Here is a 72,089-nt window from a genome sequence, read left to right as displayed (position 1 = left end):
GAGCAGTTTGGGGCCCACTTTGCATGACAGCGATATTTATCGCTAATGACATGCAAAGTGGGCTTACCCAAAAGCAAGGCAGACGTAGCGATGGAAATGTTCGCGCTTAGAGCGAATATCTCCGAATACTAACACCTGCCCAGACCAGTTCTTAGCAATGTTATCCAATGGGAGGTGGATAACATGGCTAAGGGCATTTCGTCACTAATGCGTGAATATCGCTGTATTCTCAGCGATATTCACGCATTTCGCTGCTATCGCCTGGATTTTTATCGCTTTTGAGATAAACCTTGCTAATAGCAAGTTATCTCAGCGATAAAAACTGGTGATGCGCGGAGATTAAAATATTGCCGCTAACCCTACTTAGCGATAAATATCGCTATTCGTTGGTAATATGCCCCATGGTCCCGTAACAATTTTAGTTGATAGTTCAGCGAGATCTTTTTTCTGCCAAGGATGCATGAGGTGGTTGTCAAACCTCCTACACTTTTTTTTTTTTTTTACTGCTGTCTAAGTTGATCATAAACCAATCGTTTGAAACTGTTATTCTACTTTGTATAAACATAAGACTTTTTTGTTATATCCTTACAAATGCGTATAATTAAATGATCTGTACTTTACCTTTCTTGCTCTTTTTTCCTCCCCAACCTTTCTCTACTATTCAACTTAAATAAGCTTTATTCGAAATCACAATGTGAATCATAAAAGATACACAAATATAACATAATCTGAATTAAAAACTAAAAACATATAGAGAAAAACAGACGGCAGCATCTTCCTACTAACAATACAATTTCTACATCTGCTTCCTCCACCTAATAAGAGCCAATAAAAACAGTGACAATACAGCACATGTGGGAGGGATTGCAGATAGATAAAGGCTGGTAAACATTGCACAAAAGCAAGCAGTTTTAACAGAGGCTTGATAAAACGATTCCTCAAATCTAAGTAATATTTACAGAAAAAAAGCATGTGTATAGTACTCTGCATAGATACGTTGTCACATGTTCATTTCACTGGTTCCTGCAGCCAGATGTTAGTAGGAAAACTTGTTAGGTGATGGAAGATATCCAACCGAAAACGTGTCAGAACATATCTATGGCGTGAATTATATATGTTAACTAGGTATGGTTGCTTATCAAAAGTAGTCAAGATCAGTTGATTCTTCAAAGCAAAAGGTTTTTTAATCCCAGAGGATAACCTCAGTTCCTCGAGTAATGAGTTATTTTATTTTATTTATTTATTTTTTACACTTGTAATGCGCACAGATACCCACAAAGGGTTTCCCGGCGCCAGGGCTGAAAGATCGGAACACAAAGAGCAGCAACTGTCAAGAACCACAATTATTTATTAAAAAGCCAAGTCTTAACATTTTTCTTAAAGCTGGCGAAGTTATCCTCCTTGCGTAGGGCTAAAGGGAGGGAGTTCCAAAGAACTGGTCCCAGATGGGAGAAAGATTTTCCCCCCACTCGGGCCAGTTTAAATCTGGGAACCACAAAATTTGCTCCGTTTAAGGAACGGAGATTCCGTACAGGAACATGGGGCCTAACCAATTTTTGCAGGTACTTTGGTGCGGTCCCTGCCCTGATCTTAAACATGTATGTCAGGGCTTTGAACCAAACCCGGTTCTCGACCCTCAGCCAGTGCAGGTCCCTAAGGTGCTTCGAGATCCTTGCAGTCCTGGGGATCTTACACAGCAGCCTGGCTGCGGAGTTTTGGACCAGCTGCAGCCGCCTGATTACGGCTAGATTGGAACCCAGGTATAAGATGTTACCGTAGTCAAGCCTAGATGTAATTAGTGCATTGACTACGGTCTTCTGGGTATCCACAGGCAGCATCCAAATAATCTTTCGCAGCCATTTAAGGATCGTGAAGCAAGTACCAGCCACTTTGTTTGCCTGCTGTTTCATCGATAGTGAGTCATCGAGTCATCAGTTTTAAAGCTTCTCAACTATTCATAATTGTACCTGCTTCAGATTACTGCTGAACACTTTTTTTGCATATTTTCATTCAGGAAAAAAACTTCATGAAATGTTGACTAAATGATGAAAAATCTTGTAGGGCATTTGCACTATTCACAACACAAGGCTTGAACACAATTCAATATTAGATTTATAAATCACTGAAATGCGGGTGTGGAATAATCAAGCAAGCCAATTTCCCTTCCTTTATGACAGGGTCCTTGGAATGCAGATGACTTTTTAATAACATTTTACCACGCAAAATGTATCCGTTCAGTCTATTGTCACTAACAACTACACATTTTAAAAATAGCTTTTCTGGATGTAAAGGTTGATTACAACTGCGTCAATAGAGTGTTGACCATTATACACATAATGGCATTTGCCGTAAAAAGAACTAAATAAATACCATACTTATATACAGGATAACCAGGTTTCAGAATCTCTCTCAGGAGTGAGGCTAATTTTTAATGATAGAGCAAATATACTTTAGATAAACAAAAAATGATGCAGATGCTGTCATCCTCGTCTCAGTTTTTCTTGGAAATGACGAAATATTATGGTGTGCTTGCATAGCTGCGGGATGCCTATTCCTCACACAGCAAAAACAAAATGGATGCATATTGCATGTGTACACGTCAGCTGATACTATGGCATCCAATCCAATTTCGATGGATTGCTGCTCCTCATCTTTCCATAGTTGTATAACCTGAAGCTGTCAGCAGAAAGCTTGCGCCGCTCCTCTAAATTCGACTATTTCATATTTGTATCTTTGATGCCCCCCATGGAAATGCTTACTGAGCACCTCATATATATCCAACTGGTTAAATAAAATAATTGCATGAATTCAATTGTCGCTGAGATGGCTATGAGAGGCACACCGATTCGTGTAGTACATTTAAATGACAGGGGTTAATCATTGCATTGAGTGTATCTTATTAATTTGAGCCCCAACAAGAATAAACACAAAATGGAATTGTCTGTACCCCGGTTTAGAAGGACGTCAGCATGAGAGCAGAGGCCAGGGTGCGCATTGTATTGTCTGATAAAGTAACTCGCTTGCTTTCACTTGGCAATTAAAAGAAAGAGCCTGGAAAAGAGAACCGATGAAGTCAATGCACAACCTGCTTCAAAACTTTGGTGCATTCGGTCCAGTAAGTATTTCGTGTTAGACCTGGTATCCTTAGAGTGGTCTTCCCTCAGGCTTTTTGCCTTCTACCTCCAGTTTTTGCTGATGGTTTTTGTTGGCCTTAGCACTCTGAGCACTTTAGCACTGCTAACCAGTGCTAAAGAGCATGTGCTTCTCCCCTAATCATGGCATTGATGTATATTTGTGTGGCATATTTATTGTATTGGTAAGTCACTTGTAAAGTGGTGTACCATATAACCAGGGCCTGTACTGCATATGCTACTAGTGGGCTGCAGCGCTCCTTATGCCACCCACAGAAGTAGCCTCTCAAACCAGTCGCCAGCCTGCCACTGCTGTACCTGTGTGCAGTTTACTGCCACTTCAACGTGGCATTTCAAACTACTTGCCAAGCCTTAAACTTCCCTTTTATTACTTCTAAGTAAGGCTCCCAGTCTTCCATTCCATTTTTACAGTTAAAAACAGACAGAAAACAATATGTTTCCTGTCTGTATTTGTTTTCAAAGGCAGAAAAATACAGAAAATTGTGTTTCTTCTGACTGACTCTCCTTGCTGTCCTCCATGAAGTCCAGGCCAGCAGCTGAACAGATAGACAGAATGCGGAGTTAAAAAAGTGGATTAGATATTCCTAAATACAGCGATATGTTAACATACATTTGCATATAATGCTAATAATATTGACATGTGACTATAGTGTTTTGTCATATTTGGCTGCCTAATTTGCTAAAATGTGACAGGCATCAACGTATGAGTGCAAGTTTTTCTGTTGAATAAATTAGGAAATATGCCATTATACTACTCCATTTATTCTTAAAACACAAAATAAATATGGGTAAATACCAATAAAATGGGGAAAAAATAAATATGGATAAATTCAGATGGAAATGTTGAAAGTAATATTCCATAAAACAAAGTAAGACACGCCTAAGGTAGGCCCTGGGTAACACTAAGGTCAGTGTGCTATGTAAGTAAAAGGTAGGACATGAACCTTTATGTTTTGCATGTCCTCGTAGTGACAAACAATTTTTTTTTTTTCACTACTGTGAGACCTACTCCTCTCATAGGGTAGCATTGGGAATTCCTTAATATACTTTTAAGCTGTAATTCCTGATCAGAGAGGAGTAGCTTTTACATGTTTCTTATGTTTGGAATGGTAATGATAAATCCTCCTTACTGGTGAAGTTGGATTTAACATCACTGTGTGAGTGACGGCCTGTCTCCTACACACGTCTGGGGTGGGTGACAGCTATAATTTACACACACTACACTCTAAACAGCCACAACACAGGAAGGATAGGTGTGTCTGCGTACCCATCTACATGCATCTGCATTCTGATGGCCTTGGCTTGGGCAGGATGAAAGGGAGGGGCTAACTCTTCGCTTGAATAGGCTGTGTCTTGTCCCCACACAAAGGACTCTTACCCCCATAGAGGACAGGACTGGGTTGAAAGGGATACTTATGTACTTCAGAGAGCTGCTTTGAAGTCGCCCCCACATCCAAGGCACTTCTGTGTAAAAGTACAGGGTTTCTGACCCCCTAAAATCAGATATTACTGGACTTGTAACTGAACCTCTACCGGAAGAACTATCTCAACTGGACTGCTGATCTGGAAGGCCTGCTTTTCAGTTTGTTGCCCTGCTGCCTGCTTCTCTCTCACTCCGCTGAAGGAGAGCTAGACTCTGCCTTCAATCCAAGTGATCTCCAAGGGCTTGTTGGCTTGCCTCCTGTTGCTTGAGACTCAGGGCTATAAAAGTTTCTACCCCTACTCCTGTCCCTGGCTCCCTGTAAGTAGTCCAAATACTTGCAACATGGATTTCAATTTAAATCCTGTTTTCTTGTAGCAAATCTGGTGCAGCGACTTGGCTGCGGGAGCAAAATCGGCGCATCGCATCAGAACTAGAACTTTGTCTCTAAAAATCAGCGCATCGCAGAGCGTATCGTCACTTCAGCTTTGTGAGATTGACGCAACCCTCAACTGCATGGCAGAATCCAGCACATCGCTTGACACCTCTTGACTCCTATCTTTAAAACAGACACATTGCCTTCACTGTTCACCGGGCCTGTGTGTGTCCTGTAGGCCGCCTGCACTCCATCTTGGTTGGGCAGAACATTGACTTTGCCCCAGTCCCATTATTTTTACTGTGTGTGTGTGTGTTGCACAAATACTTTACACACTGCCTCTTTAAATAAATCTGGCTGCTCTGTGCCAAGCTACCAGAGGGTGAGCAAAGACCATATTTTACTGTGTACTTAGCTAGTCCTGATTATAGTGATGGTTCCGGCCTGGCTTGGGTGACTACCTCAGACAAAAAGGAATCCCATTTTCTTACATTGGTGATTAGCGGTGAGAATGGGACTTGTGTTTGTGCAATACCATAGAGTAACTCATTGTTCAATACAACTCTAGACTAAGACCAATTTAATTATTGTTCAATTCTCCCTAATTGACTTTTTGATTTTTTTCTGCTAAATTATTTGTCAGTCTGGAGAAGTAGCACCTGCACCTGAAGATGTGGAGTTTAATTTGGCCCAATTACAGACTCATACTGTGGCTCAGATGAAGATCTTTTGCAAGGAGTTTCAGGTCTCTATGAGAGGCTTGACCAGGAGTGTGGAGCTTCAAAAAGCCTTACGGGTCAGGGTGAAGAACCAGGTTGCAGAAGACGATGACTTAGATGAGGAGCAAGAAATTCTTCAGGAGGAGGTTAACCCGACTTTGGAGCCTTAGGTGACTCAGGTACTGCCACTAAGGGAGGGGGGGGCTGCTGCAACTTGCCAGAAGCAGTGGTGGTACCCGGAGCAGAGAGCAGTGTCTTCTCCAGGAACCTGTCCCCAGAGGAGCTAGCAGACAGGAAGAAGGGAAGAAAGATGATGTTGGAGCATGCTAAGCTAGAGAAAGTGCAGACTCTGGCTGAGAGATGGTTAGCTTTGGAGGAGAAGAAGTTCTCCAATGAGTTGAGTCTCAGAGAGGTGGATGTACGAGCACTGAAAGTAGGGTCCAGCAACAGTAATGGTGGCAGCATACCTGCAGTGTCTTCACATGAGTCCAAATGCCATGTACCAGAAGATATGACGTCCAGTTATAATGGGCGGAATGATAGTTTAATTGGTTTGCAGCCTATGAGGTCGCTTTAAAAGTGCACAGGGTCCCAGAAGTACGGGGCAGTTTATGGTGATACATGCCCACTGTGGGGATGGACACACTCCTTACTTTAGTGGAGGGAGACCAAACCAACGACACTGCCGTGAAGGCCAATTTAGTCAGCAAGTTTCGCTTGGCCCCTTAGGAATACAGGCAATGGTTCAGGGACAGTCACAAACTCTCTACACAGACATGGGTGGAATTTGTGGGTTGTGCTGGTAAGTCACTGAAGGGCTGGGTGAGGGTAGCAAAGTTAATGGTTATGAAGGGTTGTAGAACTCGTTTTTACCAGAGCACATTCTTGACCCTTGTTTTCTGGAGCTGCACCAACACTTGGTTAATAGCAAGCTTAGTGACTCCAGGAACCTTTTTGAGGAGGCAAACACCTTGGCTCAGTACCAGAGTATCCAAAAAAGTATCTGGGGAGGACGCCCAAAAGGCAGGTCAGGATTCCCACCAGAAGAAGGAGGGTGGAGATACAAAGACTGAGTTCTCTAAAGGCACACAAAACAACTTAGAGGGGAAAGTGTCAGTTTCACATTCCAATCTGGCTCCCAGAAGAAAAACTATCCTGACAAGAGTCAGCAGACCAGAACTTCCAAGTGCTCTGAGTGTGGTGAGTATAAATACTACAAGGGGGGGTCCAAAGTATCCAAAAAGAGCCCAATCTCCCACTGAAGGAAAGATTTCCAGGTTGGTTAGGTTAGTGCTAGGGAAGGAGCTTGTCACAGTTAATGGGGGAGCTTAGTGGGCAATCCTATTGTCTCTGGGCAACAGTGAGATGGTTCCAAAGTTCCATGTGACCTCAAATACTACCAAGTATAGGAAATGGGTCCCATAAATGGGCAAGGGTTTGAGACTCTGAGGGATACAGGAGCTAGCATGACTATAGAAAGAAGTCATCTGGTTTCACCAGAGCAGGTAATTCTCCAGTAATTCCACCAGGTTGTGGTGACTGAAAACAGAGAGGGTCACTATCTTGTGGCCCTTGTTCCATTTGAGTGAGGGGCTAAGGTATTCTGAAAGGTATAGTGAGCCCTGCCATACCTTTGGACTCTCTGTTAGATACTGACTTTGAGCACACTATCTGGAAGAAAGTGGAGCTGACGCCTCATATGGATATGTTAGGGTTACCTGACTGGCTATGTGCTACAACAGGGTCAGTCCATAGTAGCACATGATGGGAGTCAAAAAGGGCTGGAGCCAGAGACAATGGCCCAGCCAGCTGCTAAGAACGGGAGTGCCAGAGAGCGTTGTAAACCAGCCCATCAATTTACCTCCAGTGAGATGGATGGGGTATCTTTGGCAGCCACCCCCAGAATCCACTGAGGAGTACATTGATTCCCCTAGAAGCCTGCCTGAGCTTGCTGGATGGCATGTGGAAGTAGGACTCACTATGGAGGAGTTATGTAGGGCACAAAAGGACTACCCAATCCTTTTGGGCATGAGGCAACAGGCAGGCCTGACTATCAAGGGAAGTAATGCCAGATAGGGTAAGAGTCTTTGGTGTATTTGGGACACCTGGTGGGCAGGGGAACAATGCATCTCCTTCAGGCCAAGATACAAACTGTCATGGGCTGGCTGACCCTAAAAACCCAGGTTGAGATCAGAGCATTTGTGGGATTCACTGGGTCCTATAGTAGGTTTGTCAAGGGATATGGCACCATTTTTGCTCCCTTGACTGATCTGACTTCGAAGAAGCAGCCCAGGAATGTGTTTTGGACAGAGAATTGCCAAACTGCATTTGACTCCCTTGAGCATGCCATGTGCACAGTTCCTATGTTCAAGGCCCCTGACTTTCCAAGACATTCATCATTCAGACAGATGCCTCAGAGTATGGCATAGAGGCAATACTATCCCAACTTGATGAGGAAGGCCTAAACTGACCTGTAACCTTCATCTCCAGGAGGTTACTGCCCAGGAAACAGAGGTGGTGTGCTATTGAGAGCGAAGCGTTTGCTGTGGCCTGGGCACTGAAGAAGTTGAGGCCATACCTGTTTGGTTCTCACTTCCTGATTCAGACAGACCATAGGTATCTGAGGTGGCTCATACATGAGGGGTGAGAATCCAAAGCTGTTGGGGTGATCCATTTCCTTCCAGGGTGTGGACTTTAGTATGGAATAGAGACCTGGGGTGGACCACACCAATGCTGAAGGCCTACCTATATTCTTCTGCCCTAGTACTGATAACTCAATAGAGGTTGGGTAAATCTCCTCACTTTCAACTGGGGTGGGGGGGGCAAATGTGAGACCTATCATCCTTACAGTGGCCTCCCCCCAGGCTTTTTGCTTTTTATCTCCTGTTTTGCTGATTATTTATGTTGGCCTTTTTCTTGGACTAACCAGTGCTACAGTATATGAACTTAGCTCCTAAACATGATGACATTAATGTACCCCTGATTGGCATATTTGTTGTACTGACAAGTCCCTTGCAAAGAGTTACATCATATACCCAGGGCCTACACTTAAAATGCTACTAGAGGGCTGCAACACTGATTATACCACACAGAGTAGTAGCCTTTCAAATATGTCTCAGGCCTGCCACTGCAGTGCCTGTGTGTGCAGTTTACTGTCACTTTGTCTTAGCATTTAAAATAACCTGCCAAGCCTTAAACTCCCCTTTCATTGCATATAAGTCACCTCTAAGGTAGGCCCCATGTAACCCTAAGGGCAGGATGTTAAGCAAAAGGTAGGACAACCACATTTATGTTTTGCACGTACTGGTAGTAACAAACAGCCCATTTTGTTTTTCACTACTGTGAGGCCTACTTCTCTCATAGGCTAGCATTGGAAATTCCTCAATACACTTTAAAACTGTAATTCCTAATCGGAGAAGAGTAGCTTTTTCATGTTTCATATGTCTGGAATGGTAATGATAAATACTCCTTACTGGTGAAGTTGGATTTGACATTACTGTTTGAAAAATGCCACTTTTAGAAAGTGAACATTTATCTGCACTTACTGGTATGTGTGCATGACAGCCTGTCTCCAACACATGTCTGGGTGGGTGACAGCTATTTGTGCATTCCCTCTAGACAGCCACATCACATGAAGGATTGGTGTATCTGAGTATACAGCTACATATGTTATGTTATGTTACGCTATGGTATGTTCATTGGCCTTGGTGGATGGAAGAGGCAACTAGTTAGAACAGCCACATTTGAGATGTTTTATAAAACAAGAAAAATGGGGATATGCACAAATAAACAGAGCCAGCCTATTTCAGTGGTGCAGGGTGAGAATGAAAAATCCCCGGCCACCATATTTTGACATATGACTGTGCCAAGGATATAGGAAATGTTGATTTTTAGATCTTAGTACCAGTAAACAATGTCAAAATCACACCAAATATATATACAATCAAATAAGACAACATGAAAGGACTAGATTAACACATTGTTGTTTAATCACAATGTGTCTTAAATTTCATATATTGTTAATACAATCGTATTAGTGCCCCAAACGAAGGAAGAGTGGGGGGGGGTGTAAAGTGAAAAGGAAGGAGTGTGCAAAATCGATCATTTATACATGACATGATATCAGAACATGAAAATACAAGAAAACCACATCATTCTGACTTCAAAATAGAGCCAGTGTACGAAATACAGCAATCAATGTTATATATTATTTCGGAACCATGCTATGAGCGCACTTATTAATAATGAAAATGCTGGTAGAGTATGCTGGTTAGGGGTTATATATGTCGACGTTTCAACCCCAACGTGACAAGTTAAGTACAGATGCGACCTTAAAACGGGTCTTCATCAGGACAAAGGGATGATGCGGGGCAATTAATTCTGAAAGTGAAGTGAAATCTGTGTAAAAAAGTGAACACTTTGGAAATCAAATTAAAAAGGCGCACACAGCGCTGTAAAGTCAAAAGCCAATTACCATGGAAAACTGGGCCAGCCGGCTCACAATTCGAATGGGAGAGCAGTAGAAAACCTGTAGAGATCAGGGTGAGGTTATGATTACTCACTAGAACCAAGTGCTTGATAAACAAACCACTTTTGACTCTGCATTAGGACAGCCAAAGACTTACTTCAAAATGACTCACAATACGGTCGAAGACTAGATGATAACTTCATACCAGATGCCATCAAGGTCATCTCATTTATGAAAACAAAATACGTGTGGTTCAGTGATAAAATACTGCTCTAGTTGCTAAAAAACGGAGGAAGAACAAATAAAAACCAAGTCATTAAAGATGTAGCAAAGCCAACTCACGTGCACGAGCAGTCAATTGTCAAACGTGCATCAAAAGTAAAGAGACGCTGCCGCAGTCTCTAGGTTCTGCAAGGCAAAAGGGGAAATGGAATCAACCCAACTGCCATTCCGTATGTGTCGCCTCCCATGAAGAAACAACCCAGCGAACACAGAACAATCAATTAGAAAAGCCTACCTTGAATGAATTGAGAACGGCTTGGATCGAAGTCCTCGGACGCCTGTAGCTACTGCTGTAGTTCGAGCCGCCATCTACCGGCGTATGAAGAGCTACCGCGCACTGACGTAATCTGACGCCAGATGCGTGAGGGGCCATGGAGGAAAGACTATTTGTTTAGAATAACGAAGGGATTCTATGATCCAAAATGCGATATAGCTGCAGTGTCCTAGATGCATGGAGAACACAAGTAGGCATATCTCATCATTGTGCATATCACGCACCTCACACACAGGTGGGTGTAGGCGATACCTCATTACAAACAAATAAACGCACAGAATAGATTACATTTTTAAAGAATCACAGACCTGTTATTCAGAAAGCAGTGAATATCTTCCGCACCTTTCACAAGAGGGTGTAGGCAAGGAGTCAAAACGTTAAATTGCATATTCATAATTTATGGCACAAACAGTTATCGTTATACTGAGGCACACAGGGACACATTGTTAGAGAAGCAAAACTGTACTCAGAAGATAGTGAATATATCGGGCACCTCTCAAACAGGAGGGTGTAGGCGAAGAGTCAAAACATTTTTTAAGTACATGTTCAAAATTTCTAGAACAGGAGGTTCTTGTTAAGCTGAAGGTCACAGGAAAACCATAGACTACAATCCCACCATATACATGGGAGGCTGTATACAAGTTATCTACATGTTCCAACTCCCTCATTCCCCAGAGTTCAAAAATAACTGTGTAAGGAAATTAACTTCCCAATATTGCTAACTGAGCGTGACTGCTATCTGACTCATTTAGGGCATTATTGATAGAATCTAAAGTAGCCATCCATTTAGACTCGCGAGTATTCAAGATTGATTTGACATCCCCGCCCCTTGGGCCGAGTAGCACTTTTTCCAAACACAAGCCACTTTAAGACATCAGGAGTATGGCCATGTCTTTTGCAGTGGTCCTCCAAAGGTGCACCTGGTACCTAACAATGGATTCTACTCCCATGTTGCTGAATTCTGGCTTTCACCTTTTGTTGAGTTTGTCCTACATATACTTGTTCACAAGGGCATCGGATCACATATATTACGTTAGTCGTATTGCAGTTTGTATAAGATTTTAATGTGAAAGTTCTCTCATTGTGGGTAAATGCCTTAGTTTGTATCGTAGTGTTGCATGCCGCACAAGAGCCGCATCTATGGTGACCCACGATTGGGGGAAGATTCCACATGGACAAAATTGTAGGTGGTTTTGCTGTCTCAAGAAAAGAGTGGACTACCAAGTCTCTAATGTTCTTTGCTCTTTTAATGGAATGTAGTGGAAAGGCATTCTGTTTGATGTCATCTGCTATTAAAGGCCAGTATTTATTGTTGATTTTCTTAACCCCATTGCTTCTTGTGGAGAATGTTGTAACACATATCATTCGCTCGAGGCTTGGGTTGCCCATATCCGCAGGTTGAAGGAGGCTTTCACGTGGGTTATACCAGGCTCTCTTGCATGCTCGATTAACAAGTCTCCCTGGGTATCCACGTTCCAAAAAGCAGTTAGTTAGATCTTGGGATTCAATCAAATAGTCTTGTTTCCTAGAACGATTCCTCCGGATGCGCAGAAACTGCCCAACCGGTAAGTTATCTCGCAAACCTCTAGGATGATGACTATTGTACTGCAGGAGGGAGTTTTGTTCAGCTGGCTTTCTGTACAGTGTAGTTAACAGCAGATTGTTGTCCACAAATATCGTAATATCCAGAAAGGCAATTTGTTCCTTACTTGATTCAAGTGTGAACTGCACATCTGGACTCCTTTGGTTGAGCCAGACATGAAAGCATGTCAGGTCCTCGACATCTCCATTCCAGATACATAGCACAACGTCTATGTACCGGACCCATAGGTCTAGATTGGCCCTATATGGATTGTAATCATTGAAGATAAACCTCTTCTCGAAATCGTCCATAAATATTATCGCCAGATCCGGAGCAAAAGTTGCCCCCATCGCCACACCTTTAGTTTGCAGAAAAAATTCCTCCTGGAACATAAAGAAATTCTTCATCATGGCGATTCTTAATAAATCTATTATGAAGTTGGTAGGTACCGGTACTGGGGCCGTTCTGTTGTTAAGAGCTCTCTCGATAACTTAGAGTGCATCTATTTGTGGAATACTGGTATAAAGTGACACAATGTCACAAGTAACCAGTAGCTGCCGCTTAGGGTCAAAAGGTTGCTCATGCACCAGGTTTATAGTTTGAGTCGTGACCCTTAGGTAAGCCTTCGTTTTTTCAGCGATGGGTTTTAGAAAAAAGTCAATATACTTGCACAGGGGTTCAAGCATCGACCCTCACCCTGATAAGTTTGGTCGTCCTGGTGGGTTATTCATGTCCTTATGGTCCTTCGGTAAGGTATATATCGTTGGAAGCCGTGGATGACTCTGGTTGAGAAATCTGATTTCTTGATCAGACACAAAACCGGCATCATGGCCACTCTAAGTAACCTTTAAAATCTCAGATGCTAATGCCTTAGAAGGATCATTGCGGAGTTTCAATCAATCAATCAATCAATCAATCAGTGACACTTATAAAGCGCGCTACATACCCGTAGGGTCTCAAGGCGCTGGGGGGGGGGGGGTGCCGCTACTGCTCGAACAGCCAGGTCTTCAGCTTCTTCCTGAAGGAGAGGTGGTCTTGGGTCAGGCGCAGGTCGGTCGGGAGGGAGTTCCAGGTCTTGGCGGCCAGGTAGGAGAAGGACCTTCCTCCTGTTGTCGCTCTTCGGATGCGGGGGACGGCGGCGAGGGCGTGGTTGGCTGATCGGAGGTGGCGTTTGGGAGCGTAGAAGTTGACTCGGCTGTTGAGGTAGCTCGGGCCTTGGTCGTGTAGGGCTTTGTGTGCGTGGGTGAGGAGGCGGAAGGTGATTCTTTTGTTGACGGGGAGCCAGTGAAGGTCTCTCAGATGTCCGGAGATGTGGCTGGTTCGTGGGATGTCGAGGATGAGTCTGGCTGAGGCGTTCTGGATCCGCTGGAGTCTCTTCTGGAGCTTGGCGGTGGTGCCGGCGTAGAGGGCGTTGCCGTAGTCCAGCCGGCTGGTGACGAGGGCCTGGGTGACGGTCTTTCTGGTCTCGGTGGGGATCCACCAGAAGATCTTCCGTAGCATGCGTAGGATGTTGAAGCATGACGAGGAGACGGCGTTGACTTGTCTGCTCATGGAGAGGGAGGAGTCCAGGATGACGCCCAGGTTTCGTGCATGGTCTGTCGGTTTGGGTGCGGTGCCCAGGGCGGGAGGCCACCAGGAGTCGTCCCAGGCGGAGGGTGAGGAGCCCAGGATGAGGACCTCCGTCTTGTCCGAGTTCAGCTTCAGGCGGCTGGTCGTCATCCACTCGGCTACCTCTTTCATCCCTTCGTGCAGGTTGGCTCTGGCGGCGGCGGGGTCGTTGGTCAGGGAGAGGATCAGCTGGGTGTCGTCTGCGTAGGAGATTATGCTGAGGTTGTGTTTGCGTACGATGGCCGCGAGGGGGCTCATGTAGACGTTGAAGAGGGTGGGGCTCAGCGATGATCCTTGGGGGACGCCGCAGATGACTTCGGAGGCCTCTGACTTGTACGGTGGTAGGCGGACTCTCTGTGTTCTTCCGTCGAGGAAGGAGGTGATCCATTCCAGCGCCTTGTCCTGGATGCCGATGTTGCTGAGGCGCCGTACCAGGGTGCGGTGGCAGACCGTGTCGAATGCCGCGGAGAGGTCGAGGAGGATGAGGGCCGCTGTTTCTCCATTGTCCATCAGGGCTCGGATGTCATCGGTGGCGGCGATGAGGGCGGTCTCGGTGCTGTGGTTGGCTCGGAAGCCGGACTGTGAGGGGTCGAGGGATCCGTTCGTCTCGAGGAAGGCGGCCATCTGCTTGTTGACGGTCTTCTCGATGACTTTGGCTGGAAACGGGAGGAGCGAGATGGGGCGGTAATTCTTGAGTTCGGTGGGGTCCGCTGTGGGTTTCTTGAGTAGAGCGCTGAGTTCGGCGTGCTTCCAGCTCTCGGGGAAGGTGGCGGTGTCGAAGGATGTGTTGATGATGTCTCGCAGGTGGGGTGCGATGACAGCGTCGGCCTTGTTGAAGACGTGGTGAGGGCAGGGGTCGGTCGGTGATCCGGAGTGGATGGAGTTCATCGTGCGGATGGTGTCTTCGGTGCTGATCGGGGTCCAGGCGTGGAGGGTGGTGGTGGGGGGTGGTTGTTCGGTCGTGGTGTGCGTAGGTTGGTTGTTGAAGCTGTTGTGTATGTCCGCGATCTTGTTGTGGAAGTATGAAGCGAGGGAGTTGCAGAGGTCTTGCGATGGGATGATGTCGTTGTTTCCTGCGCTGGGGTTGGAAAGCTCTTTCACGATGTTGAAGAGTTCCTTGCAGTTGTGTGCGTTGTTGTCCAACCGGTCCTTGAAAGCTGTTTTCTTGGCGGCGCGGATCAGCTGGTGGTGTTTCCGGGTGGCAAGTTTGACGGAGGTCCTGTTGTCCGGTGTCGGTTCCCTTCTCCAGACTTTCTCGAGGGCTCGGCAGTTCTTCTTGGAGCTCTTGAGTTCGTCGGTGAACCATGGGGCCTTCTTGCTGCCGGGTCTGCTAGGCGGGGTCCTCAGTGGGGCGAGTTCGTCCGCACAGTTGCTGATCCACTTCGTGAGGTTGTCGGCGGCTTGGCTGGGGTTCGCTGAGCTGGCAGGAGGGTGCTGGCTCAGGGAGGTGGCGAGCTGGTCTGCTGTGATCTTGTTCCAGCTTCTGCGGGCGGTCTGTTTCTGGTGGTGGTGGGTCGTCGTTCTCTTGAAGGTGAAGTGGACGCAGCTGTGGTCCGTCCATTGAAGCTCAGTGGCGTGGCTGAAGTTGATGTCCGTGCTGGAAGAGAAGACTGCGTCGAGTGTGTGTCCGGCGAGGTGGGTGGGGGTGGACACCAGTTGCTTGAGTCCCAGGTTGGCGAGGTTGTCGAGCAGGGTGCAGGTGTTGCGGTCGTTGTTGTTCTCCAGATGGAAGTTGAGGTCTCCCAGGAGGATGTAGTCAGCGGAGGGGAGGGCATGCGGGCTGACGAAGTCGGCGATGTCCTCGCTGAATAGCGTGCATGGTCCCGGGGGTCGGTAGATCAGGGTGCCTCTGAGGGTGGTGTTCGGGTTGGTGTGGATCTGGAAATGCAGGTGTTCGGCGCTGGTCAGGGTGTTGTCGGTGCTGGTCGTGAGAGATTTCTTGTAACTCACACCATCTGTCAGCTGTCTGTAGACTTCTTCTTTGTATTTACTGACATCCTGAATCACGATAGCGCCACCCTTGTCCGCGAGCTTAATTACCACCTCCTTGTTGTTTTTAAGGGTGGTTAGCTCAGTTTTCTCCATTTTGCTCGAATTGAACTTAGTGTATTTAGATTCGTTCAGAAGATTGTCCACATCATGTGTGACCACATTCTCAAATGCCAAGATTTTATTGCTCATTGCATATGTTGGAGGGAAGAAAGTGGAGCGTTCCCTCAGACCAGTGACCGATGGTCTCTGCTGGGTTGAAGAGTGTCTAAAATAGTATCGCAGGTGGATCTTTCTGAAGAAACTGTACAGTTCTGTCTTCAAAGTTAATTTATTAGTTGGTGCTGTCAGGACGTACGAAAGACCTCTACTTAAGACCTTGATCTTATTATCTTGTAGAATATATTTAGAGATATTGACCACTGGATTGGTGGGAGCAGTTGAGGTTAGATTAGTTGATGTCTGTCGACTTTTGTTAGTCTGAAAACCGATGGCTAGGTTATTTACCAGCGGTAGACTTTCTTCCTGGTAGCTATCTCTCCATGATTCTCCGGGCAGAAAGTAACTTGCTTCTGGGGCTTGCCTCTTCCTCCATCCCAATTGGTGACCTTCAGTTGTTGGCCTCGTTGTTGTCCACGGGCCCAATGGCTGCCGCGTCCCCGTGGGGGTCTCCATTGCCCCTGACCTTGGCCTAAATAAGACTGTGGTGGGTACCCGAAATCCTGGTATTGGTAGTTGAAATTGAAATTGAATTGAAATTGCACGTACCTGTCTCCCCAGCTATCGAGGAAGCAGCCTGTCCCTTTCCAGCGAAACAGTTGCAGCGCTTGCCCCGGGACATCTCCCATCGCTCTGCGGCGGCCGACTGGCACCAGGATAAGATGGCGGTCAGAGACGGGTGAAGCTGAGCCCGCGCAGCGGCCACAAGAGACCCCCAGAAGCTGGTCGGCGAGGAACCAGTGGCGGGCATAGCACCGAGCTCCGAAGCAGTGAGGCGCAGCACCGGCGGTAGGGAGCACAGATAGTGGCGTGGAGGGCGACCCCTGCCGGTGTGAGGGCCCGGGCAGCCGGACGTAATGGTGGCCTGATTGGGAGGCGCGGTCCCAGCAACAGCCGCAGGGGACCTCCGGAGGCTGGGGCCTACTCGGCGGGGGCTGTGGTGGAGATAGAGCCCGGGAGCAGTGAGGGGCAGCGCTGACGGCGGACAAGGCAGACGGCGCCACGTAGAACGACTCCCGCCTGGGGGGGCGCCCATACGGCAGGCCCTGGTCTTGGAGCCTACCCGCGGCACCCCTCCGGGGCGCCTGTGGGGAGAACGAGTGGCCACGGGACCCCCCTGAGGCGCTCACAGAGACGGAGTGCTCCGGAACACTACGGCCCGCCCCAGCAGGACATTGGGTGAGAGCGGATCCGGCGAGGGAAACGCAGTGGGCCCAGGTGGCCACTGAAGCGCTGCATGCGAAAATCAAGCCCCGAGGGCTGGGGCCCGTACAGGCCAGCACAGCACACCTGCCACACACGCCGCAGTGCCCCATTGGTAACAGGGGGGCACATCGGCACATGGGTCAACTCCTCCCCAAAGGCAGAGGCGACCACCGGCAGGCGTCGCGGCCCCCTCAGCACAGCATAGCTCCGGTAATCCCGAGGCCCATAGGTGATGAGGAACCAGCACCGGGATTGAAGAAACAGGCAAGCTTCCCCCCGCACCCCCGATACCTGGCGACCAGGGAGCGGACAACACCACAAGAGGCAGCTGCGGCGTGGGCCTGAGGAGGAAGCCTTCACGGGTTAGGCCCGACAGCAGAGGTGGCAGGTAACCGATCTGGGCTCCGGTAAAGGAGGTGAGAGCCTGCGAGTCAGACCAGCGGTGGGGGAAATGGCACAATTGCATCGCGCACTTAGGGCCCGAGCGCTTGGCCCAGAACGCCTCATTTATCGACGGGGGAGGCCCTGGTGTGGAGTGGAGGCGCAGGGCAGGAGGACAGTGAGGCCAGCAACCCAACCGACCCATAGACAAGGTGCGCTGCAGGCGGAGAGCAGGGACAGGATTGGCGACAACCGCCTATTGCAGACAGCTACCTACCGCTGAGGAGCGGACCCGTCGGGAACGTTATAAGGCCGAGTGGTGTTAGGCCCGGAGGAACTGGAGAATTGAGGGCCGACCCCCTTCGCCAAACCCAGGGAAAGTTCAGAGGTGAACCCCCCACAGCTCACACCCCCCCTAGCAATTGGAGGGTGGCACGCTCCCAAGCTACCAACCACCAAGTCATTGTCCACCCCCGAGTGCGCTTGAACTCCAGCCAGCATTGTTAACGCAACGGGTGGACAACCGCTAGACAGGGGCTCTTCTGCTGGTGCGAGCCTCGCGGAACTGGACATTTGGTGAATTATGGCCAACTCGAACCGAAGGGGCGGCCGCACCATCACAGAAATGCTAGCCAAGGGCCCCCCCAAGGGAAAGAAGAGCCCGCTGCCCCCGACAGCAACAAAAGACTCTCCAGGACAAGACGATGGCGGGGCCCCAATCACTAAAGCCTTTTTGGAGACCCTATTTAATTCCCTGAGAGAGAACTTTCAGACACTCAAACAAGACATGGCTGGGGAACACAGGGAGCTAAGGCATGATGTGGACGGCCTGGGGGGACGAGTGGCGGCAGTGGAGGAAGCAGATCAAGCCAGGAGCGAAGAAGTAGAACAGTTGCAGCAAGAAGTGGTCCGCCTCCGTGGGCAGCAAGTTGACTTACAGGCACATGCGGAGGACCTCGAGAACTGCTCTCGACGAAATAACATACGCGTTAGAGGCGTACCGCCCAAAATGGAGGGGAACAGCATGGCCGGCTTCCTACAGGGTCTGTTCCGTGAGATTCTGGGGGAGTCCGATGAATTTGAGGTTCGCATTGACAGAGCGCACAGGGTGGGTCTAGCGCGCCGGGCACCGGCTCCTCCACCTGACATTCTAGCCTTCCTACCGGACTTTTCTTTGAAAGAAAGAATCCTGCGATAGCCCCGCCAGAAACAGCCCCTGCAGTTCCAAGGCCACCCAATAGCACTATATCAGGACCTCTCCGCCATCACCTTACAAAAGAGGAAGGCGTTCAGGGTGGCAACGAAGTTTCTGCGTGACAATGGGACTCCCTACTCTTGGGGCCATCCCTTCAGGCTTATGTTTAGATGGAAGGGGACCCTGCACCACTACGCTCCCTGCGGGACACGTGCGAACTGCTGGGCATTGACCCCGGGGATGACATGCCGGCGGAGGGAGCCTTGCCACGGCCATCTTAAGATAAGTCCCCAAACACCTCCCAGCGAGGATGGCAAAGAGTGGGCCGCCAACGCCCACCCAAAGCAGATCTCAGACCGGACCCGGCGATGATGGCCCAGGAACAAGCAGCGGCAGTCCAGGAGGTGTTCAAGAACACAGCACCCTTGAACTGATGTAGCACTGACAGAAGAGGTTTTCATCCTTGCAATGACTCTTAGCGGGCACAACGGGGGACGGGCGGGGGGCCAGCGAGGTCGCCACAGCCACGCACTCCTCCACTTCTCTTTACCACGGGTCTGAATGGTGTATGGACAGACCTGGGACAATGGTTTGCAGTCGGGGTCACCAGTTGGGATTAGGGAGGGGGCAGCGGGGGGAAGTATGGAAGAGGGGAGGGGGGAGGAAGGTTTACAAGTTGGGGATTCACAGTTGGGGTCAGGGAGGGGGGTGTTGGGAGTTTGGGGAGAGAGGGGGGAAGGGGAAGGAGGGAGGGGGGACATCCAGTGCTCTAAACTTGATTGCGATGCCCAGCGTTGCTGGTTGCGCCCGCCGATACGATCGGCCTACCATTGCACACCCACCTATATACCTCGCGCCCCTCCAGGCTTGGTGACTAGCGTGTCCAATTCCTATGTAAAACATGCCACCTACAACCTTTAAGATCCTGACCCTTAATGTACGGGGTCTAAACAATCCTGTTAAGCAGCGCGCGATTCTGTCCCAATTAGAAAATGCCCAGGCAGACATCTGCTTACTGCAGGAGACCCACTTGCTGGCCTGCGACTGCCATAGGCTCCGCTCACGGAAATTCCCAACTTAATTCTTCTCCTCTGGCCCCACTAAGACAGCAGGGGTGGTGATCCTCGTGGCACATAATTTTAAAGGGGAAGTCCTACATAAGAGTGCCGAGCAGAAGGGGAGACTGCTAGCGTACCACTTTGCTCTGGGGAGTCTCACGTTTACGATTGGGTCCCTCTAGGGCCCTAACGAGGGCCAGGAACAATTTCTTCACTCAGGCCTTACAGACATCACAGACACACCGGATAGGCATATTATACTGGGGGGGATCTCAACATGGTCTTTGACACATTTCTAGATAGGTCCGCCCAACGCACTCACCAAACTGGAGCGCTTTCTTCCAGTTACGTTGACCGGCTGACAGAGCTGGATCTACATGATCTTTGGCACCGCACACTCCCACACGATAGGGAATACTCTTACTATTCCAATGCACACAAAACCTACGCCAGGCTGGACCATCTCTTAGTCTCTAGTCCAGTATGCGCTTTGTCCACCTCGACATTGATAGGGGTAATCTCACTCTCGGAGCATGCACCAGTCACTACCACACTCACTTTGCCACCGGCCTCATATCCTCCCAGGGTCTGGCGTCTTCGGGACGCGTTACTACATAGAAAAGATGTGGTGAAGCACATTCAGGACACTATACAAGACTACCTGTGACACAACGCTAACTCTGACACGACTTTAGCGACCCAATGGGCGGCCATGAATGTGGTCATCCGGGGGGAATTTTTGGCTCTTTACTCCTCTGAGAATAGGAACCGGCAACACAAGCGTGATGAGCTAACACACCGTGTGCATGAACTTGAACAAACGCACCAACGAACTGGAGCAGAAAGAATTTGGAAGCAACTCAAAGTTGCGCGGCAACTTCTGACAGCTCTGGACATGGACCGGGAAGGAGTTCGCAGTCCTGCGGCTGAGACATGCCTATTACACCGGCAGAGACAGATGTGGCCGCCTCCTGGCAAATAGACTCCGAGTTGCGCGCCAACAACAGACGGTTAAAGAGCGCTCCCACCCTGACGGGTCCACAGTCACAGAGGACTCCCAGATCGCGGAAACTTTCCGCAACTATTATGCTACTCTTCATACAAGCAGCCCATTGGCCACTTCGGCAGCGTCTGAATACCTGGACTCAGTCACACTTCCCTCTCTAGCACCTTCACAATCGGAATATCTTGAAAGGGATATCTGTATCGAGGAAGTGATTTCCGCCATTGCCAAACTCAAACCTGGGAAAGCTCCGGGCACGGATGGCTTTACAGCCATCTTTTACAAAACGTTTTGCACTACGCTAGCTCCGATTCTCACCCGCCTTTTTAACACCTTTTCCGAACCCGGCGCCATTCCCGCCTGATCTCCTGCCGGCCTCCCTCACGGTCATCCCCAAGCCAGGGAAAGATAGGGCTAAATGCGGCTCCTACAGGCCGATATCATAATTAAATGTGGACCTTAAATTATACACGGGAATCCTAGTGGCCAGGTTGGCCCCCACCTGCCCGGCCTCATAGACCCAGACCAAGCGGGCTTCATCCCCGAACGCCAGACGGTAGATAACACCAAAAGGGTCGTCCACCTCATAGAAAAAGCCTCCCGAATCCCTGGAGAGAAAATGATGCTGGTGGTCGACGCCAAAAAGGCGTTTGACCGGGTTAATTGGCCTTACCTACAACAGGTTCTGGCGAAGGTCGGAATTGGGGAGAAGTTCCGCACTCTCATTTTTAATTGTTACAAATTCCCCATGGCAGTGGTGCGAGTGAATGGTCACAGCTCGGAGAGTTTCGACATCGAGAGGGGCACGAGGCAGGGATGCCCGCTCTCACCCCTAATATTTGCCCTATATATGGAGCCATTCGCTCAGAGGATCCGCCAAAACCGTGCAACAACAGGGATAGTGTTCGGTGGCTTCACACACACCATCAGTCTTTATGCGAATGATGTCCTGCTCTCACTAGAGAACTTGCGGACGGCCCTACCGGCTTGCATAGCGGAGTTGGATACCTTTGCCGGCATGGCCGGGTTCAAAATGAACGCAGACAAGTCAGTGGCTCTCGATTTGTCCCTAGCCCCCTCCACAAAAGCCTACCTACAGAACCTCTTTCCCAACGTATCTCCATGCGACGTCTTTCCCCTCCAATGGTCATCCGGCACAGTGCCGTATCTGGGGATTCAGCTGGCCCCCACACGTTCAGCTATGATGACGGCCAACTATACTACACTCCACGGGAAGGTACGTGAAGAGGTAGGACGATGGAAACACTTCCCCCTTTCTTGGTTAGACATGATCGCAGCGGTCAAAATAACCGTCTTGCCCCAAATCCTTTACCTCTTCCGGGTGTTACCGCTGCAGCCACCTGCAGGATGGATCCAGCAAACACAAGCGGACCTAGCCCACTTCATATGGCACGGCTGGAAGCCGAGAATGAAGAAGGCACTGGCCATGTTGGCCCCAAAGGCTGGGGGCTTAGGGATACCGGATTTGTGCAAATAATTTCAGGCAGCGCAATTGCGCTACTTAGTGGAGTGGAGTTAGTGGGAGTTGGAGAAGCACTGGCTCTTTCAGGACCAGGCAGTTGCAGGGCGCCCACTCCAGGAAATCACCTTTCTTCGTAAGTCCCACCGGCCCGCTAACCTTTACGCCTCGTTTGTCACACGGGTCCCTCTGAAAGTCTGGGACGCCACTAACACCATTCACGAACTTACCACCTTCCCCTCGCCACTTACGCCATTGGTCGACAATCCAGACTTCTCTCCAGGCCTAGCGAAGGGAGCCTTCACTCACTGGCGACCTGCGGGGTGCTGTTTCCTTTACCATATTTACATTCCAGACGGAGTACTCCACTTCCCACTCTTTAAACAGGAATATAAACTCCCTGAGACGGAACGGACGCGTTACAAGCAGGTCCGACACTGGGCACTCCAGCCACAAGTGAGGGAGACGGCAGATAGGAAATTCCAGCCATATGAAAGATGGCTTCTATCCCGCACCTCTGACACTAAATTGATATCCGCCCTATATACATTTTTACAACCACCAACAACACATCTCTACAATCCAGGCAGGGAACGCTGGGAACGTGAACTAGGCAGGACCTTGAGCCATAAAGAATGGGACCTGATCTCTTATAGAGCACGCCACCCTGAATATCATACCGGGCTTACGGAGACACTAACTAAGATATCCACATAATGGTATTACACCTCAGAACGGATAGATGAGATGGACCGCAGTAAAGACAAAAATTGCTGGCGGGGTTGTGGACACACAGACACCTCTTATGGGACTGTCCTCTTCTCCATTCATACTGGACACAGGTAATAGATGACATTGATACTCATTTCCAAACAGAACTGCCCCGATTCCCTGCCTACACCTTGCTAGTGCTCCCTAATCCATTGACATACCCCTTGCGCTCGTGCAGGGGGCGCCAGATGGCCATTGCCCTAGGTTCCGCAGTTCAGAACATCCTCACATACTGGCGCACTGCTACGGTCCTCTCCACTACAGGCTGGTTACATAGGATGTGGTGTGTATTGGGGATGGAGAAGCTGTCACTCACCTTGGCCCGAGACATAGATCAATATGATGACCTCTGGCAACTATTTCGCTCACTGTTGGTCACTGAATTTAGGGAGCTCACCTGTCCGAGATACCTCCGCCTGTTGCGACTCACAGGACCCAAAGAGACGGACGCCTAAGGAGGGTGCAAATGGAGAGTCCCTTACGAGCTAGGAGGGTGGCTTTGAGCACTGGACGGGGGGTGCGGGGGGGGAAGGAACAGGGAGTTGGGGGGCGGGTGGCGGGGTTTGCTTTTGAGGGTTTTTTTGCAGCACTTCTGGTCTATTTATGCTTTTATTGGTCGGGTTGGTTTCTGCGTACTATGCTCGCCCTTCTTGGGGCCGTACGTGCCTTTCAAATGTTCCATGCCAATGTCGGACCACATAGCATATGCAATGTATGTTTGTTTTTTATGTACTGCTTTCAATAAAAGATTTAAACCTAAAAGAACAAAGAACATTAGAGACTTGGTAGTCCACTCTTTTCTTGAGACAGCAAAACCCCGATCGTGGGTCACCATAGATGCGGCTCTTGTGCGGCATGCAACACTACGATACAAACTAAGGCATTTACCCACAATGAGAAAACTTTCACATTAAAATCTTATACAAACTGCAATACGACTAACGTAATATATGTATCCGATGCCCTTGTGAACAGGTATATGTTGGTCAAACTCAACAAAAAGTGAAAGCCAGAATTCAGCAACATTGGAGTAGAATCCGTTGTGAGGTACCAGGTGCACCTTTGGTGGACCACTGCAAAAGACATGGCCATACTCCTGATGTCTTAAAGTGGCTCACGTTGGAAAAAGTGCTACTTCTGAATAACAGGTCTGTGATTCTTTAAAAATGTAATCTATTCTGTGCGTTTATTTGTTTGTAATGAGGTATCGCCTACACCCATCTCTGCTCTAGTTGCTAAAAAACGTAGGAAGAACGAATAAAAACCAAGCCATTACAGATGTAGCAAAGCCAAATCATGTGCACGAACAGTCAATTGTCAAACGTGCATCAAAAGTAAAGAGCCGCCGTCGCGGTCTCTAGGTTCTGCTAGGCAAAAGGGGAAATGGAATCAACGCAACTGCTATTCCGTATGTGTCGCCTCCTATGAAGAAACAGCCCAGCGAACACAGAACAATCAATTAGAAAAGCCTACCTCGAATGAATTGAGAATGGCTTTGATCGGAGACATCGGACGCCTGTAGCTACTGCTGTAGTTCTAGCTGCCATCTACCGGCGTATGAAGAGCTACCATGCACTGACGTAATCTGAAGCCAGATGCATGAGGGGCCATGGAGGAAAGACTGGTTTCCGAAATAATATATATCATTGATTGCTGTATTTCGTACACTGGCTCTATTTTGATGCCAGAATGATGTGGGTTCCTTGTATTTTCATGTTCTGATTGTATGTCATGTATAAATGATCGATTTTGCACACTCCTTCCTTTTCACTTTACACCCCCCCACTCTCCCTTCCTTTGGGGCACTAATACGATTGTATTAACAATATCTGAAATTTAGGACACATTGTGATTAAACAACAATGTGTTAATCTATTCCTTTCATGTTGTCTTATTTGATTGTATATATATTTGGTGTGATTTCGACATTGTATACTGGGACCCCCTTTTGTATGTACTATCTAGCACCCAGGTCCCAGTTACTTTATTGGGTTAACCCCTCTTTTGTAACACGATTTTTAGATCTTAGATTCCTATCAGGGAGGTATGGAGTAAGTCTGTCCTGAAGATATTTTGGACATAAGCCTGACAGAGGTTTGTAAGTGAGGCAAAGTATTTTAAACAGTGCTCTCTTTTTAATGGGGAGCCAATGGAGACTTAAGCATGGGAGCTGATGGTGTCATACATCTGCATTCTGATGGCCTTGCCTGGGCAGAATGGAAGGGAGTGGCTAACATTTCACTTGAGTAGGCTGTTTTCTGCCCCCACAAAAAGGACTGATCACACCCAGCAGATAGCCTAGCAGACAGGACTGGTTTGAAAAGGATAGGTGTGCATTTGAAAGAGCTGCTTTGAAGTCACCCCCACATCAAAGGCACTTTTTGGTATAAGCACTGAGTCTCTGACTCCCCTAAAATCAGACACTACTGGAAGTGTAGCTAAAGCTCTGCCAGAAGAACTGCTTCTCTGATTAATGGACTGCTGACCTGGAATGTCTGCTTTTCAGTTTGTTGCCAAGCTGCCTGCTGCTCTCTGACTTTGCTGAAGGAGAGCTGTGCCCTGTTGTCCCTCTAAGTGATCTCCATGGGCTTGTTGGCTTGCCTCCTGTCGCTTGAGACTCAGGAAGATCAAAGTCTCTACCCCGGCTCTTGTCCCTTGCTCACTGGAAGTAACCCAGATACTTGTAACATGGATTTTCACTCACCTCCAGTCTGAGTGTAGCAGAACCGGCACATTAACCAGGTTGTGGGAGTAAAATCAGCGCATTGCATCGAAACCAGCACTTTGCTTCTAGAGATTGATGCATTGGACAGCACACCGCAGCTGAAGGTTGGTGAAATTGACGCATCCCCTCGACTCCAGTGCATCGTTCGATACCGCTTGACTCCGGCAACCTTCTTCAGAACTTTGCATCTTGTTGTTTGCAACCAGGAAAGGTATTGTGCTCACCAGGCCTGTGTGGGTCCTGTAGCCAGCCGGCTCTCCACCGTGGTTGACCCGGACTTTCACTTTGCCATGGTCCAGCACGACTGAAAGTAACATTTTAGTACTACTTGCTTCTAAGAGCTTTACTGCATTCATTCCTTTAAAATTCAGTATCTCAACTTCTATACATTGGACTTTAGTCATTTTGGTTTATAATACAATAATCTATTTTTCTAAACCTTTGTGGAGTCTTTTGTGGTGTATTCATTTTGTTACTCTGTGTGTGTGTGTTGCACAAATACTTTACAAATTGTCTTTTTAGGTAAGCATGACTGCTCCGTGCCAATCTACCAGAGGATGAGCACTGGTTGTCTTTTAGTGTTTAGTTAGCTTACCCTAACTAGGATGGTGGTTCCTGCCTGGCCTGGATGCATACATCAGCCATCCAGGAATCCCATTTTTAACATATGTCCACACCAAGGGACTGTTTAAAAATGTGGCATAGATCTTTTAGAGGAAAACCTAGATATAAGAACGAAAGTCCCTGAATCGTAGTGCTGCTGTATCATCCCTTCCATTTTTTTCTCTTTGTTATTGAAGTTCTCCCTGTATTTTACTTTTTGGCAAGCGTTTGTGGTACACTTAATGCTTAGGGACCACTCAAAGTGCAAATTGACAAAAAAAAACGATTTGGTCCCTCCACTTCATACCATCCGTAACTCCTCTCTGCACAAGCCCTGGATGGTAGCACCATATTACCATTTTTGAGGTGCCTAGTATTGTCCAGTTGACTTCCATACTGACCTCACTGTATAAATTAAATCCAGAGTCTTAGAAGAGAGTGGAGACCCATCATAATACTTTTATTTAAATTAATGTGATGTTCATGAACATCATACAAAGCCATAACTGGCCCAACATTTTGTGAACGTTAGAACAGGTGAAATATACTAAAGGGCTTTTGCAACATTACTTGTTTAAATGTTGTTCGCGTTAAAGGTAAATGGTGGTGAACATTTGGAGCATATTTACGAGGGCCCTGCGTCATGCTGGCACCATGAAACTTGGTACATTCATGATGCAAAGCTCCAAGTCATACTTATAAAGACAGTCAAAGCCACTTTGCATTGCTTTGAATGACTTGATGAATATGGAGTAATGCAATACAGCGCACATCGATGCACTGCATTACCCTGCACAAGGGAAGCATTCCATGGGCTTTGCTGTGGGTGTTCCCATGCAAATCCTATAGTTTGTGACATATTTCCCAAAAAGGTATACCTCCACAGGTGAGGCGTAATGAGGAGAAATATATTTTTTTCTCCTCATTTTTTCTATTTCTATATGTGCTGCATTCTGCTGCAACATCGAGAGAGGAAAACACCTCTATGGATTGTTTTTGTGCAGGAAGGTGCACGTCCTGCCTACAAAACAGGCAACCTTGCACCATGGTGCAAGGGTGCCAAAGTTGGTGCTAGGCTGCCAAAACGACAGGGAGAAAGAACAGGAATGCATCATATTGGACAAATGCGTTGAATTCCTCACCTTTCCAAGGAGACTTGCTGCACCACCCTGAGCCACAATTCCCATAAGTATGCCCCTTGGTTTAGAACAAGATAGCGTTTGCAAGATGGAGGATGACTCGTTGCCAAAGAGAACATATTCACCCTTAATTTTGTCTTTCTTTCTGCTAATAGAAGGACTTTTGCAGATAAACTACCTCAGGAGTCACTCCGGGGTGGTAAACTGTGCTTTAGTCTAACTTGATGACCATTCAAAACATAAGGACGCACTGACTGTGATTGGTAGTCGGCTGCTGTACATCTGCCCAGCTATGTGTTTATAATCTTGTGCTGCCCTGCAGATTACAGGCAATGATTTCACCTTAGAATTGTGTAGATCCTGCCTCTGCAAGTGCTTTCCTAGGGGCATATTCACAAGGAGCCATCGCTGAATTAAAGGTACTTTATCGCAGCCAAAGTCGTGATAAATTTACCATGCCATTCACAAGCTGGTGCTAACAGCCCACAGCACCAGTTTACCCGCGATAGCAGCCGCAAATAATATCACCACCGAGGACCCCTGCAACTATCGCTAATGAGATGCAGAGTAGGTGTTCCCGTGCAAAAAGCAGCGACAACACCACACCTCAACATTCACAACGACCAGCCAGATTGGCGATAAGCACACAAATACACAATAAGGCACGTTAGCAGCAGGAACTTAACACCTTCTCTGACCTGGTGTAAAGTTAGATGGCAGCCTACACCACAAAAGGGAGCCCAGCCCAGGGCGTTATCGGAAGGGCAACAGATGCTATGGAGCCGCACATCATGCAGCTCAGACACCCAAGAGGGCCACAACACCCACCCAGCACCCCCCCCCGGACTACCACAGAGGTAGCACAGACAAAGACAGTGGCTCCCCAGGAAACCCACCTGCCTCACAGGCCCGACATCTGACAATGTCACTGTCCACCATAGGCTGAAAGGGACAACCATCCTACGCATCCTGGCCATCATCGCCTAACAGGCCTACAGCACCAACACAGCGGACAACCAACATACCACAACACACCAAGCTGCTGGCTGTGCTGCACCTATTGGCCCCTGGCACACCCCAATCAACACTCACAGCCAGCCACATCCAAGTCCCCCACACCTGTCCTGGACATCACCATCACCCTGGCACCCCAGTCTCCATATGTCCAACACAATGCGCAGGAACTGCTGGAGACCAAGCAAGGATCATACGCCATAGCCGGATGCATGCATGTGTTGGCGGCAATCCACTGCACAAATGTCCCACCTGTGCCCTCTGGTGACACAGCACACAATCAGCACAACAGGAAGCACATGTCACACATCAATGTGCAGGCAACATCAGAACACCATGGGACTGTCACCAATGTCACCTTCAAATACACAGCCAGAGTGCATGATCCCTTCACCCTCCGACAGTCCATCACCAACCAGCGTTCCCTGGATGGCACCAAGGGAAATGCACAGCCCCTTGGCAAGTGCCAAATTAACACCCCACTCACCTCAACTGCACAGCCATGCAATCCACAACTCTGGCAATGCACACATGACGAAATAACAACCAACTTGCACAACAACATGTCCACCCACAAGACACGATAGAACAACTCACAATGGTAGCCCAGGCAAGCCATGAACATGACCAATCAATGGCATTGCACCTCAGCCACACAATAGCCAAATGTGGGGAGAGATGGCAACCAGGCATTTGTGAAGGATGCAGTAGAACCATGATTGGGAAAGTACACAATGACAAGAGTGGCGGCGTTGTGCTGGACAGACTGCAGTATGCAGAACACACCATTATCCACGCCGACATACACCTCTGGTGTATGAAGTGTAATGGACAGTGGACGCAACCATGTCACCCCAGCCAGTGGGGGTCCTCGCGGCAATGTTGCCTGTTACGCCCCCACCCGTTAGTGTGAGCAGAGTGGGATGGCCCGGCGTACGCCAGGCCAGCTTAGGGGTGTGAATAAAAAGCACATAGCCTTGGATGTGGTCCTCTTCTGCAAAGCCCAACAACTCTGCCAGGGCGGCATCTCCCACCCCACCACGAGGCCAACACCATTTGCATTAGCAGAGTTGCCTGCAATCCTGTGCGCCTGCCGTACCCTGGCCCGCTGGACCACAAATCCGTCAGGCTCGACCCTGCGTAGCCAGGCCACACTGATCAGCAGCCTGCACCGGCGTGTGTCAAGGAGGGCCCACCACGTGCCTGTGTAAGCTCCAAGACCTGGCCCACGTTAGCCCTTCCTCATTTACATGTTCTACTGGCGTCCTATGCCTCCCAGTGGGTCACATATGTGAAACTGTGTCCTGGCTCCTGAATGGCAGTGACCCCAGATCCGGGCCAACGGCCACAGCACCAGACCTCCCCGATCAGTGAGGCATAGTTCCATATGGGCATCTTGCGACACGTGGTGCCACTAACCCTGTTCAACGCCAGCCGGTGACACATGCTGCCACAAACCCTGTTCAATGCCAGCCGGTGACACATGCTGCCACAAACCCTGTTCAACGTCAGCCGGTGACACGTGCTGCCACAAACCCTGTTTAATGCCAGCTGGTGACACGTGCTGCCAGAAACCCTGTTCAACGCCAGCCGGCGACACGTGGATGAGGGACCAGGACTATTCTGCGGACCAGTAGGTATCACATCCAGCACCTAGTCATGAATCATGAATGGCAGAGTCCACACCAGTGGTCGCACGAAGAGGAGTAAGAGGAAGATGTCGCTCAATCCGGACGAAAGCCGGGTCACAGAGGTGATCGAACACGTGGTGCCACTGAACCTGAACTACGCAGGCCGATGGGGCCACCAACCTATGCCGGCGACACTCGGTGAACGGCCCATTTTGACCGCTGCTTCCGGCCTACACTGCTCTCAACCTAGGCTGCATTCGAGTAGGTGACAGATTTGGAACTTAACATCAAGTATGCAAAGGCATATTATATATCATTGCACGCAAGGAGAGGTGTAAGAGGATGATGCCTTGCATCTTGGCGGAGAGAAAAGGATCATCATTACGGAGGTGTTCGTACACCAGGGACAACTGCCCTGGTGTCACTAGTGCTGTGCATCCCGAGCCAACAACACAGGGCTGTGGGCCGCTGCTGACCACTGCCTCCGGCCTACACTGCGGTCAAGTAGGTCACGGAGTTATGATTTAGTGATGGCGGAGTTCATATCAGTGTACCGGTATCATCGCAGACTGCATCTCCTCTCAGCCCCGGTGCCACAAAGTTTGTTCCCCGACATTCATGGACACTCTCTGGTCGAACTTTGGTGGCGTCTGTGTCTATGGACTGGGGGGCAGTTTTCATCATCATGTAGCTGATACCAAATTGGTGGTGGCCGCGAGGCTGTCTCATTCCACTCCTCCAGTTGCTGCTTCCGGATAAAATCAGACCTTTCTGCTTCATGGCCTGGAGGGCACCTTCCACTGTCCCCTGCAACCCTCCGCAACATACACCTCGGACATTGATGGTGACCTGCTCAGGTCGCATGGCCCATCTGACTGCACCACAAGTCACCATCCCGTAGCTGGGTGCCTGTGCCGGCCGCAGTGCATCCGGGGCCACTAATTCTGTGCTGGTCAGGTTCGGGACCCCTTCTCGGGAGACATTGGATGGCCCCTGAAGCCTTGGGGTCATCAACGCCATTTTTCTGTGGCCTTGGAGTGTACGCAGCCTCCATGCCCAAATGCATCCCACCAGGGCTCACACACCAAAGCGAGTCCAGACCGGCCCGGATGTCGCATCACTGCAGGAGCGGTACAAAAGGGGGCGGTGATGGATGGAGCATCTGAACCAATCAAACACTCACACCCTGTCAACAGATCTGGGTTTAATCCATCACCGTTCTTTAGCCCACTCTGCCACCCAAGTTCGGACATGGCCCTATACAAATCAGTCTGACCCTGTGCCTCATGGGAACAGTCCAGCCTGAACTGCCAAGCCATGCCTTCCCTGGACCAGTACAAGCTTCCGAGGACCGGTTTCTCTCATTTCAGCCGTCTTCAGCCCGGCTTGCTTGAATCCAGTGGCAAAGTGAGCAAGGGACTCACGTCTGAGCATACCCTGCCAACTTATGGCGAACAAAGCGGTACAAAAGGGGGTGGTGATGGACGGAGCATCTGAACCAATCAAACACTCACACCCAGTCAACAGATCTGGGTTTAATCCATCACCGTTCTTTAGGCCACTCTGCCACCCCAGTTCAGACATGGCTATATGCAAATCAGTCTGACCTTGTGCCTCATGGGAACAGTCCAGCCCGAACTGCCAAGCCATGCCTTCCCCGGACCGGAAACAAGCTTCTGAGGACCGGTTTCTGGCATTTCTTTTGACCCAGAACCCAGATCTTTTGACTGGGTGTGAGTGTTTGATTGGTTCTGATGCTCCCTCCATCACCACCCCCTTTTGTACCGCATCACTGCAGGAGGCACACGCCACCACCGCAAAGACCATCTCCAATCGCCATCTGCCACAGTTGAAACGGTGGCCCTGACAGGCTTACGGAGTGGCTCAGGCCTGTCGTGGATGCCATAATCAGCCTGATACCCTGCTCAGCACTCCAAGTGCCAGTGACTCAGTGCACTGCACGCCATTGTCCGTTGATGATTGTGTTTTGTGCTGTGGAGCAGTTGCGCAGCTATGTCACCCCAAACAGTGTGGGGGCCCTCAGACGTTGATGGGGAAAATGATGCAGGTCTAACACATCCCACTGCATCTGCATCAGGAACATATCGAAGGGACACAATCCGAGAATTTTTCTTCACATGAGCGTGCTCATCTCTAATGTCCCAACCCCAGTGCACTGCAACTCACAGACACTTCTGTTTACATGTTGGCTGTCCTCTGGACTTTCTCCGGCTCACTCCATGTTGCTCAGCAGTTGACTCTGTTATGCATGTGTTTTCTGTTTCCATTGAACTGGTGTCCAATGTTCAAGTGTTTGCCAGCACAAGACATTCATGCAGAATGGCTTACACTAACCCCACACACATCCAGCACAGGCATCACTGTACATATGGCCATGCCAATAAAGGGGCTGGAAGCATGTTACCGTAGCCAGTTCAACATGATATCTGTGTGTGTCCCTGTGGTCCTGTTGTATGCATGAGGGTCTGGGCCCAACGGCATTACATTGTGTTGTGTACATCGGATGCAGACATGTCACCGCAGGCAGCAGGTTGGAGCTTTCACATGTAGCTTTGCCGTCACTTACTCAATTCGTAAGGGGAGTGGCCAGGGCCGTCGTACGCAAAGCCAACATGAGTGTTTGACTGCTATTTGAGCACCTCTGGGCATGTTTCCATACTGTGACTGTACATCTGCATGTGTCTCTCTTGCAGTGTGGGTCACCTTAGAGGGGTGTGGGTGGGCCCGGAAGGGTTAAAGACACCTGCGTATGTGTCCTGGATCGCATTCCATGGGTTCGGCCCCCACCCACACCTGTTGGGCCACCTCCTTTTGACGTGCTGACACATGGCATTGGGGTGTGGGTGGGTGAAGTGTCGTGAGCCAGCTCTGCTTGCGGGTGCTTCCTGCTGTGTGGTCTGTTGCAGGCTCGGTGTTCCCCCCTGAGCAGCTTGGCTGGCTGGGTCCTGGTGCGGGGTTGCATGAGATATCCCTGGGCTGCTGTAGGGTGTCGGTGTCGACGGTGTGGTGGTCCTCTCCGGCATCACTGATGTGTTGTATTCTGTGCTCTGCTGAAGGTGTTGTGTGCCCCTCTGCGATGTGAAGGGGAGGTGCATGTTGACTTTGTGTTGACATGTATGTTGGGGCATTGTGCAGGTTTGCATGGAGACTGCATGGCAATGTACATTGTGACTGTTTGGCTGTGCTGGATTTTTCAGCGGGACAGTGTACATTTGGACTACATAACGGATGTGAGGTCGTACGCCTACATTTCCATTTCACAGTTTCCGGCTCTGTCAGATGTAGTAGGCATGTTTCTGTTCATGTGCGGAGCCAGATGTGTCCTTTGTTTTGCAGTGTCGGCTATGCGCGTTGTTCTACATTGGCGTGAATGTGGTTGTGCTGTTCGTGCTATGTGTGTGTGCTGCAGTGTGCCAAGAGGTTCTGGGACATGATCCTGGGTGATTGTGGGTGTGCAGTGTGCTACACCTCGCTGTGCATGTATGCCATTGTGCCCATCTCCCCCCGTCACCCCAGTCCCTGTTCATTGAACTCCCTGTTGAGGGTGTGTCAGGTCCTCTCGAGCTGTGTCTGTACTCCCTACTCCTTGCACCATCTCCACACTGATGACTGTGGCCTGGGTTGCCTCCAGCTACTCCAGTGTTGCTGGACTGCCACCTCCTGTCGCCGTTGCTGCCTTCCTGTTGGCAGCGGGTTGGTGCCTGTTTTAGGTAGCCACTTCATGCCGGTGCCTATTGGCCTCCTGGTTTGGCCTCCTTGGCACTCTGACTGCAATCCAGGTGGTCTGCTAGTGGGTCAGTTGCTGGTAGTGTTCTGTCACCTCCATGACGCTGGTCTTGTTTTCCTGCGATCTGCACCCTGTCTACCTCTCCCTCTTCTCCTTGGCCTTCCCCGACCCCGTTGTTCCTTACTGGTAGTCTGTGGGTGTTGTGAGTTTCAAGTTGGCCGTGGCGCTGGGTCAGGGTGCATTCATTTTGCTACGTGCTTAGGCTTGTTTCTGGTGTATTTTTTCTGTGGTTTTTATGGGGCATTGTCCCACCAGACGCGTGGGATTTGCAGGCCTGTAGCTGTTTTCGCTACTTTTAGTACAGCAGTTGGCCTCATCGCATGTTTTTTAGCGTTCGCGTATCGCATTTTTGCGGCATGGCATTGATTTTCATGCGGACATTTGCCGCGTTATCTGGTGTCTATCGCATGCTACCTCCCGTTGTGAATTCCACGTTGACACTGGGTTATTTTTCCGCGATAGGTTGCGATGTTGAAAGTTGAGTTACGCTACTCTTGCGGTAGTTATCACGCGTTCTTGTGAATTTACCCCCAAGTGTTTAGCTGGAAATTCTGTCCTTCCATTTGCCTGGGATTATGTCTGAAGGCCTTCCCAAGCTGGGCTACCCGCCCTGTGTTTGTTCTTGCCCTGTACTGAACCCACCACCTAGCTCAAGAAGACCTGACGGCCTACGTTATACACTGAAGTATGTTTTTTCCCTTAGCACAGCACTGGAGATGGGCTGCAGATGAATAAAGATCGGCTTTTAAAGAACAAATCTCAGAAAATTTCAGAACAAAATTAGGATAGGAGTAATAAATATGAACCATCCAAAATTGTGGAATAACTATTTAGGTTTAAACACGTTTTCTTAAATTTATATATAGTTTTATCATTTCAACAATGTTCTATATTTGTCAGATAGTTGCTAATTTTCATCACATTTGTTTTAAAATTATTTCAAGACTGCCTGAAATTTAAGGAAGAAAGTGTATAGAAGCATGAGAAAAGAAGAAGAAATATGATTGGGACCATAACATGGGCCTGCAGTGATGACTATCAACAAAAGGAATTAAATCTGACTCAGGCATTGATTTACAGTAATGGAGCTCAGCTGACTAGCAGGCTGAGATGAACTATGAGGAACTGCATAGAGATCATCTTCAGGAAAGCTGTTTAGTCACTTGATGCTCTCTCTTTCCTCAGTGATTGATGTGGCAAGCGAGTGTGTAGCCATCGGAGACCAATCACTCAAATGGTATAGATATGGGGTGTGCATTAGAGCTGGAAGCATGACTTCGTGACACATGAAGTCAGATGAGTTCTTTATGTGATTGCAACTGATACATTCACATCAGGGCAGTATTATAAAAAGTGCTCCAGGGGGCACAAAAGGCATTTGTGCTTATCTCCTGCACACACTTTAGTTTTATAGAAGACAGGTGATTGTGCGACACCCTATGTAATACAGATCACATGGTGCTCATTTTGCAATAGTGCAATCTCAAGAGTACATTCCCTCATTTACATGGGTCCCATTCAAACAAGGGAAACTTTTCATTTGCACCTGTGCCGTATTACAGTCATGGACACAGAGGCTGAATAGCTGTTACCTACATTCCTGCAGACGGGTGCAGTCAATCAATGCATCCTCCAGCAGTTTGATCTATGCCTCTCATAGAAAACACAGGTTGGATTGCCACCTGCAATGAAAGGTGGGGAGGAACCTTCAATCAACCAGTTCGGCCTTTCACTAATGTGCTGTAAGAGAGTTGGTGAGAGTTTGCTTTTGCACTTTGAACATGGAATGGTTGTACCCCATTACTTTGCATGCCTTTTGGACACATTTTTAGCACGCGTGTTTTTACAGTGAAAATGCATTTAAAACACATGCCAATACCACGCATTGTTTTTCTTTTTAAAAACAATGGGGCATATTATCAAGGGGGTTATCTCCGCTTTTTTGGCTTTAAAAGCCAAGAAAGCGGAGATAAAATTATCTCCCTATTACCTAGCTGTCGCTAACACCAGTTAGCGACAGCTAGTAGGAGATAGCGACCATCTTGGGCCCCACTTTGCATGTCAGTGATATTTATCACTAATGAAATGCAAAGTGGGCGTGCCAAGATGTTAGCGACTGGAAACAGTCGCTAACATCGCTATCTCCTATTACCAACTTATGGAGATATTCGCGCTAAGCGCGAATATCTCCAAAAGCGAACACCTGCCCTGAGCAGTTCTTAGCCAAGTTATCCAATGGGAGGTGGATAACATGGCTAAGAGCATTAGCTCGGTAATGCATGAATATCGCTGACTTTTCAGCGATATTCATGCATTGCGGACGATTTTTATCGCATTTGCGATAAACCTTGGTAATACCAAGGTTTATTTGCGATAAAAATCGTCGCAGCTCAGCTGTAAATATATGTCTCTAACCAAGCAATAGCGATAATTATCGCTATTGCTTGGTAATATGCCCCAATGTATTTGTGGGGGGAGACAGCCCACCCCCTACCCCCCAACTTACCTTAAATGCGTTGTGTTGGCATGCGTTTTAAATGCATTTTCGCTGTAAAAATATCTGCGCTAAAAATGCGTTGTAAAGGCTTAACAAGGTAACAACCTTGCTGTAAAGGCTGTTTCCCCAGGGAATTCGGTGTAATAGGGTGCAGTGTTCTGGTGTGCACTTGGCACACTCAGTTAAGGGTGCGGACTGGGGCATTGCACACTATACTATGTACTCCTTCCCCAGGACTTGGAGCACAGGTGTGTGTGTGTGTGCGAGTGTGTGGGGGGCAGCAGAGGATTTACTTATGTAAGGTAGCTAGGAGTAGGAAGAATTATAAAATAGAGAGAATGCTATCGGATGTGCTCTGTTGAGCTATTCCTTATCATTAGATGTATATGTATACATTGTCGGTGTCATTTCTGCAACTTTCTGAGTTTTCCCATCAAGATTTTATATTTTACTCTGCAGGAATATGAAAACATTTGTGTAGCCTTTCATGAACTTTTAAGAACATTTTCCAACTAGTACAAGCCGAAAATGCCTCACAGGAAATGTAAAATTGCAGAGAAGAGAGATAGTTTCTGCCAGTATGTTGTGTGACATTTTACGTGAAGCATGCCCTTGTGCCAAATTTTCACTCACGACAATATCCATGTATAGTTCATGCAATACATAGAATTTCACAATTTTTTGCAAACATCATGTGCATTTTGCAGAAAAAATAATCATACACCCATAATTAAATATCTCAAGTGCACCAATAAGATAGCACATTTATGCTTCCTCAACTTAACAAATGGGCATCGAAATGAGGGACTCAAGGACTTATTAGTGCTGATGGAAAAGTGAAGTCAAGGATTTGTCTCCAGGGCAAGTGGCAGTGACCTCGCTAATCCGTCTGGAGAACAGTGGAGGGCTGGACTTGCTGGTGGACCCTGGAATGGAGGGTTACTCAGGAACTTCTGTGGAAAAGTTCTGTGGTTACAACCCATACATGGTGACCCTGTGACTCCCACTGGACAACCACGAACCAAGTGTGGGCCAAGAGGGTATGGGGCCTGGGGAGTTCAGGCAGGGAGCATAATCTGCCTTGAGACCCATGCGGTGCTGGTGAGGAAGAAACTGGGCCAAGGAGACATGCCGGAAGCCCAGACAGAGGAGAAGATTCAAGGTACTGCCAGGAGGCCTGACCAGCAGAGTGAGAGCAATTAAGAAACAGGTTTATGAAAATCGAGGGGCATATCATCAAGGGTCTGAAGATATAATTATCGCAGTTTTAGCATACGTTTTCGGGCAAAAAGCAGCGATAATTATATCGCATTATTTGCAAGGACACGCTAGCGTGTCTCCTTGCTTCAGCTCCCATTTTGTTCACACCTTGCTGTGCATCTCTACTGACATGCAAAGGAGGCGTGCCTAACAAAACACCATGGAAAAATATCGCTACCCCAGCTTCGTGATATCATCAACGAGGGTTAGCGATATTTTAAACCCTGTTAACTATGCCTTAACGCAGGAATTTAACATCTGTTAAATTCCTGACTAAGGCATAGCTAACAATGGAGGTGGATTATGGTGATACGACCACAATAGTGTCACTAAGGCTATCTCTGTTTTGGGTGCAACATCGCTGGTTTTCCAGCGATGTTGGTCCATTTCTCTGGAATATTATCGCCCTGGAGTAACGCGTTGTTAACAACCAATCAATCAATCAATCAGTACAATTATAGAGCGCGCTACTCACCCGTGAGGGTCTCAAGGCGATGGAGGGAGGGGGGGGGTCGCTACTGCTCGGAAAGCCAGGTCTTGAGGTGTTTCCTGAAGGTGAGATGGTCCTTGGTCAGTCGTATGTGTGCGGGGAGGGAGTTCCATGTTTTGGCTGCCAGATAGGAGAACGATCTTCCTCCGGTGGTGGTTCTGCGGATCCGTGGGACGGTGGGGATGGCGAGGCTGGCAGAGCGTAGCTGGCGGGTGGGGGTGTAGAACGAGAGGCGGTTGTTGAGGTATTCAGGGCCATTGTCGTGGAATGCTTTGTGTGCGTGGGTGAGGAGCCTGAACGTGATCCTCTTGCTGACAGGGAGCCAGTGCAGGTTTCTCAGGTGGGCGGATATGTGGCTGTGGCGGGGGATGTTGAGGATGAGTTGTGCGGAGGCGTTCTGTATGCACTGGAGTCATTTCTGAAGTTTGGCTGTGGTTCCTGCATAAAGGGCATTTCCGTAGTCCAGTCAACTGGTGACGAGGGCCTGGGTGACTGTGTTTCTAGTTTCGGTGGGGATCCACCGAAAGATCTTACGGAGCATGTGCAGGGTGTTGAAGCAAGTTGACGAGATGGCGTTGACTTGCTTGGTCATTGTGAGGGAGGAGTCCAGGATGAATCCCAGGTTGCGTGCGTGGTGGGTTTGAAATCATCTCCTACGCTGATGATACTCAGCTTATGTTCCCAATTGGTCTAAATCCTGAAGAGGAAATACATTTGATTCTCAGCAGGCATACAGACCGTCTCTAACTGGATGACTGAAAACTGCCTCCAAATAAACCCCTGAAAAACTGAGCTGATGCTTCTGGGTAAAGCACCGTCTTATTGGGCGGATGATTGGTGGCCTGATCAGTTGGGAGTAGCTCCCATTCCAACCTCATCGGTAAAAAACTTGGGATTGAAACTGGATTTATCTCTCACTATGAAGGACCATATTGCAGCCACTGTCAGCTCCTGCTACTACAGCCTCCATCTCCTGCACAGGATAATACCTTTTCTGCCGGAGGACCATCGTATAACCGTGGTCTAAGCGTTGGTTATTAGCCGGTTGGACTACGGTAACGCCTTGCTGGCGGAAGTAGGTGAGTCACTATAAGCCAAGCTGCAAGTGATCCAAAACACTGCTGCAAGGATGACATTAAATCGTCCCCCGGGCTCCTCCTCCCTTCCGCTTCTAAGAGAACTTCATTGGTTGCCAGTAAAAAAGCGTTCCTTTTTTAGGATTTGCTGTCTGACTTTCAAGGCCTTGTAGGGCAAGGGCCCCATGTACCTGCAAAAGAAGCTTGTCAAACAGTCTTCAGATTGTAATCTTAGGTCAAATTCTCTAGCTCTGTTAAAGATCCCCTGTATACGTCTACTACGCACCGGGGGTAGAGCCTTTTCATATGTTGCCCCAAAGTACTAGAATCAGCTCCCATTGGCCCTACGCAAAAGCTCTTCCTATTTGGACTTTAGGAAACATCTGAAAACATTTTTATTTTAACTGACTTCTTCCAATCTTTTTCCTCCTCTTCCGAACACACGGTTTTGCTTAGAGAACGTGCCAAGATGCCCCCGGGTAAGTCGAGCGCTATACAAGAACCCCCTAACATAACGTAACATAACATACATGGAGCTCATGTTGAGGGGGATTCACTTCAGGGCTTCGGTGGTGTTGGCGTTCGATGTGGGGGCAGCGGCCATGGTGGTGCTGAGGGTGGTGAAGGTTCGGTGGCAGTTCCGGCAGGAGAATTGGCATTGGGTAGTTTTCTGGGTGGACTGCTGGCAATTTTTTCTTCCGGGGGTGAGTGCAAGGAGGGCGGCTGCGTTGTAGTGGTGGATGGTAGGGGATCCAGGGGTTCTGGCGCTGGTTGCGGTCGGGTGGTGGATGGGCGCAGACGGGCTTACCTTTGGCATACTTTCTACACACCTGCGGCTCGCCCACTGAGTGCATCCCCTGCGCAACCACGCAGCGGCCGCCATTACATAGGGGAGGGGGGATGGCCGTGCACCTAGGAGGCAGGAGCGGGAACTGGCAGCGTGGAGGGGCCGCTGGGGCAGTAGTGGTGGGGAGGAAGCAGGCAAGGAGCACAGTAACTGGAGGTGGGTACAGAACAACACGCTACACAAGGGCAATTTAACGGGCACAATCACAGCAAGCAGAGACACAGAGGAACAATAGACTGGTATGAGGCAGAAAGAGAAGGGGTACAACTGGGAGCGGGCACGAAGCAGTACACTAACAAGAGCACAATAATGGGCACAGTCACAGTGAATCAGAAAGCAAGACACAATAATGGGTACAGTCACAGTGAATCAGAAAGCAAGAAAAAAAGACAAGGCACAATAAACTTGCACAAAGGCAGAAGCCGAGCAGGAGAACAGGCACAATACCAGGTCATGGGCAGTCTCAAACACCTCCTCCTGGAGGTCTTGGAAGTCAGTATCGGCTGCACAGACTGCGAAGCTGCTGGGGAGAGAGCATATCTCAGACCGGAGGTCAGAAGTCTTGCTCGCGCACCCCTGCAGCGGCCGCCATTAAGTAGGGGATGGCCATGCAGCTGGGAGGTGGGAGCCTGAACCGGCAGGGGGGAGGGGCTGCAGGGGCAGCAGCGGTGGGGAGAAAGCGGGCAAGGAGCCCAGTCTCTGGCGGTGGGTATGGAGCAACACGCTACACACGGGCACAGTAACGGGCACAATCACAACAAGCAGAGACACAGAGGCACAATAAACTGGCACAAGACAGAAGGAGAAAGGGTACTGATGGTAGCGGGCATGGAGTAGTACACTAAGAAGGGCACAACAATGAGCACAGTCACTGTGAATCCGAAGGCAAGGCACAAACACACGGCACAAAAAACTGGTGCAAAAGCTGAGCAGGAGAATGGGCACAATACCGGGCCGGGGGCAGCCTCGAACCCCTTCTCCTGGAGGTCCTGGAAGTCAGCGTTGGTTGCACAGACTTCGGAGCTGCTGGGAAGATACCAGATCTCAGACCGGAGGTGCACATAAAGTTTGTCCGCATATCTGAGACCACCTCCTTAGTAAAGTCTACTCTGGTGAAGTTGCCAAATAGGGCTTTGGCCACTGTGGGAGCAGTGACCACCTTGAGGGGTAATGCTTCTGGGTATCTGGTGACACAGTCAACTACCACTGAGATATATCTGTTCCCAGAGGCAGTTGGTCGGTAGAGGGGACACCAAAGTCAATCCCCACCCCCTCAAAGGGAGCCCCAACCCCTGGCAGTGGTATCAAGAGAGCATTTGGCTTGCCCCCTGTGTTGCCACTGGCTTGACAGGTGACACAGGAGCTACAAAACCTTTTTTCCTTGTCAGACATAACAGGCCAATAGATATGGTAGACCAGCCTGTTCTAGGACTTGGTCTATTCCCGAATGTCCAGCTAAGGAGATGTCATGAGTCAATGTGAGGATGAACTCTCTATACTTCAGGGAGACTCCCACTCTCCTAGTTGCCTTTATATTGGGGACCCTGGACTCAGAACAGAGGACATCATCCTCCCAATAGAAACCACTGACAACACCCTTCTCTTGCCTGGAGGCAGTCTGCCTAAGGCCCTCAAGAGTGGGACAATCCTTTGGTCTCTGGCACTGCTCCTTTCTGGAGGGTCTAACGACTTCTGGCAACTCTGCCAAATCAGACAGATCTTGAAGGGGTGGAGTCCCTCCCTCTGAGGCCAGATCTCCCCCCCCTCAGGATTGGATTCCTCCTGGACTTCTCTAGCTGTTTGGGCTGGCTCACAAGACCCTTTGCCTTTTCTGTTGCTCTTGGAGTCTTGGCGTATTGTTCCAGGGTCCAAGTGTCCAGTACTCACCTGATGTACAGCATGTGCTCTCATCACAGCACAAACCCACTCAGGGTGGTGCAGCATCTGAGCATGGACCTGCCTTTCCCCCCTGACCACTCAGAAGCTTTAATATCATTTTCCAGTAGACACTCTACTGGGAGGGTAGGAGATACAACTGTTTTCTTAGGGCCAGTCACACCTCCCATTCCAAGCTCACTATTGCCATGGGATTAGAGCTTGGCTCTGTTGTCTGCAAAGATAACGTAGTGAAATGCACCAGGTAGGATCTGCTATGGGGAACACAGTTGGTCCTATATCGTGGTCACACTGGCTCCTGTATCCCTCAGAGCCTCAACCTTAGTCCTGTTGATCTTGGGCCTTTGCCTGGACTTCTCCATGCTTGGAGCGAATGGTTCTAGAATTGCAACTTCTACACCACCCATGAAAACTAAGGACACCCCTGCATATCCTTTCCTCATCTTTGGGACAAAATTTCATCCCCACGCCTACACTAACAACCCCCTTGGACTGCCCACCAAGGGGGGGCTCCTTTGTGCAGAATATATCTTCCTTGTAGTGTCCTGACTGCAAACAATTATAGCACAACCCTGCCCTCATAGGATTGAAATGTCTTCCCTTATATCCCTTCCCCTTGCTTGTGGATTGGTACTGGAAATTCCCTCTTTGTGGACCTTTTGGGGGCTCTATCTGTTTTTTATCTTGGTTACCCGGGGCTTTCCCCTGGGAGGGAACCTGTCCGTCTTGCTTCTGATCACCTCACCTCTGATTGGTCACCCTGGTGCTTACCCACTCATCTGCTGTCACACCAAGTTTCCTGGGACTAGACAGCTTTGAGCCAACTAGACACTGGCGTAACTTCTCAGAGGGGCAATTTCCCAATATGTTCTCTTTCATGATCAAATAGTATAGCTCCAGATAGGTACTTACCTTCTTACTCGCTATCCAGCCCATTAGTGTTTGACAGGTATGCCTACAAATTCAATCCGGGATTGGGCACTGACTGTCTAGATGTCCCTAAACTTTATTCTGTACTGCTTAAGGATGAAGCCAAACCTTCTGAGAAAGCTCTTCAATTTGTGCGGAAATGATTCAGCCTCCTCTCCCACTAGGGCCAATAGCCTATCTCTCCCCACTACTGCGATCAGTTCCCAGAGGAGTGAACCACAGTGTTGAAAACTCATCCTCTTCATCTTGAGGCCCTATCAAAAGATGTGAGCATTTGTCTATATCATCACCCTCCTGGTACTTAGGGACAAATCCCTTGGGTAACGTGGGTCAAGCCCACCACTCCTTGACACTTCTGTCTCCTATCACTGCCAACATCTTCCTCTCGACTACCCCTGGTGGCTCTTCTCTCCTCACATGCCTGCTTCTTCTTGGCCAGGGCCAACTTGTCTGCTTCTAGGGCTAAGTAAGCAGTTGTGCCTCAAGCTTTATTTCCCTTAGGAAATGATCTGTCTCACCTCTGGTGGATCCTCTTCCCCCAGGATTCGTAGACAAGGTCCTGGTCGCTGAGATGTGTTCATCTTCCTCATAAATAAGATCTAGGGGGTCTCCCTCCCCCTGTCCTTCAATCCCTGGAGCTTCCTCTGTATCAGAGGACTAATCCCCTAGTTGGGCATCTACCCAGGATGTAAGGGTCTTTACTAGTACTGTCTTCCTGGAATTGGAGGGGGCTGGTAAATGGTAATCCATTAGCCCTTCACAGGTACCTAAACTCTGTGACCTGGAGTGGGGGTGGGCTAGCTAGATAAAGCTCCAGGGAATCCCTTAGTTTTGGATCACAAAAACGTCTGCAAAAATTGACGTCAAAGTACTTTACAAAAAAATAAAATTAATTAATCAATATTAGTCCAAATTAAAAAATCTAATTGTTTTTGCACAAGGTCTATTTAGAGGGGTTTTAGTTGTTCAAATTAAATACTTAATGATATTATCAAACACAAGTTCCTGATCCCACTACAAGCCCCTTAGCATCGCTACTGCGCCACGCAATGTGGTGCAAGTGAGATGCAACTTAGAAATTAGATTTATAAAGCCACACAAGGCCACCTTTTGTGGCCCTGAGTTGTTTCATAAATATATAGTAACACAACACAGCACAAATCACTGCATTGCATTACTCTGCAGGAGGGAGGAATTTTTATGGGAGTGGCATGGGTGTTCCCATGTGACATTCATGGATTTGGACGCACTCTCAGATTCAGTGGCGGCTGGTGGATTTTGAAGTGGTCGGGCGAAAAATGCTGTACCCTAATGTAACAAGCGAGCGAGCGAAGTGAGCGAGCCTGACCTGCAAAAGGAGGGTGCAGGTGGTCTCCCAACCCAAGAAGATTTTGAAAAAAATGGATTCAAATGGTGGGTTTTACACCACATATTTACTGCAAATTGTTGAAGAAAGGGGGGTCAAAGTATAGCATTTTGTAGCACAAGTGTGAAGAAAACATTAGAATCAAATCAAAATTGTGCCCAATCCTCAAACTGGTCTGCTTGCAAAATGACCCCCAAGCCAAGCACATACACAACTGTTTCCCACCTGTAACACATCTCTGATCCACCTATGTTTTCATTGTTTATAATAATGAAAATGCTACAATATGTTCTTATTTATCTTATGCAACTTACAACAACCATTGACAAAGCTTATAGTCCTGGCTGGTTGTAGGTTTAATGTCACTCGTATTATATATCTGGAGGCAATAACAGAAGAAGCACAATACCAGTGGGGTAGCACACTATACTAAGTACAGGTTTCTAGCTGAACAGTTTTAAGCCCCGCTCATAATTACATTGCCTGCCCCTACGAGAGACCCCCCCCCAGTTTTTTCATCCCACTTAAAGCCCTGCACACACAGAAGTGTGTAAGTGTTTCTTTTGTATATGGAGGGAGGCATGGTAATAACAAAACGAAAGGCCATGCGTGGTTTGAGGTGGGCAGGGTTTGCTAGTCTTTTGGACATTACACTGCTTTGTTTGGCAAATGCTTCCTTGCGAGGGCAAACATAGCAAACTGTTATTGGGAGAAAGACCTTAGAAAAGAAGTGGGTCCTAAAATGCTAAATGTACCAATGATTAGTTTTCCTGCAATAATCCATAACTTTGAAAGATAAAAATAAATGATCGGTATTAAGGGATCCAGTTGAAAATTTGTATCGCCTGAATCAAAGAAAAATCCTTAACATATCAGTATGCTTGAATAATTTTTAGGTAAATACATTTTATATGAAAAGGCTTTTTTCTTTACCATGGTCTCTTTGTTGGGCAGGGGGTTTGGTTTCTGTCTCTTTGGATATCTGCTGCACACATTCAGTCAATGTGTTTTGCTTCATAGCAGAAGAATTTATGAACGCTCACCCTTTCCCAACTCGTCACAGGGTGAGTCACACCCCACCATGTGATGAGTTGGGAAAGGGAGGGAGTGGTAATGCTCTCCAACCCCTGATTTACTTGGAGGCTTAGAGCTACAGGGCTTGCGTCTGAAACCCCCGGGGCTCACTTCACCCTTCACGTCATCAAGGGGTGGAGACTGTGCCTTGATGGTAGGTGTTTGCGGAGCTGATGGCCTCACAGACCTCAGGGCTGAGAGGTTTTCAGCCTGGCAAAATCTCTCTAGACTTTGAGCCCGCCCGCCCACTAGGGGAGCAACTTGTACGTTTAGGAAAAGCGGTGCAAATACAAAGTTTTTCCAAAAATGTAGATTTTGCATTGCACAATTCTTTTTTTTCACCCTGAAAGTAAAGGGGGCGCAGCTCTTATGCCCTCGTGCAGAAACCGCCACTGCCCCGATTTGCCAGAAGTGGAAGAACAGGGAGTGCACCAAAAACCTACGCCTCCCCAGGTAAAGCGTAACAATGAGAAATATCTTTATTTATTTAAAGTTTTTTCCCTTTATTTGTGTGCTGCATCTAAAGGACACATAGGAAGAAGAAAATGCCTCAGGGAATTGTTTTGCTGCGTGACGGTGCCCCTTCCTGCACAAAACAATCCTCCTTACAACGCAGGCACCCTTAAACCATAGTGCAAGGGTACCTATGTTGGCACTAGGCAGACTAAAGGGCATCAGTGCAGGGGAAAAGGTAGGAATGCACCACATTGACCTAAATACGGTGCATTCATGCCCTTTCCCTGTCTTGCGGTTCAGTGCAGCAAGGTGACTTGCTGGACTGCACTGCGTGACTTGGCCAAACATATGACACCAAATAGAAAAGTGGATTAGTAGTATCTGTGGGTCTTCACCTTCAGCTCGTAATAATAACACAATGACTAATAGGTGCTATCAAGCCTCAATAAGTTAATAGGTTAATCCTTGCTCAGCCCTTTGTAGCTTGGCAATTGAGCAGTCAGGCCTAACGTAGGAGACAGGTATGTGTAAAACATTTCCTATCACCACAACAGTGAAAAAAGTAAAAGACACAAACCAATAAAAATCCATCACCAACTTATAACACTAGAGCATATCTTTAAAATGACGCAGCAGCAATAAAAATCCAATGTAGGGGTCCAGAGATATGAATTTTTAAGATAAAATCAAAAATGTGTATTCTAGTGCTAAAAAGCTTAAAGCGCCACTCATGGCTATCAGGTCGCAGTGGACCGGAACACAGTCAAAGATTTAGGCTGACTACGATGGAACGCTGGTTAGATAGGATGAGTGCTAGGTCGCGGTCCAAAATGTACCTTCAAATATAGAGGCATATTTATGAGCCCCTTCGCATTTCTCTTGTACCACAGACTGTGTACTAGAGCGACACAAATGAACAGTGAGATTTATAAAGCCACACAAGGCTTGTGTGGCCCTGCATGGATTCATAGATCTTGAGTAATGTAACGCATTGCAAATTGCTGCGTTGCATTATTCAGGAAGGTGTTTCCAAGAGTATTGCATGGGTGCTCCCAAGCAACATTAATGGATTTTGAGGCATTCTCAGATTTACAAGAACAGGTAAACCTGGGAACGTGCCAAAAGGATATGCATCCTCAGGAGGGGCTTAACAAGGAGAAATATCTTTATTTATCCTCAATCTTTCGTCTTTCTATGTGTGCAGCACACATAGAGAGAGGGTAATGTTTCTCAGGATTGTTGGTGCACTTTCCTGCACAAAAACAATCATGAATGCAATGTAGGCACCCATGCACCATTGTGCACTAGCGCAGGTTAAAGGACAGAAATGTGCAGTTTAGCTTTAAATACGGTTCATTGTTTCCCTTTCCCAGTGACGCAGGACAGCAAGGTTAATTGCTCCCCCGTGCCACCTTTTCAGAAAAATAGCTCTCAGTCTTTTTCTTGGAATTTTTTCTCATCCACACGTTTTTTCGGTGGTTCTTCTGGCTTCTTGGATCCGAAGTTTGAGTCGATGAAGGCAGCCTGCTGCAATGCAATGCTTTGGTGAGTCTCTGGAAGTCTTTGTCCTCAATGTAGACGGTGAGGAGTTCCATAGATTTCTGTGGGATAATCCAGCGTGGTCATGCCAGTTTGCAAGTTGATAGTGGTAGCTTGACTCTCAAAATCAAGCAGATCTCCTTTTGGATCTTTTTTAGCAAAACTTTGTAGAAATTTTCCAAACTTTCAGATCTTGTTCAATGTTAGTTCCTTTGGGGATGGAAGTGCCCAGCAGCACCAGCCAAGGTTTCAGAGTAGGGGTAGGCGGAACTTGCGTAGTCCACTACGTAAAGCTCAGCGAAACAGTAAAAAATCTCCTCGAGCACGCAACAGTTCCACGAACACAGGGAATTGCTTGTTCCGCCCGTTCGGAATGCTTTTTTCCTGTTCGAGAACGCGGTTTGCATGCTCGGGCGAAATATCTCACGAACACGCATTTTGAAAGAGTGAACAAGCAAAAAATTCTGCGAAGCTGCAGTTGGCAGAATTTTTGGCAATGCGGAATGCAAAATTACCCAAATTCCGTGAGCGGAACGGAATTTACCGCCCAGGCCTTTTTCAGAGTCTCTGGATTGCCTCTTAAGGGCTAGGACACTATTTCTCACAACGCACCTGCACAGGCCAGGAAAAATCAATTTGTAACTGGCCAGATGGGATGATCCTCTCTTTGGGCTTGCAGGTGACGTCTTCCTGCTCTGTTGTACCTGCTGTTGGTCAGGAGTCCACTTCTTTTCTTTTGAATCCGGCACAGTCCTTTCTTTGTGGAGCCTTTTCAGTGCAAACATTCTGTGGTGCTGTACAAGGGTCCCGCAGGAGAGTCTTTCATCTTACTTAATTCCAGGTAATGTTCTGAGAGGCCCTGGCAGCTCCCCATCCTGGGTTGGCATTAGGGAGGACATACCCCAAACAATAGGGGTAAAGTTACCTCCCTCTGCTATTACCACTTCCTGCGAAATGAGGCATATTTTTTATCTAGAATGAACTGTTCTCCAAAAATTAAAGTAGAGAAATTCTCTCCTTGGTGTGTGTGTCTGATCTGTCTGGGGATTAAGGAAGTGGTGAATGGCCTGGGTGCTGTGAAATCTGGTCTCCTGCCTTTGAAGTCCAGCTTATCTCCCAAGCCCCTATCCTCTTCCTGGCCTCTCCAGGAAGCAAATCTCCTCTGACCAAATGACTGCATTGTTTTAGCCCCAGGCCTCTTCACACCTAATTAGGGAGCACCTTGACTCAGGCTATCAAAAGGCTGGTCAGTCAGAAGGGGCTGCTAAATGGCTGCTTTAGGTAACTTCATGATAGTACGTCCTAAAAATCTTTCCTATAATAATATTATAACTTATAATACATCTGACTTTGGCAAGTTGTTGGATTTATGCAACCATTATTTTGATACACTTGAATCATATTGTTAGCTAGCTACCATCAAAGATTATACTTTATTAAGTTTAATAAAGCCTTCCCATGTTAGACTATTGGGCTAACAGCACAACAATAGGGGAAAACTACTTTGACTGTTTTTCCCAATCAGGGCATGTAAACCATGTTTTATTTTGTCCTGGCTTTTTATAACAATGCACCCTACCCTTGGGGCACATATGTATAAAAAGGTAGTTTCGGACTTTGAAAGTACTTTTAATTCCACAGTCGAATTTGGACACTGTTTAATCGAAAACTAGCCGGCAAGGCGGGACTGGCTTTAAAATGACAACAGACACCACAGCAGTGAGCACTTAAGTGCATTAAATCCACGTGGGTCTCTAAACCTACATGCCCTACCATACACTAGGGACTTACAGTTACATAGTCTTTGCCAGTTTAGATTATACCAATTGCCCTACACATTTAGAGGACAGCTCATTGGCCTTGGGTCCAGTTAGCAGAGAGCAGGGTACTTTCAGCATCAGTAACCACCATCATCAGTCAAACAATGGGAGTGATCAGGACAAAAAGGATGATTTTCCCACGATGTCTATTATGTTTATTGCTGTATTGCAATTCAATAATTAATTCTAAGATGTATTTGAGTTATTACTTTTTTATTGAATCTCCACATGTCCTTTAACTTGTGATGATATCTAAGCTGTATACCTGATTGTCTATATGTTTCCCAGATTTTCCATATTATTGTGACAATTTTAGTTAAAGATTTTTTTAAATAATGTTGTTTTTGGGTAACTTTTATATGTTGCTTTGACTAAACCTCTCCAAAAATAATTAATTGGCTGTGCTTGTTTGCTTTGTGGGGACTACATGTCCCAGCTGACTCTGCACCAGTAGGGAGAGGCGCAAAGGAACATCCTCCCTCAAGTGCTATATAGTTCCATCACAGCCCTGTTGCCTTGTGGGATGACATTGCTTCTTTGCTTTGTTGGGACTACCTGCCCCATCTGTCTCTGCTCCAGGAGGGGGAGGAGCATAACAACATCCACCCTCCCAAGCGCTATAACAGTGCCATGGCAGCCCTGCTGCCTTTGTGGCTGAAATTGCTTGCTTGCTTTGTGGGGACATATCTGTCCCAGCTGATCATGCTCCAGGAGGGGAAGCAGAGACGGAACACCCTCCAACAAGCACCATATAACACCATTGCAGCGTTGCTGCCTTGGGGGGTTGAAGTTGCTTGTTTGCATTGTGAGAACTACTTGTCCCAGCTGACGCTGCCCCAGGAGGGAGAGGAGTGAAGGAAAACCTTCCCAAAAGCGCTATATAGCGCCTTCACAGTCCCGCTGCCTTGGGGAACGAAATTGCTTCTATGTTTGTGGGGACTACCTATCCCAGCTGACTCTACTTCAGGAGGGGGAGGAGCAAAGCCACCCCCAGAAGAGCTATATAGCACCATAGCAGCCCCTCTGCCTTAGGGGCTGAAGTTGCCTATTTGGTTTGTGGGACTACCAGTCCCAGCGGAATCTGCTTTAGGAGGGAGAGGATCAAAGCAACACCCTCCCACCAGTGCTCTATTGTGCCCTTACAACCTCACTGCTTTGGGGGACTGAAGTTGCTTGTTTGCTTTGTGGGGACTGCCTGTCCTAGCTGGCTATGAACCAGGATGGTGAAAAGCAAAGGAGCACCTTCCCACAAGCGCTATATTGCACCATTGGTGTCCCGCTACATTGGGGGCTAAAGCTGCTTGTTTGCTTAGTGGTGACTACCTGTCCCTACTGGCTTTGCTCCAGACAGAGGGTAGAGTGAAGGAACACCCTCCCACAAGCGCTATATAACGCATTTGCTGCCCCACTGCCTTTCGGGCTGAAGTTGAAATGAGTAGCTCTGTACTGCTGTATTTGTTGCACTAGTTCTGGTAACCTGTGAGCAGTCCCCTGGGTTCAAACTCCTAAACTGGATGCCTTTTTGATGACAGCAAGTGAACTATCTGGCATTAAGAAAGGGAAAAGGAAAATTATTGAAAAACACTCAGGAGAGCCTACAAGTAAGAAAGTTCCCGAGGCAGCTTCAAATAAGTGCACTTTATGAGAAATTGATGACCTCATCACTAAAGTGGAGCACATTTTATGCCCCAATAATTCTAAGCCAATAAACTATATAAAAGAGAAGCCAAAAGATAAAAAACCAGTGCACTTGCAACCACTATACCCACTGTCCAAGACAATGTGTCGCATATTCTCGCAAGTTATTATGAAATTGTCTCCCACACACACAAGGAATCTAACGTCCATTTTGAACCTCAGATTCTCTGCACCAAACACTATGTCCTGTTGTTTACTAGCAGCTCAATAAAATGGAGCATGCTCCTCAAATATCAGGCAGCATACAATCTATAATTCTTGATGAGACAAGCAGTGCATTAAATGAGCACTGGGATATTTGTAATCTTATGAAGGCAGAGATAGCAGATCTAAGAGCTAAGGTGTATTTTCTGTCTGAGGAACCCCAGAGGTTTATGTCCCAGAGTTCACATCCCGAAGAGGCAGAGGCTAAGGGTAAAGGGGTAGTTCTTAATTCTCTCTACTTTGCTAGGATGGTTAAACACTAATACCAACCGGTTTATAGTGGACCTAATCCTTAACTGCAAAAGATATATCATTATGATAGACACTCAGAAATTGATCCCAACTCTTTCCACCTAGCATAGGGGGTTAACCCGCAGGACCAACAGGTAAGCTGTGAACCCAAGTCTCTAGTACAAAAAATGCACCACTTTGAGGCGCACCTGGAATTTGCTCAGGGAAAATGACAAAGTGACCTGAACCCATTCCAACTAAAAAAAAACACTGTCTTGCCCAAGCCCTCACTTAGGTAATAAGCCATTTACATACAAGTCCCAAAATACCAGACAGCCCTTAAACACCCACCCCAGCTCAAATCTACTGCGTTATCCCAGAGAAGTAGAGCAGGGGAAGGCACTGTTGCAGCTATTCTGTTTGGAAACAAACTGTGCTAGGGTTCACAGGACATCAGTATGTGGCGACTGAGTCACCATACCACATCAGTACCCATGGGCCCAAATCCGACTAGCTCACAGTGCCCCCACCTACCCTCCTAACCTTCCCAGAGTAACAGGTGAATTGGTACTCTAGAGCGCAATACTCTAGTCCCCAAGGGAACCATGGAAATAGATCATCAACTTTCGCTTCTCGCTCCTGCTTATCCATAATAAACAAAAGAAAGGCACGAGGAAAGTTTACAATATTTATTGAAACTATCCTGCTCTATTAAGAAGCAACTGTGCTGCAATTAGGAAGCATATGCAACAAGGCAAAGTAATCAACATCACAAGCAAACTGTGAAATGAAATTAAATGAAAGCACTTTCATGCAAATTGTAATTTGTCTAAGCCTACCCTCATGCCTGGTATTTTGTAGTGAGGTGATCCGCTTCGTAACTGTAAACTCAGTTAACACAAGGCTGGTGCACCTGTTCCAGCACCTTACCCCCTTGCTAGAATTCTCCTCTCTCTTTTTCAAAGGGTACGTTTTGGTTTATATGATAAGAAGTGCTGTGCCTTTGTGTTTTGTCTAAACATTAGGAGATGTTGCTGAATGATCATAGCAAAACAGGGCACCATGTTGTTTGACCTTGTATGAAATATTCAGACTGAATCCCAAGAAGAAGAACTGAATAATAATAACATATACAGAGTATTTTTAAAATAATATAATGGCACACAATAACCTTGTTATGTGTGACTGTGCAAAGAAAAAGCGGCCTAAATATGCAGTTCTGCTAAAATAGGGGAGAACCAAGTGGGCCATAAAAGACACTTTATTTGAAGCAAATGCTTGGAATAAGGCATATAGCATCATGCTGCTCATGTATTGCACAAGCACTTTATATACCAGTATGACAACATGTCAATCTCCAGACCGTCGAGGCTAGCCTGCTGGATAGATGATAGTTTTACTTAAATCCACTCTGATTTTTTTATCAATCAGATGTATTTTGGTGGCGTGAAATAGGCAACAGATGAGTGTATTTACAAACTCTCATGTACGTCCTGCATTCTATTTGTATTTTTACTTTTATAGCCTTACAGGCTGAAAAAAAGTATTTTAAATGGATGAATGAACTTACTACAGCACATGAAGATATAACTCGCTAAACAGCAGGACAATGTGTATATAATAGGAGTGCCAAAGCTCCCATCACACCATAGAGACAGAGAGATCTTGTTAATCAATAAGGTTACACACTGGATAAGGAGTGTCCGAAAGTGCCATAACTTAATCCATTTAGATATCCTTGGGGCTTCTCGTCTCTCCTCTAAGAATGACAGTTTTGATTCTATTAAGCTGACCCTCAAATCTTCCTGTCTAGTAAATGGTGTTATAGCATTAGATGCTCGCACATCCCCACTTCCAAATTCAAAAATTCTATTTAAAACGTCTACTCCACTACCAGAGATAACTAAGAGACACCGAGTCACATCACCTATGCCTCTAAATGACTGACTGATACATTTAGCCGATAAAACTTGAGCCGACCTACCAGTTTAAATTCAAACTCATGTCAGGACTACATGTCAGGACTACATCCCAGTTACTGCTTCACTGCCCTCAACTTTCTCAGATATTTTATTAGAAATGGACCCTATAACACCACTCTTTCAGGTAAATTTGAGCTGTATTACCCCATTAGATATGGTGCTTCCAACAACCATACAGGGGGACCTTGTAAATGATACCACAAAATTCAACACCTTAGCAGTAGTATCATGGAACATAGCTTGATTATGGAGAAAAATCCCACAAGAAGATTGGTGTACATTTATTGCCAAAGCTAATGTCATCATATTCCAGGAAACAGTTGTATGACTTTACAACGCATTCCGTTGTACTGCATGCCTTTACCACGCAGGCGTTACAACGCAAATGCCATCACCACGTATTTCTTTTACCACGAAAACGCCTTTTACACGCATACTTTTACAATGATTATCATTGTTAAACTATGCATGTTAATGGCATTTTCATGGTAAAGGATATCTCTGATCCCTTCAAATTAACCCTAAAAATGTACCCTTTAAATTTACCCCTGCTCGACATCACCCCCTGATTCCCCTTACCTCTCCTCTCCATGATCTTCCGAGGTGACGTTGCACATCATTAAGAGGAAGTGGAAGTGTCTTTCCATTTCCTCTAACAACGCCGATTGCCTCCACATCTCTTTTTTTCTTTATCTTAAAACTATGGAAGCCTGTCTGTTTTTTTGAGGTGCCCCCCAACTTTTTTATACCCTCGCTTTTTTATTTATTTTGGGGGGAGACCCCGCCAAGCCCTCTATTTTTTTTTTTACTTTAGCACTCATGCCTTTACTACGTATTCTGTAGTAAAGGTGTGCGTGGTGAAGGCTATTCGTTGTAACCATGCATTTGTTGTAATGCATGCATGGTTATGCGTGGAAACGGCCGCGTTGTAGTGCCCATTTCCCCCAGGAGACATGGGATATAGGTCCACATCATAGGCATGGTTGTAAAACGTTTTTCATACCGACTGGCATCACAGGCAATTAGACCATCAAGGGGTCTTACTATATGGGTTAATAGTTCAATATGATGTCAGGCTAAGCAACTAAATATCAGCTTGCCAGACATACTAGGGATAGAACTGTCATCATGGAAAGGCAAAAAAATCTTATATAATATATAAAGTAGGAGTACAGCAAAGGCTGCTGAATCTCAGGTTATATCATTACTGATAGAGTGCATTGCTATTATTGTTGGGGGAGATTTCAAAGTATGTTTTGAGCCCTCAACCATTATCAGGGATATAGCCTGAGATGAGGGTCAACATTGAAGTATTCCATGCTTGCAAGGTTCTGGTCTTCTGTTTACGTCTAGGGCAGCCCTACCGATAGTAGACCTGTCACTCACTTTCCATTTGAGAGCATGTAATGGCCATATGGCATCGGACCTGTCCCAGAAACCCACCTTTAGAAGAAACAAGCCTTTGAGTAACATGGTTAGAGATGAGATTTCTGGTAAGGGCAAGGGCTGAAGCCAGGCAAAAATCTCCACTCTAGTCAGAATAAGGGAGTTACACTCCTATAATAACCCTTGCTCACCCCCTTGGTAGCTTGGCACGAGCAGTCAGGCTTAACTTAGAGGCAGTGTGTAAAGCATTTTCACATAACCCACAGTAATACAGTGTACGCACTACAAAAGGACACCACACCAGTTTAGAAAAATGTCTAATATTTTTATATAAGGAAAACAAGACCAAAAACGAAATGAATCCACTATACTATATGAAAAAAAAGTCTGTAGTTATCAAAATAAGTTACAAACAACGTTCCTCGATGTCGATAGCTCCGTCCGGGTCTACCATGCTGTCGTGAACAACAAATCCAACAGTCCTGGCTGGTCGCTGGGTCGCCGGCCAGCTACGGTGTCGGGAAGACCCGCAAACAGTACCTGTGAAAAATGCAGGGCGATGAGGCCCTCAAAGTCACTTGCGTTGCAGGTAGAGCTCCTCTCTGATGGAATCAGGAGCGCTGGCATCGGCATGCATCGGGTGCTGTGATGCGAAGTGCAGCGGTGCGGTGTGCGGTGTCCCCAGGTCGCAGTGCGAGCAGCGGCTCGGTGGCGTCAACGGATGGCGCTATCAGTGAGACCAGGGTCATGGTGCGAGAGGAAGGCGGTGCTCGTCACTGTGCTAGCAGGTCACGGTGCAAGCAGCGTTGTCGTCGTTGCTGAATCGCTGTCGTCGTCTGACGAGTGGGAGTCGATGGCGCCGGCGTCTGTGGGCCAAGGCTGTGGTGCAGGATGAGGGCGGTGCTTCGTGTGACTTACAAGTGGTGCCCTCAAACCACGTTGCAAGCAGTGCCGTCAATTTTGGCGTGGAGCGGCAGTGTGGGGGAGGCCAAGGCTTCCTCCTGAAGCAAGGCGGTGGGGTGCCCACAGGTCGCTGTGCGAGCAGCGCCTCGGTGGCAACATCAACAGGCGTCATCCCTGAGACCAGGTCGCGTTGCGGCGTTGCAGAGGTGCTCTCTGTGGTGCCAAGGCTTCGTCGTGAAGGGAGGCTGTGCGGAGTGCGGTGCCCACAGGTCACGGTGCAAGCAGCGGCTCAGTGGTGGCATCAACAAGCATCATCGGTGAGACCAAGGTTGCAGTGCGGCGTTGCAGCAGTGTCCTCTGCGGTGCCTTCCGGACACGGAGTTTGCAGCGGCATCGTAGACACCGTTGAGTTGCTTTTCCTCTAATACAGCACAAAACACACAGTCCCCAGTGCTGCGGGCAGAAGAGCTTGAAGTCTTTGCTGTTCCTGAGACTTTGTGAACAGGGGGCAAACTCTACTTCAAGCCCTTGGAGAGACTCACAAAATAGGTTGCAGAAAGTCCAGTCAGGCCTTTCACTGCCCAAGACAGAAGCAGCGACTGCAGGTCAGCCCAGCAAAGCACACAACAAAGTGATAGTTCCTCCTCACAGCTTCTCCAGTTCTTCTTTTTGGCAGTCTTCTTGACCCAGATGAGTTCTAAAGTTCAGGGGTCTGGGCCCCAGTATTTGTATCCAAAAAACCTTAGATCCTCTAGGCAGACGGTGTCTGTGCCCAGCCAGAACAAGTTATGCCTTCTCTGGTGTGAATTCCTGGCAGGAAGTGGAGAAAGCACTATCAGAGGCAGACCGGGCCTTTTGAGCTGCAAGGAAATCTCCTCCCCCTTCCCCCATTACAGGCCAGGTCTATTCAGCCCTTTCCTGACCCTACCTAGGCTATCTGGAGCCCTTCTGCTCTCCAGCCATCTGTCATCCGAAACCCAGACAGGCAATCAACATTCCAGCAGAGGCACACTGGATGACTGAGCAAGAAAATACTTACTTTCTAAAAGTGGTATTTTAAAACATAGAATGTAAAAATCACCTTCACTAAAAGATGTATTTTAACATTTTGAGTTCAGGCATACTAAACTGGAATTTCTACTTTGTTCTCTGGGTCAGTTTAGGATTCTAAGATGTTATAATCAAACTGCCCATTCTTGCCCAGAAGAACAGATAACCTTGCAATAGTGAAAAATTAAATTGGCTGTCGTTCACTATCAGGACATGCCACACACACCTGGGCATGTCCTACCTTTCACATACACTGCACCCTGTCCACAGGGGTAGCTTGGGCCTACCTTAGGGGTGCCTGACATGTAGGAAAAGGGAAGGTTAGGGACTGTCAAGTGTGTGCACTGACCAAGTCAACATGGCAGTTACAAACTGCGCGCATACTCTGCAATAGCAGCTCTGAAGTACCTTTTCAGAGCTACTCCCGTGGGTGGCACAGTCAGTGGTGCAGGCCCACAAGTAGCATTTGATTCACAGGCCCTGGCACACTCACGCACTTTACTAGGGACTAACAAGTAAATCAAATATCCAATCATGGAAACACCAATCCATAATACAATTGACAGAGAGAGCGCCTGCACTGATGAGCAGGCTGAAAAGTGCGCAGAAACGTTACGCCAGAAAAACCAGAGTCAAAATCGGGAGGTCAGAAAGCAAAAACTTAGGGGAAATACGCCAAAAGATGCCAAGTCTAATAAACATCAATTACATTTTGTTAGAACTGTATTCATGGTGGGAGCTTATTGATTTAGAAGCTATACCTTGATTTGAGAGCAACCACTATACCATTCTTCCTTCCCTGCAGGGAAGCCCAGATTCCTATAAACCCAAACACTCAGGGCAGCCCTGTTGAGATCTGATTGTTACTAACAGTAGGAGAAATGACAAATGAAACATAATAGTCAATGATGTTGTTGTTTGTAGTTTTTTATATCAAGACTTCATTCCAACTTAATCTGCTTTTGATGACCCCCAATGGCAATATGGCAGGTGCTCCAAGATCAGACCCAGCCAACTATTGCCCAATCAGTCTTATAGACACTGGCCAGAAATATTTTGCAAACAAATTCTGGACAAACCGATGTCCTGGGTGAAGGATCTTAGAGTTTGATTACATGGTTGTTCGCCTTTCAAGCAGCAACGCTTGGGCTAACCAAATAAACAGCACGATTTCGCTAAATCACAGGGCAGCAGCCATGCTAAGCCTAGGAAAAACTAGTTTGTTTCACCCAATATCTCCTCATATGGAAATCTAGAGAGCTCAAGTTGTTGTTGCTACCGTAGATACAACTCGGGGTTACAGTAATGTAGAGCCACTGGGGGTTGCCAAGAATAAATTCATGAGGGCCTCACTACGACTTCGACAAAGCACCCCACTAATTTTCTTTAAAATGAATTTGGCCATGCAACCAATACCTGCTGAGATTATGCTCAAGCCAATCTTATGTTGGTTGCAGGTATGGTCAATTGATGAGCTAGAAACCTATGGGTCAGGGATTAAAGATATTCTGGGCAACCAAGGTTCAGTGACACTCCCCTGGTTAAAATATGTAAAACAGACTTAATTTGCCTGATCCATGGAGATACCCTGCAACTATTACCAATTCCTCTACCAAAGTCGTGAAGCTGACCTTTAGGGAAAATGAAAGGGGAAGAATAATTCAATCAATGCATCACGATAGACTAACTGAGCGGGTATTAGAAATAAAGTCTACCCCGATATTTGAGATGCTACTTGATGAAATTGAACCCCCATTCACTAGTTCCCTCTACACAAGATTCAAGTTTGGGGCATTATCTTCCGCAATCTTTACTAATAAATGGAAGCATTCTCCACAGGGTTGTCTCCTCTGTATTGTGTGCAGGGAGGAAGATGAGTCATAGGAAAATCTTTTGATCTTTTTGACCTGCACACACCAGATAATGCAGGCACTGGACAATGCTGCTCTGCTATTGTCTGGGAGTCCAACAATACAAGCTGGCTCTAAAAATCTGTAGGTCTGACATTACACTGTGTGCAGTTTTATCCTTCACAAAATATCTCAAATCCATATGGCCTATCAGAACTAAGGGTCTGATTTTCAACTTTGGTGCAGTTGGTCCGGCTCCCTGCAGACACGGCTGCACCAAAGACGCACAAGGACCGCCAATCTGATTACGAGTTCAGCTTGTGCAGGGGGACTGTCCTTTTGCCTTTCCCAAGGGAGTGCCAGAAAAACTGCAACCTCAATGGGAACGGCAAAACTTTTCCAGCATGGCATGGACGGTGCTGGAACTGGAGTACAAGCACATAGGGGTACATGTGCAGTGCCCCCCTGAATGCATCCCCATGGTGGAGGGATGGGGGTCCTATAGGGCCCACTTTGTTCCTCCACCTCCTGCCTGTTCATGGCAGTGGAGGGAACTCGTAATATGCTCAGCAGGACTGCACCAGTCCTGCTCAGCATGTTACATTGGGCCTCTGCTGCACCAGCTCATGGAGTGTCGATTCCCTGGCACCGGCAGCAGTCCACCGCCGCTATGACTTTGAAAGTCGTAATCCGGCAGACGGTGGTCTGCCAATGCTGCACCGCCGCGAGTGCGGCGGTCAATGACTGCTGCAAATGTAATCAGTCCCTTAGATCTTGACGCAGTTGATATCTTCTTCTGATCCAGTTTACAAGTGTTCTAGACTATTAGACTATTTCTGAGTTTTTCGACAAGTACATCGTTATTAGCATAGGCTTGTGTCCCAGAATCCATCAGAAGGTACTTCTGCACTTTATTGCTGTGTTCTATTTGACAGTTTTCTGGGCCCCTATTGTTGTTACTAACAAAGTTACTGTGTTTGTTATGACTTTTAATTAATAATATAGCATTGCACTAACTTTTAGCCTGAACCTTTTATATTACTTCCACATTGCACTTTATGTTAAATTTTAAAATAAATATTTTCTAATTGTGTTCTCAGAACTGTTCTTTGCATATACTGTCATGTTTAGGCTGTTTTCTTTGTAAGAATAAATGAATTTTCAATGTTGTTTATGAACTTGTGGCTTTTATGGTATTTGATGAAAATAAAGTACTTTTTGACTTTGATAGTGCCCCATACAACCACATAGAATGTGTCAAAATACCAAATAATGATTTTTGGTTAACTTTTATTATTGCTTTGATGCCATTGTAGCTTTTGGTCTGTGTTCATTTTCAATTGAAAATAAATACACAAACAACATAGTTGCCATATATTTGGACAGTAACACCATGTTGGAGAGTAGAAAAAGATACAGACATTGTCAGATATCTGTAGAAGTTGTGGATGTGATAAGAAATACTTTGAATAACAAGTAACAATTGCTTAATGTCATGAATGTTTTGTATTAAATACGATTACCCTGCACTTAACGGAACTATGGGGCATATTACCAACAACTAGCGATAATTATCGCTATGTTGGCTTAGCGGCAATAATTTTATCGCCGTGTTGCGGCGATTTTTATCGCTTAGGAGCCTTACTATTATCAAGGTTTATCTCCTAAGCGATAAAAATCGGCCGAAATGCATGAATATCGCTGTAAAGTCAGTGATATTCATGCATTACCGAGCTAATGCTCTTAGCCATGTTATCCACCTCCCATTGGATAACATGGCTAAGAACTGCTCAGGGCAGGTGTTAGCTTTTGGAGATATTCGTGCTTAGCGCGAATATCTCCAAAAGTTGGTAATAGGAGATAGCGATGTTAGCGACTGTTTCCAGTCGCTAACATCTTGGCACGCCCACTTTGCATGTCATTAGTGATAAATATCTCTGACATGCAAAGCGGGGCCCAAGATGGTCGCTATCTCCTACTAGCTGTCGCTAACTGGTGTTAGCGACAGCTAGGTAAAATCTCCGCTTTCTTGGCTTTTAAAGCCAAAAAAGCGGAGATAAATCCCTTGATAATATGCCCCTATGTGTTCCCAGGATTTGCCGAACTAGGCCCAAACTAGGCCCAAACTAGGCCTTGACTTCATCCTGAATTTCAAACATGATCATGTTTTCATCTCTCACTGACTTCACACATGGCAAAATGTGTACTATTGCTTTCTGAGGACATGTGATTCTTTGTGAACCTAGGAGGAATTTTCCTTTCAAAATGTATCTTTTCAAGGGCCTTCCGTTCTGTAACTCTGAGGGACTATATAAGTTCTATGAGTATGACATTGTTTTGCATGTAGCTAGATTTGTACTGTCATATCGGATAACGTTCTATCAAATGGGTACTAAGTAATATTTACTTAGGGGATGGTGTTGAGATGGTGTAAGGTGATGATGTATTAATTTCGCATTGCAATTCACTGAGACTATTTAACAATTTGCTCACCTTCTGCTGACCGTGAGATTTTCACTCTGTATTTTCATCTAAAAAGGGCTAATTCTGGAAGTAAGATATACTTTGCTCTCAAGCCTTGGTGCTACTTTTCTGAGTCTGAGAGAACAGACTAACATTGTTGGACCTGAAAGCCTTGGGGTCGTCTTCCCCTAAAGGTTTTGCCTTCTCCCCTACTCTTTTGCTAAATATTGGTTTTGTTGGTTTTAGGATTTTGCACTTTACCACTGCTAGACAGTGCTAAAGTGCTTGTGCTTACTCCTTTAAACATGGTAAAATTGACTTACTTCCTATCAGCACAATTAATGTACATAAATATCCCTAGTAAGTTAGTTCTACCTGTACCCAGGGCCTTTAAATTAATTGCTACCAGTAGGAGTGCAGCACTTATTGTGCCAACCACTCAAGTAGCCCTTTTAATACATTTCTCAGGCCTGCCATTTTAGCCTGCATGCAGTTTTAAGCTGCTATTCCAACCTGGCAAAATAAACCTTTTGCCAGGCCTAAATCTTCCTCTTTAATAAATATAAGTCACCCATAGGGTAGACCGTAAACAGCCTATAGGGCAGGGTGTATTGTATTTAGAAGGTTTGATATGTTCTTTTAATATTTACATATCCTGGCAGTGAAAAATTCTTAAATAATTTTTTCAGTACTGCAAGGCCTACTTCTCCCATAAGATAACATTGGGTTACCGTATTACATTTTATAAGTGATAACTTTTGCGTGGGAAGGGTTTGCCCGGACGTCGGTCCCTTGCTCACTGTACCACTGGATTTAAGTTAGACTGCATCAGCCACCGGGAGTGATACACCGGGAATGGTTCCAGGATGCTTGTTTCCAGTCCAGGGAGGCCCCGGCTTGGGAGTTCGGGCTGGACTGTTCCCATGAGGAGCAGGTTCAATAATGATTTGCATATTGCTGGGGCCGAACTGGGGTGGTGTGGTGAGCAAAGAAACAATGAACTAAAGCCATATCTTTGTGACTGATGGTGAATGTTTGCATTGTTCAGCATTCAGTCAATCGTTTGTTCTTTTTACTTTTAGAGAGTTGGCACTTTCTTGTGCTAACCATTTGGTGCCTGAAGTCTGTGTCCTGGATTACACCTATCAAGACTACTAACCTGATTGTCTTGAGCTGAGTTGCTTTAGTGACATAGCTCTGACCAATCCCTCCTCCCAGTATGAGTGTCAAAGAAGAAACACTTTTGTCCCGCATACTGAGTCAGGTTAATGGGGGGTCTGGGGTTTGGAGGTGATGTCCTCGTTTGGTTTGGATTCCTCAAAGTACAATGTTCTCAGTCTGTGTTGGATTGTCCCAAGAACAGCGGCGGCTAGTGAACTCTGAAAGTGGTGGTGTGAGGCAGCCCACACGCCTTTTGCCAGGTGTTGTGTCGTGAAGTGTTTGTGGGAAAAACTGCTGAATTTGTACTTTAGTTTGTACAAGTTCAAACAGCATCCGCATTCTGAAAACCAAGGACTGAGCCTTTCGATGTGAATGAAGCCCATATTATATTTACCACTATCCAGCATTAAAATATGACAGAAACACCCCAGTGCACATTTCAGACTGAGTGAAATGTAATAATGTGACGAAGGACATGTCTTTTAACTTAACGGGGAGAAGACAGACATCATTCTCCTCGGAAATCCCTCCCCGTCTGTTCTTGCACCCGTCTGGCCACCATGTCTTGGCGCTCTCCCCGCCCCTAGGTCCCAGATAAAGAGCCTCGGGATCTGGCTCGACACCGCCCTTGATTTCTCGGTCCAGGCTACTAAGACCGCCGCCACTTGCTTTGGACTAATGAGGATGCTCCGGCGGGTGCTCCCTTTGCTCCCTTTCCAGGCGAGGAGGATCATGGTCCAGGCCCTGATTCTCTCCCGCCTGGACTACGGGTATGCTCTCTATCTGGGAGCACCGGCCTCGGTACTTCAGAAGCTTCAGGTCACACAAAATAGTGCGGCCCGCCTACTGTTTAATCTGCCCCGTCGGCAGTCGGCGAGGAAGGCTCTGAAAGACCTCCATTGGCTCCCAATGGCTGCCAGAGTGCAGTTCAAGGCTTTGTGCATCCTGCACAAATCCTTCCATCGTGTAGGCCCAGCGATTCTGCACCCCCTGGTTACGCCCTGTGTTCCAGCCCGCCCCCTTCGTTCTGGCACCCTGCAGCTGGCTACCTCCTCTAAAATCAATAAAGCCCGGTGGGGTGGCCGCTCTTTTTCCCACTCGGCGGCCAGACTCTGGAACGCCCATCCCCTCACCATCCGAGGAAACAGCAACCTCCCGTCTTTTAGAAAGGCCTTGAAAACGCATTTGTTTGCAAAATCCTGCTGATCTGCCCTGAGCCTGCGCTAAACCATTTAATCTTCAAGCGCTGCGAGGCCTCAGGGCAGTTATGCGCTATACAAATGTAATTTTTCATTTCATTTCATTTTAGAGAAGGATGAGACAGATGTTTTCTATGCATTGGAAGTTTATGAATAATGTAATGCTGTGGCCTGGGTGTTTCCAATCACTGCATCACTTTGCTGGACTTTGGGTTATAAATAGCAGTAGGCTCAGCCGGTTTAATACAGGTGATGCTTTTGAACTCACTGTAGTGTAGTTCCTATATTCCCAATAGGCTCTGCGCATTAGAATAATATATCCTGTAGTTTAGACATAGGACTGAGGTCGACTAGGTCTCTACCGAACATATTAAACTTAATTGTGAGTGCCAGCTAGCTCAGAGGTCACTAGAAACTTTCTCGAATTCACAAGAAGGGATTAGTTTCTTACAACCGGATAAACATGACAACTTTGTCTCCCAAGAATAAGAAATCAATCTCTAGAGTCGTGGAAACAATAGATAGTTATTTTACTCAGTCAATCGTGCATGCTTCGTTTCACCAGAGGAGCTGAGAAAATAGAGAGACGGGCGTTTTCAATAAAAAGTATTTATTGAACAGTCTTCTTTCTCAAGCGTAAGAAATGTACTGCTACAATCGTAATACTGGTTATAAAGTAGTACTTTAAAAGCATGATATGGTTTCTAAGCCATAAGTTGCCTAAAACATATAAAATAGATACAGTGATAAAATAATGACTAAAAGTACTCAACTGGTGCTTCTAAAATACGCCTACCCCGGTGCACCTAACCTAAGTCTAGTACAAGGGAAGAAGTAAGTGAGGAGTAGCTTAAGTTTAGTTTTTCTCTACCAAGAATCTGTCCAAGAATTCTCTATGGGTCTAATCAGCTCCGTACCTTGGTTTAGAATGAAAGAGGTCTTGTATCTCTCTCTCAGGACTCCATTTCCCAGCAACCCGCCAGGGTAGCCTGGAAACACTGGAGCTGGATTTCTCGGCAGGAGAAAAGACAGCATCTCTCAGTGCGTCAGCTGGAGGGTCGGCTTCCTTCGGCACTTGCTGCTGCAGGGCGTCGGGCAAGTAGTTAGTCGATCTGCTCCAAACCACTGTGTGTTTGTCTGGGCAAATTAAGGCATATTTATACTTTGAAGGTGCCGAGTTTGACGTGTGATTGGACTTAATACCGTCATCAAAGACTCAGTTCTTCGAAAACTCCATGATTTCCTTGATAAATTAGTATTCAGGCAAGGGGAAGTCCCTAGCTGCTGAAGGCGGGTTTCTTTAAGAAATCGTTGTTGATTCTTGGAACTTAGTGGAAGTAGCCATGCCGTATATGGGCTGCATAGGCTCCGTCTAAATATGATAATGATTTCTATGCCTATATAAGGATCGGATAATCTATACCTATATAAGGGCATGAATTGGGGAAAATTACACTAGGGTCCTAGATTCATTTACAACACCCACTCCACGATTTTAAGTTCAATAAAACTAAACGTGTAAGCACTGAACATATCTAAAGCTAGTATTTACAATCCCACCCAAAATACAACATACAAATTGCATTTGAAAAGGCTTGTTTAAATGTAACGAGTATAGACTAGTACGAACAAACAGCTTTCTATAGACATGAAGCATAGCGTGGGAGCATACATTCTATCATTTATAAAACACAACATTACATTCATGGAACGTCTCTGAAGTATACAGAAAGAAAAAAAAAAATTCTGAGATCATCCCATAGCATAATATCTAAACCGTTTTTGTTCTGATGATTAGGCCAAATATTGTCATTTAGGAGGTATTTCAAAAATAAATCTTGTTCTCTAAGAATAGTTCTACTTTAAGCAGATTACTCTGTGCCAAAAGTTCTATTTTGGAAAAAGTTCAAATTGTTAGATGGTTTGTTTAGAAAAAACAAAGGCCGAATTTCAGAGTTCAGGGAACGCTGTGTGAATTAGTCAAAAGTTATTCTCGGTGTCAGGAGAAAACATCAGATCGTCTAGGCTGGCAAAGAAACCGTCTACCATAGTAGGCGAAAGTGGAACCACTTCAGTTAGCAGATCAAATGTGCACAAATGTGGATCATCGCCGTCAGCGTTTGATGCATTAGCAATGTCCGCAATAGGTGATACCTGTGTGCCTGTAGTGTCTTGTATCTCCCCCTCAGTTAGACTTGCCGGTGAGACCTCAATGAATGCCGTCATCAGAATAGGCAGCCGTTGGGGGCAACACGATGCATGAGTCGTTACTGGACCTAGCAAAGCGTCAACATCCCATGGCAGGACTGATGGAAGTGTAAGACAAATGTCCAACACGCATTCCACTCCGCAAAGCAGGCATCGTAGAACAGGTAAGATGTAATCTTGCCAGATTGGTACGATTGAACGATAGAAACCAAGTTGTGTTCAGATCTCTTGAACGAGCCAAGCCAAGAATCTGTGTAATTCTCTCACGATACCTCATGGCAAGGAGGGCTTGTTCCATGGTAGTCTGGGTATCGCTGGTGACCGGACTTGCCATATCGGAGCAGAAGGAATAAAAATGTAATTCCTGCTACGAGTCCCAAGATGAGAGGCAGATCGCCGAACACAGAGTGCACGAAATTTGGAAAAATGCTGAGGACTGCTTCAAATGGTGTTAACAGTCCCGAAAAAATTGTCTTAAATACATGTGTGATGCCACTGGTATAAGACATATTTAAGATTTGACTTAACATTTCTGCGAAATGTACTTGACAGTTTGTTGATAATAGTGCATGTATCTCTGCAGAAGTCCTTGCAACTTGCAGATCATACGTTTCTTTACACGAGGTCAGTGGCACAGTTTTTTGCAAGAGAATGACTTTCATTCTGCTTAAAGTATCAATTCGTATAGAAGAGATATTTAGTGAAGGCCATATTGCCGTCCCCCTTTCTGTCTTGCTCTTTGGATACAATACTTGCATACAACAAGTGACCCTGGTTGAGACACTGACTAGATACGCATTCCCTGGCAACATGCCACAACAGCTGTGGTCATTGAGCATAACGTAGCTGCCATTGGATAGCTGCCTGAAAATTGGTTCTATCACTGTGGAGGGTGTACTGTGCAGGTGGCATGAAAGGTTATTTGCAGATCCTTCGCAGGCTCCGGGTAAATTAATACCTTGGCACAAAAGTGTACCACTTAGTGAGTTCTTACAATTTTTACCACTAAGGAATACCTCCTTTCCCCAATTCCTACATTTGTGTGTGTATGGTAAAGTCCAGGTGGACTTAATGTATTCAATCAATCAATCAATCAATCAGAGCATTTGTATAGCGCACTACTCACCCGGAGGGTCTCAAGGCGCTGGGGGGGGGGGTCCGCTACTGCTCGAATAGCCAGGTCTTGAGCTGCTTCCTGAAGGCGAGGTGGTCCTGGGTCAGGCGGAGGTGGGCCGGAAGGGAGTTCCAAGTCTTGGCGGCCAGGTAGGAGAAGGACCTTCCTTCTGTGGTGGCTCTTCGGATGCGGGGGACGGCGGCGAGGGCGTGGCTGGTCGATCGAAGCTGGCGTGTGGGAGCGTAGAAGTTGAGGCGGCTGTTGAGGTATCCTGGTCCTTGGTTGTGTAAGGCTTTGTGTGCGTGGGTGAGGAGCCGGAAGGTGATTCTTTTGTTGACCGGGAGCCAGTGCAGGTCTCTCAGGTGTCCGGAGATGTGGCTGCGGCGGGGGATGTCCAGGATGAGTCGTGCTGAGGTGTTCTGGATCCGCTGGAGTCTCTTCTGGAGTTTGGCGGTGGTTCCGGCGTAGAGGGAGTTGCCGTAGTCCAGACGGCTGGTGACGAGGGCCTGGGTGACCGTCTTCCTGGTCTCGGTGGGGATCCATCGGAAGATCTTGCGTAGCATTCGCAGGATGTGGAAGCACGACGAGGAGACGGCGTTGACTTGTCTGGTCATGGAGAGGGAGGAGTACAGGATGAAGCCCAGGTTGCGTGCGTGGTCAGTTGGTTTGGGTGCGCTGCCCAGGGCGGGGGGCCACCAGGAGTCGTCCCAGGCGGAGGGCGAGGAGCCCAGGATGAGGACTTCCGTCTTGTCTGAGTTCAGTTTCAGGCGGCTGTTCGACATCCATTTGGCTACTTCTGTCATCCCTTCGTGCAGGTTGGCTCTGGCGGTGGCGGGGTCGTTGGTGAGGGAGAGGATCAGCTGGGTGTCGTCGGCGTAGGAGATGATGTTCAGGTTGTGCTGGCGTGCGATGGCTGCGAGGGGGCTCATGTAGACGTTGAAGAGTGTTGGGCTGAGCGAGGAGCCTTGAGGGACGCCGCAGATGACTTCGGTGGCCTCCGATCTGAACGGGGGAGGCGGACTCTCTGTGTCCTTCCGGTGAGGAAGGAGGTGATCCACTCCAGTGCCTTCTCCTGGATTCCGACGTTGCTGAGGCGCTGTACTAGGGTGCGGTGGCAGACAGTGTCGAAGGCCGCGGAGAGGTCCAGGAGGATGAGGGCCGCTGTTTCTCCGTTGTCGAGCAGGGCTCGGATGTCGTCTGTGGCTGCGATCAGGGCGGTCTCGGTGCTGTGGTTGGCCCGGAAGCCAGACTGCGAGAGGTCGAGGGAGCCGTTCGTCTCAAGGAAGGCGGCCAGTTGCTTGTTGACGGTCTTCTCGATGACTTTGGCTGGAAACGGGAGCAGCGAGATGGGGCGGTAATTCTTGAGGTCGGTAGGGTCTGCTGATGGTTTCTTGAGTAGAGCGCTGAGTTCGGTGTGCTTCCAGCTCTCCGGGAAGGTGGCGATGTCGAAGGAGGTGTTGATGATGTCCCGCAGGTGGGGTGCGATGACAGTGTCGGCCTTGTTGAAGACGTGGTGCGGGCAGGGGTCTGTCGGAGATCCAGAGTGGATGGAGTTCATCGTGCGGATGGTGTCTTCGGTGCTGATCGGGGTCCAGGCGCGGAGGGTGGTGGTGGGGGGCGGTTGTTCGGTCGTGGCGTGCGCCGGTTGAGTGCTGAAGCTGTTGTGTATGTCCGCGATCTTGTTGTGGAAGTAGGAGGCGAGGGAGTTGCAGAGGTCTTGCGAAGGGGTGATGTCGTTGTTTCCGGCGTTGGGGTTGGAGAGCTCTTTCACGATGTTGAAGAGTTCCTTGCTGTTGTGTGCGTTGTTGTCCAGTCGTTCCTTGAATGCAGTTTTCTTGGTGGCGCGGATCAGCTGGTGGTGTTTTCGGGTGGAGAGCTTGAGGGCCATCCTTTCATATAGGCCCGCTGGTATATGCTGTAGACAATACTGAAATTGGAATATCGCCACTGGCATCGTGATGGTGTCATGTATTATCCATTCAATGACAGGCTTCTCAGAAACTGTCAATGGTAATCTTTTCAGTTTTTCATTGCTCAGCACCGTATAGCCTGCTTCTTTTTGTGCCAAAGAGATTTGTTTATCTGTAAGGTTAAATACAGAAGACAAGGACGTGGTGTTGATTAGACGCCATGGCACGTAGCCTGAATGGAGATTTTGTAACGTCTAGCCTAGCTGCCTTGTAGAACGTAATTGAGACTGGCCATGTTGTAACATTAGCAAGTCCTGCTCTATTATGTCAATTGTAGAGGATACAATGCTGTCCAAGGAATATATTCTGAAGGACAGAGTTGTTAACCCATTGTCCACTACAGAGAGAGCTTTCTCTAAATTAATACGATCAATTTCTTGTATTCTTTCCACAGTTTCCATTTGCGTTATTTTCCAAGCTTCGTTGTAGGCAGCGTATATACAGGCGTATATGAAACGTTTTTGACGTGGTTTGCGAGGCCCCATTAAGAAATCTCGCAAATCATTGCCTTCTTTAAGTAAAGATAAGTGTTGTTTGATTTCTGGAAGTGTAGATTTCTGTAGCCACTCAAGGTATAGCTTTCCTATACTGTAAGTAGTTACTATATCTGGATGTTGTCTCTGGGAATATCTTGGATCTGGCCTATTCACTGTGAACCCTTGTGTTTTGTTCAGGAATCTATCTTGACAGATATTTGTGTCTGTGGGCCAGATGAACCATTTTTTTCCAATCAGGATTAGTTCTGTTTTGTTGTAAAATCTGTTTTACGTCTACCTCCTCATCCGAAGTGTTATTACTGTCCGGTGCGAGCTTTGGTATGGACGGTTTATTTAAATCTTTTATCTTATTCAGGCCAAGACAAGAAGTTTGTTGAACAGTGTCATTTAAAAACATTATTTGTTCTGGTATAATGCAGTCTCGGAACAGGGCTTCTAAACCATGCACCTGCCAGTCTTTTGTGCCCCAGACAGTTTTTGTCTCAATGTTGTCTTTCCAAAAGTCAAAACCTAATGTAGACAGCTGAGCATTAATGTTTACAGAATACATTTGTTTAGTATTGGTCAACATTGTTTTCATTCCTGTCTTATTTACATTTATGAAATAAAACGTTTCTGGTTTGTAACATTAAACCCTGAGAAGTACGGAAACTTTTCATGAAATGATATTGAGCTACCCTTTGGTGGCGTTGGACAATGTTCCCATTGATTATAAGTAAAAACATTCCTAGGGCTTGCAGAATTATGCAAATAATGGTGACCATAATGATTAAAACAATGCATTTGTTCATAATTTGATGAACGTTCTAAGTATTCATGTTCTGTAAATTTCGCGGACATTTCTAAGTCTGTCATCATGTTATTAACAGTTTCAAAGTCCCAATCATCAGAAAATGTGCTGGGTGATACAAAGTCACTCAAAGAAACCTTAAACTGGTTTGGAATTCTCAACAGCTCCACCGGGCCAAAGTTGTCATAATCAGTTTTGTCCCATGCTATACCACCAGGTATAGGAACGGCTGTGATGTTTACTGATGACAGGTCTCTTCATTCACGATGAGATGATTTGTGAGGTTTCAGGAACAAGTTGATTTTCTTACTTGCTGTGTCCATTGTACTGTATTTTCCATCTATAATTTTTCCCAAACTTACAACTAGTATGAGCCAGAGCAGGAGGAACAGTACACCTAGCACAATCCAAAATTCGATCCATGGTGAAACCAGATATGTTTTTTCAAGTTGATGAAAGAGTTCTGTTATTTTTCCTTTGACACTTTTATTTGCTGGCGTTTCTTCAGGTTCACTGGGATCCTCAGAGAAGGTATCAAAGTTGATGAAGTAGCCAGAGGCAGTTCTGTCAATTGTTGAAATTGCATCAGGATTGTTAAGAATCTTTGGAACTGCTTCTTCCTTTCTCATATTTGTATAGTCAAAGGCTACATCATTGTAGACAGGAGTCTCATGATGAACTGTTACTTGGGTCTCAAGAGGCACAAGTTCCATGGCTTTGTTGCATAGTCCTTCTTTTCTTACTGCAGGTTTATCAAAGGTGATAAGTATTTCAGTTTGAACCTCTTGGATTTGGTCTTCTGCTACTTCTTGGGAGTCCACTGGGCCTACTACTTATTATCGGCCACATGATGTGATTTGACCAGGTCGATGGACACAACTCTGTTCTCCCTTTTACCAGCAAGGGGCGGTAGTACTACTGATCTTGTTCTTTGGATTGCCAAGACAGGTACTGCTTTTCTGTAAGAAGGCCCAAATTCCTTCTTTACCGCGATCTTTTCCCTGACTAGATCCCCAATGTTTGGAATCCAGACAGGTCTTGCTGGGACAGGTGGTTTTTCTTCAGTGGTCGTTGGCTTCTGTATCGTGTTACTCAGACTACTTCTTGTTTCATTTAAGTCCTGTAAAACAGCCAAACGATCTTTCACATCAAAGGGTTTTTGTTCCACCACTGAAGTTTGACAATCGAGGTCTTCTATTGTCATTCTAGTACCAAATAGTAATTCATATGGAGTAATTCCACCCAGAGAATTTCTTGGCAGATTGTTAAGACTACGTTGGACACTTATTAGATGTTTGACCCACCCATCACCCGAACCTAATACCTTAGCTGTCATGGATTGCTTTATGTCATGGTTTTTTCTTTCCACTACTGCATTACCCTCAGGATGGAAGGGACTAGAATACTGCAATGCAACGCCCAGGCTAGCCATGGCCTCTTTGTAAGGCCGAGAGCTAAACGAAGGACCCTGGTCAGAATGTAGCGTGCCGATTGCGTATGTGCCGATAAAGACTCGCAAATCCTTTATAACAGTTCTGGCGTCAGCCGAGCGCTGGGGCCACATCCAAATAAATCTTGTCCTAGTAGTTGTGGGACCGCATCTGTCCATCGAGACGTTGGTGTGTCGATAGCCTAAGGCTGTCTAGCAATGGTATCTGAACAGGGCTGGCTACACTGTAGTCAGGTATTTAGTGGTCTTCAAAGCTGTGATCTCTGTAACAGACATCGCAATTAATTCCAAATTCGTAAACTTGAACACTCATTCCTGGCCACCAGTACATCTCTTCTAATTCTATTGGAGATTTTAAGATCCTTTGATGTGTCAGGCCCTCTCCCATATGTGCTTCGTGTACCAAAGCAGCTCTCCGATTCCTGTTTGGAATTACTCTGTCCCCCCACTCCAGGGATTCGAGCCAAAGGAACGGAGTTTGCATCAATTATGTATCTATTTGTGAGTGGATAGTTTAGAGGTAACGCTGCATAGCTGCCTTCAATTGAGGATTTTACCGCTAGTAACGTTTCACCGTCT

Source organism: Lissotriton helveticus, chromosome 4_1, assembly GCF_964261635.1.
Source record: "Lissotriton helveticus chromosome 4_1, aLisHel1.1, whole genome shotgun sequence".
NCBI lineage: Eukaryota > Metazoa > Chordata > Amphibia > Caudata > Salamandridae > Lissotriton > Lissotriton helveticus.
This window is presented reverse-complemented; position numbering follows the sequence as displayed.